We start from the raw sequence: 60,948 nt of genomic DNA on the forward strand, positions 1-60,948 counted from the left end.
ATTTTTATCAAAATCATTATCTTTTTTAATTGGCAGTTTTCTCAGAAATGCATTTGCTGTACTTTAGGATATTGAATCAGTAACCAGAACGACAACATATGAATTTCTTTTCTTTTGTCGAAAATCTGGTTCACATAGGAAGAACAGGCAAACGAGATGAGAATATCGTCAGCGTCTGTGGTATTCAAAGAAAAGATGGCAAATCGTTCACAATCTATGCGAAAACGGAAGAAAATAGCGTCCAAACTCCTTGGAAAGACATAAGGTATGATATATTCAAAGAGTCGGGATAAATGTTATGCTTTATGATACAATCGTATATGAAAGTAATTTGATTTTTTATTTTCAATGTTTTATATTTTATCCTTTTTTCTCGGGGGGGGGGGGGGGGGGGGGGGATGTATCCATCTGTAACATTTAAATGCATCTCTTTCACATAGATTGATATCATATCCTCTGTTATATTACTACAGGATCCTGTAGGACCAAACATGGTACTTATGAAGTGGATGGATTGAGTATTCATTAAGGGAAAACGAGTATTCCATGTACTGCAAATTGTAATTATTTCCCTTTTGGAACTATAATATTGCACTTGATCATGGTGGCGCTTATTTATGTTTTATAAAGCTGTGTTCTATAACACATATCATGGGCGTGCCAATTTATCATATATATGGTAAGCTATAATTAGAGATGTTTCTTGCAAGGTCATATTCTTTGAAGATTATCGTATGTTTTTATGATAATGTTGTATCTATGTTTTGCTTGGTTTGTATATTGTATATTTATTATAAATGTATATACTTTCCTTTGTCAGAAAGATTATTGTTTTTCTAAGTTTATATGTTTATGTACCTTACTTCGACAATATGATAACCAATTCAGAACAATATTCAGTTTGCGGGAAGCTGTGTTATGGAAACAGCGCTTTTCTAAGATATGATAACTTGTGTCTATTTCATTTTGTTGTGTTGAATACCCTACGCTGTATAAGAAATCAGATTTTAATGTGTAGAGATTTTGTATATAATACAACCATGAATCTTGATAGATGTGGCCTAATGTTATCTAATTAGGAGAGATTGTCAGACATTCATTTCGGAATCTTTCATGCATTGTGATTTTTACACAATGAAAATTATGCACATATGGTATCACAAAATTCTGATGTTATTATGGTAGTCATGCTAGTAAATAATATTTTGACTTACTGTAGGAAATGTTATATTGTATATAGGACAAGTATCGATGTCTCCAATATTATGGCTACATAATAATTTTAAATGATAACATGATTCAAAAGACATTAGATGTATTTTTTTGCTCAATACCCATGTTTTAAAAATAGATGGTGATGTTTACATTATCATTTATTTTGACCAATTACCATGTTTGAAAAGATATGGTGAGTTTCACTGCAGATAAATATAATAATGTTTCGAATGTTAATTTAATTAGCAACGCTGTATTTCAGGTGTCAGGTTTGAATAGATGGTGAACTGTTTATCTTACATGATGCAACTTTATGCAACATTTAACAATACCCTTGCTTGAAAAGATATGGTGAGATTTGTTGCAGTTAATTATCATGGTTTTTTAATTTTCAAAATCAATTTAATTAGTTATTGTATTTTTTAGCTGCCAAGTTTGAAAACGCTTGGCGATATGTTTATTTTTACATGATACAACTTCTTGCAACATTTATTTTGATCAATACCCATGTTTGAAAAGATATGGTGAGATTTGTTGCAGTTAATTATCATGGTTTTTTTTTAATTTTTAGAATTAATTCAATTAATATATGTGTATTTCAGTTTTAAGGTTTAAATAGACATGAAAATATATTTATTTTTACATGATACAACTTCTTGCAACATTTATTTTGATCAATACCCATGTTTGAAAAGATATGGTGAGATTTGTTGCAGTTAATTATCATGTTTTTTTAATTTTCAAAATTAATTTAATTAATATATGTGCATTTCAGTTTCAAGGTTTAAATAAACATGAAAATATTTATCTTTACATGATACAACTTCTTGCAACATTTATTTTGATCAATACCCATGTTTGAAAAGACATGGTGAGATTTGTTGCAGTTAATTATCATGGTTTTTTTTAATTCTCAAAGTCAATTTAATTAATAAATGCTGATTTCAGTTTCAAGGTTTAAATAGACATGAAAATATTTATTTTTACATGATACAACTTCTTGCAACATTTATTTTGATCAATACCCATGTTTGAAAAGATATGGTGAGATTTGTTGCAGTAAATTATCATGGTTTTTTAATTTTCAAAATTAATTTAATTCATATATGTGTATTTCAGTTTCAAGGTTTAAATAGACATGAAAATATATTTATTTTTACATGATACAACTTCTTGCAACATTTATTTTGATCAATACCCATGTTTGAAAAGATATGGTGAGATTTGTTGCAGTTAATTATCATGTTTTTTTTTTAATTTTTAGAATTAATTTAATTAATATATGTGTATATCAGTTTCAAGGTTTAAATAGACATGAAAATATATTTATTTTTACATGATACAACTTCTTGCAACATTTATTTTGATCAATACCCATGTTTGAAAAGATATGGTGAGATTTGTTGCAGTTAATTATCATGGTTTTTTTTAATTCTCAAAGTCAATTTAATTAATAAATGTTGATTTCAGTTGCCAGGTTTAAATAGACATGAAAATATTTATCTTTACATGATACAACTTCTTGCAACATTTATTTTGATCAATACCCATGTTTGAAAAGATATGGTGAGATTTGTTGCAGTAAATTATCATGTTTTGTTTTTAAATTTTCAAAATTACTTTAATTAATAGGTGTGTATTCAGTTGCCAGGTTTAAATAGACGTGAATATATATTTATTTTTACATGATACAACTTCTTGCAACATTTATTTTGATCAATACCCATGTTTGAAAAGATATGGTGAGATTTGTTGCAGTTAATTATCATGTTTTTTTTAGTTTTTAGAATTAATTTAATTAATATATGTGTATTTCAGTTTCAAGGTTTAAATAGACATGAAAATATATTTATTTTTACATGATACAACTTCTTGCAACATTTATTTTGATCAATACCCATGTTTGAAAAGATATGGTGAGATTTGTTACACTTTGTACTTTTTGTGTTTCTAAGGTAACTTGTAGTAAACAATTGTTTACCAACAGCCAGGTCTGAAAGGACATGGTTATATATTATATCACGAAGTGATATATGATAAGAGAACATGTACTTTGATCTGTACCCATATTGTGGTATTTGTTGCTCTTGATATTTTTTGCATGTAAATGCCTTACATAGGAACATTGGGATGCATGTTTATACAAATCCTACTGCTGAAAATTGTAAATATCTTACGCATTGTGAATCAATGTTATGTATATAGATGAAATATGAGGAATACGTAGCAGCATTGTTACTCAATGTTATGTATATAGACGAAATATGGTGAATACTTAGGATCTTTGTGAATCAATGTTATGTAAAATATGGTGAATACTTAGGAGCTTTGTTACTCAATGTTATGTATATAGACGAAATATGGTGAATACTTAGGATCTTTGTGAATCAATGTTATGTATATAGATGAAATATGATGAATACATAGAAACATTGTGAATCAATGTTGTGTACATAGATGAAATATGATGAATATGTAGGAGCATTGTGAATCAATGTTGTGTATATAGATAAAATATGATGAATATGTAGGAGCATTGTGAATCAATGTTGTGTTTACAGATGAGATATGATGAATACGTAGCAGCATTTTTACGCAATGTTATGTATATAGACGAAATATGATGAATTCGTAGGAACATTGTGAATCAATGTTGTGTATATAGATGAAATATGATGAATCCGTAGGAACATTGTGAATCAATGTTGTGTTTACAGATGAGATATGATGAATACGTAGCAGCATTATGAATCAATGTTATGTATATAGACGAAATATGGTGAATACTTAGGATCTTTGTGAATCAATGTTATGTAAAATATGGTGAATACTTAGGAGCTTTGTTACTCAATGTTATGTATATAGACGAAATATGGTGAATACTTAGGATCTTTGTGAATCAATGTTATGTATATAGATGAAATATGATGAATACATAGAAACATTGTGAATCAATGTTGTGTACATAGATGAAATATGATGAATATGTAGGAGCATTGTGAATCAATGTTGTGTATATAGATAAAATATGATGAATATGTAGGAGCATTGTGAATCAATGTTGTGTTTACAGATGAGATATGATGAATACGTAGCAGCATTTTTACGCAATGTTATGTATATAGACGAAATATGATGAATTCGTAGGAACATTGTGAATCAATGTTGTGTATATAGATGAAATATGATGAATCCGTAGGAACATTGTGAATCAATGTTGTGTTTACAGATGAGATATGATGAATACGTAGCAGCATTATGAATCAATGTTATGTATATAGACGAAATATGGTGAATACTTAGGATCTTTGTAAATCAATGTTATGTATATAGATGAAATATGGTGAATACTTGGAAGCATTGTGAATCAATGTTGTGTATATAGATGAAATATGATGAATACGGACAGTCAATGTGAATCAATGTTTTGACTGTTTCAAACCAGTATTAAGTATATAGATGAACTATGTTGATTATATATATATGATTCTATGTTTTGTATAGAGATGAAATTTTGTGAATATGTAAGCGCTATATGACTTTTTGCTATGTCTGGAGTTCAAGTTTCAAGTGTAGTGAATGCATGTAGGATTTATTATTCAGTGTTAGATATAGGTATATAGTTAGCGTGATTCAAAGTATTTGACCTATTGCGAACAATTTGAAACATTGTGATTCAATAGTTTGTCTTCATTTCAAAGATACTGAATGCATAGGAGAAGTGGGGTTTAGTGTTACTTTTATGTATATAGTTGAAATATAGCGAATATTTTTGAACATTTAATGCTACGCATGTAGATGAAATATGGTAAATATTTAGACATATTGTGATTCAATGCTTAGCATTTCGCTGAAATATGATGAATAGTTAGACAAATTGCAATTCAAAGTGAGAGGTATGCACATACTTCGAATACTTTGAGTGTTGTGTTTAAATGATTTATCTGTAGTTGAAAACTAGCGTTGTTGTTAAATGATACGTATTTCGGTAATTTTTTGTGAATATAAAGGATCATTGTGGTAATGTAGCTGATACATCGTGAATATTAAGACATTCATATATATGGTGATAAAAAATTGAATACTTTTGAGCATTGTGAATAAATGTTATGTATATGGTTGAAATATATTGAATGCGTTGAAATATTAAGTTGGTACTTTTGAGCTTTGTGATTACGTGCTATGCATATATAAATGGAATAATGTAAATAGACACATTGTGATTCAATATTACACGAGTTCAAAAAAGTGAATACTTTTAGAGTATTGGAATGAAATATTGTGTATATAGCTGAAATGTTGTTAATACTTCACAGAATTCAGATTCGGTGGTATGCCTATTGTTGTAATATAGAAAATAGTTTGCAGCTTTTTCATACAATGTTTTTTCTAGAGTTTAAATATAGTGAATACTTGCAAACTTTTTTTATCTATCATTCATTTCATATTGGTCTAAACATTATATATTTCTGTATTGCAACATCATTTTTAATGTGTTTTAAAAGTTGGCATACGATGTGAGATATAGATGAGTGCGAACATGTTTGAGCATTATTATCCATGCTTTAGATATACGTGTACTTGGAATAAAGTGAAAACGTATAAGCACTGTGATGCTATGTAGATGAAATATGATGAACACTTAAGAGCATTGGGATTCAATCCAGTGACCACGTAAGAACATTTTGATGCAATGCTACGTATGTGAAATAAAGTGAATGCGTAGGAGCATTGTGATTCTAGGTTTTGCATATTATTGATTTGGAGCATACCTTAGAGCATAGCCTTTTCGTACTATGTATATACATTTTTTGAAGCTGATATATAGTGAATATTTAGAGGAATAGTTATTTCATATCATGTACATTATATGTAGATAAAATATCGTGAATATGTATATCACATTGTGATTCAATGCTATGTCTATACAGTTCAAATATACTGAATGCATATAACATTATTATATTAGTGAATACATTTGAGCATTGTTATTAAATACTATGCATATATATGGCATATGGGTAATACAGTGCTGTTATTAAATTCTATACATATTTTGTTACTGAAGTATGGCGTATTTTCATTCAATACTAATATTAATTAGCATTGTGATTCTATGCTATGTGTTCACATTTTTGCACCTGATATATGTTGAATTCAGTGCTGTATATATCGCTGAAATATAATGAATACCAAGGAGTATAAAGTGAACACATTTTACATGTTTATAGATAAATATAGTTTACACTTTTTAGCGATATGATAGAATACTGTGTTTATAGATGAAATCTTGTGAATATTTAGTCGCATTGTGATTCAATGTTAGATGTATGTACAGAGTTCAAGTGCAGAAAATACTTCGCAGTCGTGTATATAGCTAAAATATAGTGATTACTTCTGTGCTATGCCTTCAGTTGAAATATGTTAAATACATTAGGATTTTTTGATTGCTTGTTATTTGTATATTGGACTAAAATTTTACATGTGAAATGGATATGTTTTCTTTTTGAAATCAATTATTTGAGTAAAATTAATAGAATGACGAGTGATTTCGTATACTGTGATCCAACATTTATTATATTGTACTAATCCATTCAGTATATCTGAGCATTGCGACTTGTTGTATAGTACATTATTTGATTACTTAGAAGACACAGTTCAGTAGATGTATGTCATGATATGTTATGTGATAGTGAGAAATTTACTATGGCGAGTATTTCTATCGATAAGCAATGCTTTGTCGCCAAATACAATAACACATATGGCAATACATTGAGAATACTTGTTTTGAGTGTAGATATTTTCTAATCCACATTTTCCTCGGTTTCATAATGCATTGAAATGGACGGATTTGTATTACGATAAATGCATGTTTAGAAGATGTATTTTATATTATTAATAGTACTTACAAAAGGATGACTGAACGAAAAGGAAACGTATAAGTTTGACTTTATTGATGAATGTTCGAGTGTATCTTTTTTACCGATTGTTAATTAGATTAGTGTATGTGTGTTGTATATATATTTATGACCTTGCAAGAAACATTAATTTGATGTATTAAGCACCAGCAGAAACATGATAAATGTTTGACATGTACCTGATCTAATACAAGTATACACCAAAAACAATGTACCAATATTTCATCATAATGAAATATTAATTTGCACGTCATGTTTACATGGAAGAAAGTACAGGTGAAAACTGGTTGGTTTTGATATCGGCCACTTCGTTAGATGATATAGACGAATCATCTGCGCAATTTCTAAGGTTGATATTTTGAGGTTGATAAAACTAGATGTGATTATTTTATCAAAAAGTAATAACATTGTAATGGCACTTCTAATTTTCGATTTAATATTTTTTACTTTCTCCAGCTGTATAATATTTTTGAGTAAAACTATGATACGGAAAATGCCATTAATCATGTTGATTACTATGATAAAATAACGATTTTTTTTCTGTTAATTAACCATTATTAAAGATTTGTAGACTTAATTAGTTAACAAAACAATGTTCTGTAATATGATTAGAATAGTTTTTACGTTCGGGGGGTATGTCCATATATGAAGTCATTATTTTATTGTGACTTTATCAATTAAAATGAATGACAACGATAACGGAAATAGTGAAATTTTAATCTGAATGATGAACGGAAAAGGCGTGATTTCCTTCTTAATCGGAAAAGATTTCTAACACGTCAAAAGAAGAACAATAGAATAGTTTTATAATTTTATGTAATATTATGCAATGAAGATCCTGCTAGTTCAAAACATTCTGACATACGCTTCGTAAATCTCGAAATATCAGAACTCTTATAAGACCGTATATACATTTAAATTGATCCAAAATTAAATTTTGATTTGATTTTATGATCTACTACTACCAAAAGGTAGATCATTTGTATAGAATTTGATGTAATATTTCATCACGATGTTTGTAAGGATATTTATAGGGGAATATTTAGAGACATTAAAAACCCTTGTGTTGTCATTAAAGTACGATGAAATATAAAATATTATCTAAAAGCTGTTCATGTTATAGATCTAACACGCAAAAGAACAGTAGAGTATTGTCTTTGTATAGTTTACTAAATGGAACACGCTCTTTGATATGTTATGGACCCATAATATCAAATTAATATACTGTAAACTTACATAGTTTTGCTTTCATCTTATTTTGCCGTTTTTTTTTTTTTTTTTTTTTTTTTATTGTTTTTTTTTTGCTGAATGTATTGCGCTAAATACATATTGATTGATGGTGTTAGTTGCAGAATTTGTAATTTATGATATTTATTGTCAAGGCGCAAATTCATTGTTTCTCCAAGTAACCAAACCTTTGTTATTCACTAAAATAGCTTTACAGTATGTTTTCGAAAATTATTTGACTGTGAAGGGAGATAACGAGTCATGTTTTACGTTTGATAGTATGACTGATATTGTAGTAAATCGGCGGACGAACCAGATCGTATATATGATCACAAATATGCACACCTGTGTGATAGGTGTGGTTTTTACAGTTAGTCATTTACATGATTTCCTTAATGTCAATGATCTTGAATTAGCTTTCATGTCGTTGAAATAGTCTTTAAACGATATCTTTTATAAAGGGATGTTTAAATTCCCCGTAAATAGAACTAATTACAGTAATTAACGCTTTTCTGAAATATGTTACTTCTTTAATTTAAATGACGACATTATGATAAAGCATCCAGTAAAATAGGCTGTTATGCGGTCCTTTTAACATCATACTAATTGTTAGCCCTGATTTAGCTTGCTATCTGCTCTAGCGTTTATTTTTTTCTTTTGTTTTTTGTTTTTTGTTTTTTTGGCTTTTTTTTTTTTAGTGTGTTTTTGTTTATGTTTTTTTCCCTCATAATCAAGTCTATATCAATAGCTTTAAGATACAAAGTAGAGATATATTATTTCAAAAGTTGTAGAATAGACATCTTCATGGAAACTACAACTTTAAACACTTCATGCAGGGTTGTTATTTTTGAGAGGATCGATCCGCTACAAAACAGATATTAGTACCTTGAAAATAAAATTTACATATAAAACCTGTTTTGAAGACCTTAATGAAAAATATGCCCCTTTTGCCTCATGTTTGGTAAAAGCACAAAAACATTTCAAGCACCTAAATAACAACCTTCATAGACTGCGTGTATGTTATCATCCTTTCGTATGATTTTATAAAATATTTTTTACTTTTTTTAATTGTTCTGGTTTTTGAAGAATGCTTTATACTAACGTCATGCCAGAGGATATGTATAATACAGATTGGAACATGGGTCTAGATTGAATATAAAATTTGTCTTAATCTGATTAAATATACAACAGAGTTATACATACAAACACAAAATAGTTTTATATATTATCATTTGGAAAACATCGGCCCTTGCGTAACAAACGAAAATGAATATATTTGTGGTAATTAGAGATAAAACAGACCAGTGTCAATTTGATACATTATTTTAGTGATTCATTCCTATCTAAATTAACATCATTTTTTAATCTGTAGAGAATTCATTAACAGTTTTTAGATGTTGACTGATACAATCATTTAGACATGAAGTCTCACTGAAGTTCGTCAGTTTAACTATTGCTAAACCTTATGTGTATATTTACATAAGTTGATATTATTGTTCAGTAATTGATCAAATAATAGTGTCGTGATTAAAAGTTTAAAATAATACTTCTTTTAATGTTTGCAGAATTACATTTTTAAATGAAGTGGATTTTGCTTTCTTTCATATTTCTTTCAATTCATATTAGGTCGATAATTACACTTATGACATAGCATCTAAATATAATTCCACACTATACTAAATATAACATTTACTTATTAATATGCTTATGTTGGAGCATTCCTGAATGGTAAAAAGATAGTCAATGAGTCTTTATATTAATCAGTCACTTCCCGGAAAATCAACATTACTGTACTTCCTTGAGTGTGTAAGGAAGTATTCTTTCCATATGAAAACTGTATGTTGTGAAAATTGTGTTGGTGATCTTGTTTTTTCTTATAAAGGTCCTCTTTGGATATTGTTTTACCATTCAAAATTCTTCTTTTTTATTCATACGGTAAGCTTATATATTTCTTAATTATGGTATAATCTTGTGTATCAATTCTATCTTATTAAAACGTGTAACCAGAATATGGGTGTTATTTATTTCTATCGCAATGACAAGTTCATGTACTGAAAATATCGGCAGTACAGTCTGAGATGAGGTCGTGAACATATACCGAACTGTGAAATACCTTACAAAACATTACACACAATGGGGTGTGGTTAATTGTCATGTAAGTATTCAAAACAATATGATATGACATTACTTACTCGGATCGTCCATTGTACTTTTTCAGAAGTCTTTTTGTACATCTTTCTTTTGTCCATATTTTGCCTTTGAACGTTCACATGTTGGTATTTTCTTGTTATTGTGAAGCTTTGTTTAGGTAATTTAAGCGGTTTAAAAGAAGGAAAACATATCTCCGCCAAACTGTTAATGATTTACAGATTGAAGATGTTGGTTTCCTCAGCAAACGTGACATCCTAACTCACGTGCCTAAGGACAAGTATGAAAATAACAATATGTTTACATAATCTTATATCAAATCCAAAAGCAATAAAATATTTGCAAAATATGCACGAAAGAAATATATACACCGAGATTTCTGAAAAGGGACAAGGATTATAAAACCAGGTGTTCTGGGAAAGTAACCGTCTTCTGCTTCGTCAACGACACCCGCCATGCAAATTTTGGTCAACCCAAGCACATAAAGTCACGTTCCCGGTCAAGGTCATATGGTCAAAATGTTGGTATTACCGGAAAGGAACATACATGCCAAATATGAAGCCCTTTTTTCATCTGTAGGTCAAAGGTCACTGTCAAATTCATATGGTAAAAAATTGATACTACTGGAAAGGTTTTGTCACAAGGGACGCATATACCAAATATGAAAACCCTGCCTCTTACGGTAAATAGTTATGGCAAGATTAAAGCTGACAAACAGACAGATAGACAAGCAGACGGCACAAAAACAATATGTCCTCTATCTTTTTATTATTTTCATCAACTTGTATCTCTCGAAACCCTGTGTTGTGAGTTTGTCAGTTGTCGACAACATGATATTGGTAACCGGCCCTTGAGTATCGAGTTCACTGCGACATGAAAACACCATAGGATGAGGATGTAGGGAAATTGCTTTGCAGAAATGGAAAATTTCGCTCTAGGATATTGAAATTATCAAGCTTATCAAATAGCTTCGTGCAAAAAAAAGTGTATGTTAGTTTCGTTGTAGGCAAAAAAACATAACTTGGTGCAAGGTTGACAGTAAAAAGTGACTTATGAGTGTGAAATGGTGCCTCGGAGTTAAAAGAACACATATGTTAACACATTTAATACCAAATCGGAGAGTCTTAATATAGAGCTATCTTGACTGGAAAGGTACGCTAAAACCAAATATAAATAATGGTATGAGCCTAGATAATATGGTGTATAAATTGACTATACTCCTATTGTCAGTATATAAAGAAACATTTCTTACTTGTATGTTGTTACTAAGAAATGGCAACGAGGACTGATGGAGCACAGACTAGGAATTTATATTCAAAATAGAATAGCAAGCCATTGCCGACGATTGGTTCATATTAAAAATTCGAAATCGAACAAACAACGGGAAAATAAGAACAATAAAATTTCGATTATCGAAATTGTAAGAGTCATATCTACAACGCATGTACTTTACACAATTCATTTTTAATTTTAATCCAATAATACATTATAGAAAACCACAGTAGTGCCAATGAACAAAGATATAAGTTGTATCTATACATCCTGTCTATCAGTATGATTTCCAACTAGATACTAGAACAGTTGGGTCAAGGTGAAACAATGGCCTACCTAGGACAACTAATGACAGAAAATACGATCCTTACAATGTTGGATGACACAATACAAAAAAAGTAAGAATGACACAAAAGAAGCTGCACAATACAGACGCTTGTTTGAATCACAGTGGGAAATGCCTTTTGTAGGTCATAAATGGTGTTAAAGGGCGGTTATAATTATACATGTAGCAGTGGAATTGTGTTACCTACGTTAAATTCATGTCTAATGACTATAATGAAAGGGGTTGGGGCAGTGGAGATCAAAATGTGGAGTTCAAAACGTTTCATCTTTATTGGTCAGAACGAACTCAGCGTGATAGTGAATATAAATCAAAACACTTCCTGGATGGGGTCTGGAATCAACAGGAATTCACAACAGCTTGATGGTTCTAAATCAGATCAGTATGAAGAGTTCACAGATATCACCATGAGGGGTCAGTTGAACGTGTCTCACATGTGAAATTGTCTTAATTATATCATAAGCAGTAAAGTGACGTCATCAGGAGAGGTTTAAATGTTTTCAGGTTATCATTTTCAAAACGCCGGACAGAAGCATAAAAAGGGAAATAACTATGACTGGCATTAATAAAGTCAGAAGAATGGATCCATATATCACTAGAGAGAGGGGTGCTTGTAGGATATACGTGAAAGTGGAAAGGACAAGAATCCGTGTACGGATATAATCACTATATAAAGATTTAATATCAGATAGGGGGTGGGGGTGGAGGGAGGGGAGACCGACACCTGCGTATAAGGTCTCAGAGGTGAAGAAACAGACTACCATCTGGTAATGAGGTCAAGTAAGATGTGTTAATGAGATAAGCAGTTGAAGATGATAAAATACATTTAAAAAAAGGTTATGATATCCAGTTTATTTTCTCTGTGTATTAATAAAGTAGAATGGTAGGTTAGATGTTTATTATCTAATAAGCTGGGTTTTTTTGGAGGGGTTTCGTCATGTTTTTATTTTTTTGTTCCTTTAAAAAATAAGAATGAAAAACAAACAAGCGAACAAAAACAAGTAATGCTTATGAAATAATAAAAATTAGACAATAAAACGTTGCATTAGCGACCATTTACACAAACAATAATTAAAGTGATTGACAGTTATCATCTACTCCGGTAAAGTACTCCTCCTACCTTATAGAATTGTTCATAGTATTACATAATGTTCAGTTTCAATTCGGACTGTCTTGCAGTCTTGTTATATTTATTGGAATGGTTTCGTCAAGGGGTGTAAGTGGGGATTGTAAGGTCAATTACCTTTAATTATTGGCCGTTTGGACTGTAATAAGTGGTCGCGATACTGAAGTGACCAATACAACGATACATAGTGAAAAAAACTCTCACTCAAAATTCACAAAAAATGAGGTGTTTCAGTAAGGGCGTTATCCTCTCCCAAATTATATAGAAAAGATAGCAAGTGTTTTAATGAAAACGCCTTATAAAAGGTAATGAGTGTTTTAACGAAAACGCCTTATAAAAGATAGTAAGTGTTTCAACGCAATGAAAACCCTTTACAAAAGATGGTAAGTAGTATTCAGGTTAAATCAAAGTTAGAATTGCAGGAAGCTGGTCATCATCACGCTGCCTTTTTTCGATTTGCTGAAACAATTAGAGCAAACAATATATCAAAATATAAAACAAAGACATTCTAGTTAATTCTTCCATTTTCAAATATATAATTCACAACGCCTATAAGTTTCGGTGAGAAAGAGATATTCTTTTAAGATATCAGCAGTCTTACTAAACATTATTATACATAGATTCTCTTTTTCGTATGTGTATGGTGTGTTTTAATATCAAGTAGTGTATAAAGATAACAAATTGATTGTTGATAATTTCTTAAAGCAGTTAAAGGTTTATTTATAATCAAATATTTCATTTACGTCTCACCAATTTATAATACAATAAAATTGTATATGTACTTGACAATAAGATATACGATACCGTAATTGGAGTGAGCGACTACAACGAAAACAGGATGAATGAGTTGCTTATATAAAAACAACATGTTGTTATATACTCATACCAATAGCAGTGTGAAATAGCATGTTTATTAATACGTACGTTCACATTATTTCTTATTTATCTCAATCTCAATTTATCTCAAACTAATTCTGAACAAAGATTACAAAATAGTAAGCCAATTATACTCATACATATATATATCTATTTATATTACGTATATATATATATATATATATATATATATATATATAGTTCTCCTACTCAAGCTCCCATCTTGTACTTGACTAAAAATAATTGATTACCTCCCTTATATCATCTTAACTGATAAAATGTGGACAAGCATGTGTTTATTATTATCATTAACTGCTGCAAGATCAATTCATATGTGATGTTATTTATCTCGTGCAAGAATCATGTCACACATACTCACATGATACACCTCTCCGTAAATCTGTTACACATCCTACATAAACAAGAAAATATCAGCGTGTCAACATCATCATAATCCAAACTCAAATACAATAAAACTAGGAGAATATTAAAAAAAAAGAAGATTTACACGGAGACTCCTGAAAAATTACAAGGTACTACTACCATGTGTAATCAGAAGCAGAAGAGTAAGCATTTTCTGCTTCATCAACACCACCCCACCATGTAAGTCTTGGTCAATCCAAGTAAGTAATGTCACATTCTCAAATGAGAAAAATGTACACATTCCTATTTTCCAGTATAATGAATATGATAAATAAAAAAGTCCCTATTCTGGCTTTATCCCAATAGAGATATATTTGTAAAAATAATGTATATATATCTACGCATATAAATGTTTACATACATTACATATATATACTGTACCGTTTATCACTGGAGCCATCGGTTCTTTAATTTGTACAATCATTTAAATATTTTACTATTTCTAATCTAATTCTTCATTCTTAGGTAGGCCAGGTACTGGCTGTAGGTCGTTGATTTTTCCCGGCTTTCCTCCACCACCAAAACCTGGCTTGTCCTTAATGACCCTGACTTTTAATAGGATGTAAAGCAATAGTAATCCTAACTTAACAAATACTTATCAATATGTCAATAATATTTCCTATCAAACGGGTACAAGTTATGTATACAAGTCGTTGCACTCGGGGGGGAGTCCGACACGTGCGTATAAGGTCTTAGAGGTGAAGAAACAGACTTTCATCTGGTAATGAGGTCAATTAAGATGTGTTAATGAGATAAGCAGTTGAAAATGATAAAATACATTGAAAAAAAAAGGTAATGATATCCAGTTTATTTTCTCTGTGTATTAATAAAGTAGAATGGATATCAAGGTTAGATGTTTATTATCTAATAAGCTGGGTTTTTTTGGGGTGGGGGTTGGGGGATTCGTCATGTTTTTATTTTTTGTCGCTTTAAAAAATAAGAATGTTAAAGAAATCAAACGAACAAAAACAAGAAATGCTTATGAAATGATAAAATTTAGACAATAAAACGTTGCATTGGCGACCATTTACACAAACTATAATTAAAGTGATTGACAGTTATCATCTACTTCGGTAAAGTACTCATCTAACCTTAGAGAATTGTTCATAGTATTACATAATGTTCAATTTCAATTCGGACTGTCTTGCAGTCTTGTTATATTTATTAGAATGGTTTCGTCAAGGGGTGAAGAATCTAACTTCTTCAACTTTCAAACAATATTTTCCATCTTCACTGAATGAGGAAAATATCTAGCCATTCTTGGGGTTACATCACTCTTGAGTGACATTAATATTTTTATTGTTGTATTTTTTAATTATTTTTTCTTTCTTCTTTTGTTGGTTGGGGGATGGTAAACTGTAAGTGGGGATTGTAAGGTCAATAATTATTGGCCGTTTAGATTGTAATAAGTGGTCATGATACTGAAGTGACCAATACAACGATACAAAGTGAAAAACTTCTTACTCATATTTCACAAAAAATCAGGTGTTTCTGTAAGGACTTTATCCTCTCCCAAATCAAACAGAAAAGATAGTAAGTGTTTTATGAAAACGCCTTATAAAAGATAGTAAGTGTTTAATGAAAACGCCTTATAAAAGATAGTAAGTGTTTTAATGAAAACGTCTTATAAAAGATAGTAAGTGTTTAATGAAAACGCCTTATAAAAGATAGTAAGTGTTTTAATGAAAACGTCTTATAAAAGATAGTAAGTGTTTTATGAAAACACCTTATAAAAGATAGCAAGTGTTTTAATGAAAACGTCTCATAAAAGATAGTGTTTTAATGAAAACGTCTTATAAAAGATAGTAAGTGTTTAATGAAAACACCTTATAAAAGATAGTAAGTGTTTCAACGCAATGAAAACCTTTACAAAAGAGAGTAAGCGTTTCAACGCAATGAAAACCCTTTACAAAAGATAGTAAGCGTTTTAACGCAATGAAAACCCTTTACAAAAGACAGAATGTGTTTCAACGCAATGAAAACCTTTACAAAAGATAGTAAGCGTTTCAACGCAATGAAAACCCTTTACAAAAGATAGTAAGCGTTTCAACGCAATGAAAACCCTTTACAAAAGATGGTAAGTGATTCAACGCAATGAAAACCCTTTACAAAAGATAGTAAGCGTTTTAACGCAATGAAAACCCTTTACAAAAGACAGTATGTGTTTCAACGCAATGAAAACCTTTACAAAAGATAGTAAGCGTTTCAACGCAATGAAAACCCTTTACAAAAGATAGTAAGTGATTCAACGCAATGAAAACCCTTTACAAAAGATAGTAAGTGTTTCAACGCAATGAAAACCCTTTACAAAAGATGGTAAGCGTTTCAACGCAATGAAAACCTTTACAAAAGATAGTAAGCGTTTCAACGCAATGAAAACCCTTTACAAAAGATAGTAAGCGTTTCAACGCAATGAAAACCCTTTACAAAAGATGGTAAGTGATTCAACGCAATGAAAACCCTTTACAAAAGATAGTAAGCGTTTTAACGCAATGAAAACCCTTTACAAAAGACAGTATGTGTTTCAACGCAATGAAAACCTTTACAAAAGATAGTAAGCGTTTCAACGCAATGAAAACCCTTTACAAAAGATAGTAAGTGATTCAACGCAATGAAAACCCTTTACAAAAGATAGTAAGTGTTTCAACGCAATGAAAACCCTTTACAAAAGATGGTAAGCGTTTCAACGCAATGAAAACCCTTTACAAAAGATAGTATGTGTTTCAACGCAATGAAAACCCTTTACAAAAAATGGTAAGTAGTATTCAGGTTAAATCAAAGTTAGAATTGCAGGAAGCTGGTCATCATCACGCTGTCCTTTTTCCATTAGCTGAAACAATTAGAGCAAGCGATATATCAAAATATAAAATATAGACATTCTAATTAATTCTTCCATTTTCAAATATATAATTCACAACGCCTATAAGTTTCGGTGAGAAAGAGATATTCTTTTAAGATATCAACAGTCGTACTAAACATTATTATACATAGATTCTCTTTTTCGTATGTGTATGGTGTATTTTAATATCAAGTAGTGTATAAAGATAACAAATTGATTGTTGATAATTTCTTAAAGCAGTTGAAGGGATATTTTAAATCAAATATTTCATTCACACCAATTTATAATACAATAAAATTGTGTATGTACTTGACAATAAGATATACGATACCGTCAGTGGAGTGAGCGACTATAACGAAAACAGGATGAATGAGTTGTATATATAAAACAACATGTTGTTATATACTCATACCGATAGCAGTGTGACATAGCATGTTTTCAACGTACGTTCACATTATTTCTTATTTCTCTCAATCTCAATTTATCTCAAACTAATTCTGAACACAGATTACAAAATAGTAAGCCAATTATACACATACATATATATATCTATTTATATTACCTATATATTTATATATATATATGTAGTTCTCCTACTCAAGCTCCCATCTTGTAGTTGACTAAAAATAATTGATTACCTCCCTTATATCATCTTAACTGATAAAATGTGGACAAGCATGTGTTTATTATTATCATTAACTGCTGCAAGATCAATTCATATGTGATATGTTGTTTATCTCGTGCAAGGATCATGTCACACATACTCACATGATACACCTCTCCGTAAATTTGTTACACATCCTACATAAACAAGAAAATATCAGCGTGTCAACATCATCATAATCCAAACTCAAATACAATAAAACTAGGAGAATATTAAAAAAAAAAAAAAAAAAAAAAAAAAAAGATTTACACGGAGACTCCTGAAAAATTACAAGGTACTACTACCATGTGTAATCAGAAGCAGAAGAGTAAGCATTTTCTGCTTCATCAACACCACCCCACCATGTAAGTCTTGGTCAATCCAAGTAAGTAATGTCACATTCTCAAATGAGATAAATGTACACATTCCTATTTTCCAGTTTAATGAATATGATGAATAAAAAAGTCCCTATTCTGGCTTTATCCCAAGAGAGATATATTTGTAAACATAATGTGTATATATCTACGCATATACATGTATACATACATTACATACATGTACTGTACCGTTTATCACTGGAGCCATCGGTTCTTTAATTTGTACAATCATTTAAATATTTTACTATTTCTAATCTAATTCTTCATTCTTAGGTAGGCCAGGTACTGGCTGTAGGTCGTTGATTTTTCTCGGCTTTCCTCCACCACCAAAACCTGGCGCGTCCTTAATGACCCTGACTTTTAATAGGATGTAAAGCAATAGTAATCCTAACTTAACAAATACTTATCAATATGTCAATAATATTTCCTATCAAACCGGAACAAGTTATGTATACAAGTCGTTGCATTTTCTTTTGTGTTTGTTATCCCTGCTCAGAATGAGATAAATAAATATCAAAGAATAATAATAGTGATAGGTTTTATCAGTTTATTTACACGAACTAACTTTCTTACGTACACGTAATCAATTAACTGTCAATTTCATAGATTTTTTTCTACGTCGACTGTTGAGTTCCATTTGGAACACATTTAGACTTAACTATTTACCTTGTGTAATGCTGTTCGGATTTATTCGGTAAAGTTTAGGGTCGTGTGCAAAAGGGTACAAAAACAAGTACACAACTCCACCGGTAGTTCAACCTCATTTGGATATTTCGAGGGAAGTGCGAGGACGACGTTGTGAAAGTGGACATCTATAGTACCTGGGTTAGTGGACATACCCAGCCATGTCATTGCTTACCCTCGAGGCCAAGTTGGAGAGGGTGGACCCCTCAACACAATGGGGATTTCGTATGCAGGGAGGACAGGATTTTAGTGCCCCTCTAACGATACAGCGGGTGAGTTTGTGATTGTTTTGGCACTGTGACAGCTCGGGATGCTTGCTGTCAAAGGACGGGTTAAGAATAAAGCCCTGTCCGAATGAAAAAAACATACGCCCTTGTACAGCTTGCCCTCCGTAGTCTTAGTACAACATACACCCCATAGTAAACTCACTTCGGTAACTTCGTGTTTTGTCCTGTGAAATGATTAAAGGTGTTCATGGTTATTGTAACATTTAGAGAAATGCTCTTATTAATACTTGATACGGGATTGTTTTCTTGAAAGGGGAATATTGTTTTGATAGTTGTCAGTTTGTAACGTTTTAGAACATGATTCGATATAGTTATCATAGTATCCCTGCTATGATGCGTGACTTGTACAAGTGTGTTGTGTACATCGAGGCTTAAGCATTGAGCGTAGCAGATTGCCTGTCATTACCATATTTGATGATTCACACACCGATGCGCACTGTAAGACAATAGTCAGTCCTTTAGCTGCACATTCTTATCATATAACCTAATAGCGTTTGAATCAGACTGGAATGTTTTAAGACCACACCAAGTATGTGCTTACGTCAAAATTTTAAAGTCTGTATTGTGTGTGTCTGCACGGAAATAGATACGTGACTTGTAAGGGTCATACTAGCAGTAATACCACTGAGCTCACATATACAGCAATTGGTTGTGTATTATGCTCACACCTTCAACCTTCTTGTGTAAAAATAACATGCAAATTATATATGTACATTGTTAATTGGATGTTTAAACTTTGTTGTATTTTGTTGTAACTTGTTAACAAGTGTTTATGTCCCCAAATCTACTCAAAAAACAACATTGTTACAATCTTTATTAAAGTTGTGAATTTCTTAAACGAGAGAGATTCAACAAACATGTTTTAATGCTTGTTTATGTATTTGTATAAATTAGTCTGTATATTTATGTTCTATTTGTTTACTAACATTTATGTGTTTCTATATGGTTATGAAATGAAACGAATATGGTAATAATATAAGTACCCTGGGAGCTATGCAGTTCTTATCTTTAGTATCAATAGTCGCTAGGTCATCATATACTAACAGCAGCAGTACCTAACTGAGGAAGAGATATATGATAGAGGATATCAATTTCTCAGATATTATACAGACATACAGGCCTTCTGGACAGAAAAGTCTATTCCACATAGTGTACTAGAGATGATATTGCATGAACCATGACATCCCAACAGCCATGATTGGGGCAAGAGGAGAAGTTGGGGTGGGAAGATAGGAGGATGGGATTTAAGTTGAGTGGGGGTTGAGGTGGGGGGAGGGTATATGTAAAGAAGCATGGGTGGTAATGATGACAAGAAGATAGATGAGATTTGGACACAAAGATGTTATGTTGTTAAAAGTAAAAACAAGAACCACTAAACAGCTCACAGGTGTCAGTCTGACTAGACGGATTACGATAGATAAAGAGTTTATGTAAATGTGAAGAATCATGTTAATGGTTTCAGTTGTAGCAGAGGTAAAATGTGTAAGGGAAGGAAATTATTGGATAGAATAATAATATTCATCTTTCCTGATACAGCATGATGAAAGTGTAAATTATGGGTAGAAAATAAAGGGATATGGTTTGACTTACATATATTGCTCACATACATGTTATTCTGAATTATGGTAAGCTATAAAAAATGCTGAACTTGGTTGAATACTTTCAAGTATTATAAATGTCAATGACCTTCAATTTGGTGCCCATGTACTGTTACAGTACTACCAAACTCTCTACCCCCTGTAGATTTATATCGGTAAATACTCCTGGGTTACAGTGACCTTGAGACAACCTACACACCATCTTCTTTATACAACCACCAGAGATCAGTGTACAGAAAATACACCCTATGGCAGGCTATTTATTGCATGCACTAGGTTTCCAACATATATTGGAGAATAGATGCTTAGATAAAAGGCTGTTAAACATATACCAGAATAAGCAGAAACAGGAAAATGGCTGTACAGAATTGTGCAGATATTCCAGCACATCTAGAAATGCGTTTCTGTTATTGCACAGTCCTGCTAATGATACCAAGTGAAAAAAGAAAGAGATCGTATTAACAAATTTGATATATTTTACATACAGGTTTGAGGTATTAATTACGGAAATAACAGGAAAGCTCTTGGTTTATATGTAGCTATTCATCTATTTACAGGCATCATTCATGTGAACCATTTTTTTTTTACCTCAATCTGATTCTCAGTAAAAGTGAAGACTTCATCCATAACTTTGGTTTTAAACTTTGAAGATGTACTTCTTAATAGTATTTTCATTTTTAGCAGATCTAACAGTCAGCCAGTTTGGCAGCCAAATTTCAGTATCATTGGTTTAAGAACATTGAAAATTTTTAGTGAACGTAAACAGTTGAATGGATCAATATATCCCAGGGCTCTTGAAAATCATTATCATAAAAATGGTCATTATAGATAACTTCTAAATAGAGTGAATTAAAAAGAAAGTGTAAAGATACAGTGACTTAATAATCACACTTTATAAACCTTTCAAAGTTACATCTCATTGAATGTGTTTGATGTTAGAAGACAATCGAATATAAAAGTGAAAATACATAATATGTTTTGGTATGATGATACAGGTAAAGAATTCCTAAATTACAAGTATTATATTTAAGTTCATATAGTTTCATTAACTTCAAATACTATACTTTCATTGCATAAAAATAGTCCTGTGTATCTTAAAAATATATATTATAGATATAAATAGTCTGGGAAAATATATAGAAATACAAAAACTAACAAACTTATTGAATGAATGGCTTTCACCTTTGAAGGTGTCATGTATGGTATTAACTTCTGATAATAAAGATGAAAATATGACCTCTTTTATAACTTAGGTACTTCCTGGAAGTTTGGCAGCCAAATGTGGATTACAGCAAGGGGACATAATCCTCAAGATTGGCAACAGTGAAGCCAATGTAATGAAACACAAAGATGCCCAGGGGGCCATCATGGGGAGTGGTAACAAGCTGGACTTGCTGCTGCAGAGGTCAGTATATAAGTACCCTGTTTTATTTATCCCATGTGAACCCACCAAACCCGATCCTTTGCAATATTTAATATTTATAGTTTCAATTCGTATTACAGTTAAGTAACTAATTAGAAAAAAATACTACTTCAGAGATAGTTTACAATTTCTTTTTGTGAAATTTTTCACTTTTTAAATAAATAGTAGATACATAACATGATATTTAAGGGCGACGAAGAGGAAGATTGATCATTATAATTGATTGTATATTAATTTGTTGAACAAATTGCATATTTGGTTAAATATTCAGATATGGAAATGAATGTGGTGGAGTCAGCATTTGTACATGGATAGCTTGTTGGTGTTTATTGTGGTACCTTCATCGTCCCTATTTGTGGTTTTGACAGTATCTGCTATCATTGTAACAGCCCACCCTCCTAATGGACTGTTTGCGGTGAGATTTGCTATGTAAGACCATCACTTGTGTTGTAATTCCCCACCCAGTACTTATATTTTTCCTTGTCTATCACAGTAAATTGGGTCTCCCTCTTGTTGAACACTATTAATGTTGTGCTGTTGGATGCCGTTGTAGTCATATTTGCAGCAGTACTTTTTCTCACAGAATTGGATTCTAAACATATGTGCATCAGTTCTTAGAAACGTGATTGATTTAATATGTAATCATATCTCGAGTATACTTCAGCACTTCTCTGCTTCGTTGGGTTCATTCTGCTTTCAAAACAGGAACTTGTACTACATACTTGTATTTCTTTACTGTATGAATCAACAATAAGCTGAGGAGACTAATACTTCTTACTCAGAAAAAGTCCGGGGATGGGCATCTTACAAACAATTACAAGACTTTGGAATAATAGTTGTTGGAATGTTTACTGATTAGACAGGACATAAAATCTACTAAGCAGCTAAAAATATTGGCGGACTTTTACAAGATTTTTAGATAAATGCAGTGTGGTATGTTAAAAACAATAGAGTAGGTGTACAGATGTGACTTAGGGAGCAAAATGATATTGATGTCATACTATTCTACTGTATTAGGGCAATATACTTTTAATTAAACAGCATTTCATCAGGATGCACAGAACAATTGGGGTATATCTGAGATTGATTTTAAGTTTATTTAACCGTTAAGAATTACTATTAACTAATATGATATCACACAAGTTTGTTATTTGAGACAAGTAGAAGAAAGGTTGTCATTTACCAAACAAACTGTATTTATGTTTGAGTGTATTAAATTCTTGATCTAGATATAGATGTGTTTCTGAAACTTTGCAATGAAAGAAAAGATTCCACATATCTATGACTTAATTTTAGAGGGATTCTGTGAATAGTTTTGGTGTATATTGGGTGTCTGATAGAATCCAGATACAGCAGACCATTGATACCTTGCCGAAACCATTGGTGTACAGCACCAGGCATTTGGGAGTGGTTCATTGTTAGTGGTAAAGCCATATCTACAGACTGTTGTCAGGTGTTAAATACAGCCTATCTGGTGCTATTTCTATGAAGTAGTTTTAAAAGGCAGGAATAGATTCAAAGTAATTGTATTGATCATTGTTGTTGTGAACAGATGATGTAGCTTGCAATTATGAAAACTTTTATTTGAATATGGCAGTCTACAAAGTGGCTGCAGAATGAGTCATATGTTGCTATTTCTAGATGTAATGACATGCGTCTTCACAACAATTTGTATACAGATCATTATTACTCACATTGAGCACATCAGTAAACCTTCTCACTTTTTATAAAGGTATAATAATTCATATATATCCCTATGTTGGTCCAATTGTAGTTACAAGTAATTCTTGGTTGCCATTTAAGAATCTTGAAGACTAGAATCAGTTTAGTATTATTGTGCTCGGCAGGTGCCTCTTATGTAACAGGGAGGGAGCCATATCTTAGTCTCTGATATTACAAATGCATGCCTCATCTGTAGTGATCATTACCAGCTACAAGAATGTGTACAATATAAAAACCATGATTAGATTGGTGTACTACAGCAAAGTTTTATCGGAGATATTAAGTAACTAAGCAAATATTTGAAAATGGTAATATCTTGACTTATCATTGAAACTATGTGTGAAGTTGAATCATAAGGAGTATAAACATTTCTCACATTATGGCCGCTGTGAAGTAAACACTGGGGAATTGGTATGTATTAGTATGATACCTCATCAGGGTTTGAACAGGTAGCAGGTATATATTGACACAAAATCTTACTGCTAATGTTTGTATCACTGTCCAGGTCAATTCATCAGGTCAAGCACAAGATTATACCAGCTATATAGCTACTGAATGGGTTTATTCATTGGAGTATAGGGGCACCTGTTACTTATGCTACACCCTGATAGCATGTGTAAACAAAAGTCTGAAGTCAGTCATTAAATACAAATCTGAAATCTAAAATAAGTACGAAGGATTGTGAGGTAGAAACCACATGTTCAACAGTCATTTCCCCATTTTGGTTGTGCGTCATTATATAAAGTTTGTGTGCCTGTACAGGTTATGTGTAAACTATCACACTGTGACTGACACTTTCCACACCTGTGGATCATATTCAGTCCCTATAATCTCTCTGACATTACCACACCTTTAAGTTTCTCACCTGTCCATCTAGTCAGTCATGTTTCATCCCTAAGGGAAGTTTACACTTGCAACATAAATCAGTCAGCCATATATAAGATTGTTTCCATTTGCGTAGGTTCAATATTAGATGCTTTCCTTTATCCCATATCCTATAATTATATGGTATGACACTAATGTTATCCTGATCTGTGCTCCGGGAAGAAGCCAGACAGTATTTATGGAAGGGGCCTCAAATTTAATTTATCAAGTTATGTGTGGATAATATAGTACATTTTGTAGTATGATCAGGATATTTTATATGGATCCTGTTGCTCAGATTCACTTTGTAAATTTTTGACGAATATGTTCCCAGCTGTTATAATGATCACTGTTAAAACTAAAATTTATCAGATATATGCACTGTATGCATCACACTTTACTGTTATTGCTTTTCACTCAACATTAACAGCATAGGGGAAGTGATTATGATGTTTTTTGTTGCTGTTTTTATCATTTCGTTTCTAGGTTATGACTACAAATAAAACATGCAGACATGCAAATGTGGTACATGGTAATGAATAACATATTTATGTACACATATAAATTTATTTTTTGACCACTGTACTTTTGTATAATGTGCATTCTCTGATCAATCACAACAATCTTTAAGACATATTGTCATGAAACTTTTACCAAGACTAAAATGTTAAGGCAGCCAAGTAGAATTAGTGAATCTTTTAGTCTGGACTTTTTGATCATTACTGCAAATATAGAGCAGATACTGAGTATATTGATTGATGGGGAGGGGCTGTTTTCACTTCTAATTTTATGCAATGTCCCATACAGCATCAGCATCTCAACCACCACTGCCACACAGTACACATGTAGAGCAGACAAAAAAATTGTACATGTGATATTTGAGTACTTTGCCATTTCAAATTTAGACCAGTCTTGGCATCACATCACAAGTTTTTCACCGGGATTTGAAAGATACGGCCCTCTTTTATCATATGGTTGCTAGTAGAAGTTTAGAACCAGTGTATGAAACTGCACTCAAAAAGATGTGGCAAGGGGAGATAATTCTATGGTTTATAGTAGAGCTCAAATTTGCAGTGTTGACTCCAGGATAGCATCACATTCTGACCATATGGAAAATATGCATTAATATTCAGATAACCATGTTACTCTTTTGAGCCAGATACCCACAATATACCCCAAAACATGTGGGGCCAGATATCTGTATTATACCCTGAACCATACAGGAACATAGTGAATCCCCATTATTCTCTGAACCATTCAACTATGTGGGACCAAATGACCATATGGGTCAATAGATCCTCACATTGTGCCAACAACTATGGCATGGAGCCATGTAAGACCAGATACCTACACTTTTGCTCTACCCACCTGTAACTAGGTAGGACCAGATAAATTTCGGAATCATAGCCCAGGTTACCTGTAACATTGTAAGATTAGATTAGCATATTATAGCCCTGGTTACCTGTAACTTTGTGGGACCAGATATCCACATCAGGACCACAGTTGTAAGTAATGACATACACTAACTCTCCCTAGGTTTATAAGTCCTTTTCTGATTTATATGGTATTGCAGGTCATGAAACATATTAAGGGACAATTTAATGTTAGCATTACATCCTTGATTTTTTTTATATACCATGACCAAATGATCTGGATCCAAAAGTACTCTCTTAACATACCACAAATAAGACACAAATAAGGATACCACCTGATCAGAAAGGTCAGCTTACATAAACACACCAGATTAAATACTTAACCTTGCTGGTCACCAGAAGAATAGTGTATAATACCTTTATATTGTATAGATGATGATAAATGTCATGACATTACCCCCTACCCCAACACCAGGTAAGAAGTTAGATATCATGTTGAATGAGTTTCTCACAGTAGGACATGGGGTTAATCTCTGTGCAGTGTGGGGGAAACGCTGGACTTGCACACATATTTCAGAGATAAGCTGGAAAGGTATATAGGGTTGAAGGAATGATTAGGAATCTGATAAGATGGGCTGGAATTTTGTCCATTTTTCTGACTCATTTCTCATGTAGATTTAGATCAGGTAGTCTGACCAGAAAGAAAAAGTTCACCATAACCAAGTTATTCTGAGGATAGTTACTAAATCATGTCAAAAATATAGGTTGGCTATAAAGATAGTGTACCTGTCCTTAGTGAATATATCAGGTTATCTTTATATAACAAAACATTGTACAGTAGTTTTTTATGTTAAAACAGCTTTCCTTGATAAGAGAGTGGTTTTTTTTACCATTAAAGCCCTTATTTTGAGTAAAGTCTAAAACAAAGAGGTACATATTCCTAAATGTATGATATTGTTATGGTGGAGTTTATTTTCAATCAACAATGTATACTTGTTTTGTTTCTTTTGTTATTGGTTTATTGTGTTTTTCTCTGACCTTTTCAGTATTATGTAGCATTATATCTTTACACCTTGTTCAATGTAAGACTTCGAAGGTTCACTTTGAAGGTATCTGTTCCACATTAGTGGGGATTATTGGGAGTTGTGTTATAATTGATTCGTCTTTGTGTGGGTGAATGGTTAACATTATACATAATTTCTTCAAATATAAAACCCATCAGGTTTATCTGATCCACATGCCTGTGGTTAGGAAAATATATACTCTGTTTCCTATACTACTGCCTTATAGATCCTTTATCTAGACATGCAATGCACATGCAGTACATTACTTGAAGTCATAACTATAAAGGAAGATGCTTTCCTTTGTAATTTTATGGTTAATGTAATATGCTTATCGTTGAAAGCACATCTTCAATTTTATGATGGGATTTCTTTATCATTATCTTAAATAGCAACCCTTCATTGTGTGTATTGGTGAAAAATTATAATGTTAATTTGTTTTCATCTTGAAGAATAAGAGAAAAGAAAGCTAAAAAGCCTACCAATAATTTTATTGGGTGAGTACAAGGTTCATATGGGAATGGCGACACTATAGTCTAGCGTGTTTCATACAGCAGTCTTGTAATTGTTGTGCATCCTGACGTCACCTTCACTTCTCTGTAAAAACGGTTTTATGTACAATACATGCATTCAGATTTCCAAATGCTGCCATTTCTTTTCTGAGAGGTGTTGTTGTCTTAAGGATGGAGAACGATTTGCTGTTAACACACAGAAGCAAGGAAATAACCCTTCAGTTAGTGTCAGAATTCTAAACGCATGTAGTTCGGTTATGTAAGGTTAAGTTTTACTTAATGAAATAAGATTTTTCATTATTATCATTTTTTTTTAATTAGTTGAAATAACAATTGATTGAAATTTTTGGCATGAAGCATATTTTTAATTTATGTTTATTTTTATGTTCATATTATTCCTGATTTTGACTCTGTTCTATGAGTTTTGGTCTAGATATTAACCAAGATGAATTTGATTCATACATTTACTGATAATATGGTCCTTGTATTTATTTCTGTTGGGAAATGTATTTTGATATTGCTGCGATATATATGATTAAAATGGCAAAATAAGGCATGCAGTGGTTACTGAATGTTGTGCTTGTCAACCTGGTAGTCACATGTTTCATGAAATTGGTATGTTTTGTTGTGTGGCATGAGTTTTAACATTTTTTTGATCAAACAAATCTTCTATTACATTTCAAATTATGCAGTTTTCAAAGAATATCTTGTTACATGCTTGGCAAATCAAGTTAATTATTGATGTGTAAATAAAAAAATTGCTATATGGGCAAGAATTTGCTAATGAAATTTTAGTGTCAAAGTAGTTTATCCAATAAAAAACAAATAAAATCATGCAAGTATGGGGAATAAACATTGTTTAAATATTAAAAACAAATCTAATTGATTAAATAACAAGGAAGCAGCACAAGTTGTACGCCACCAGTGGATAAATTATAGGCAAAAAGTGTGACATTTCTGGAGTAGTGAAACTCCAGAGTCGTATTTATTAAATGCCCAAAGAATTGTGGTGCTGTAAAAGTTGTTAATCAACTGCAAAATGATCGGTCTATCGATAAAAACGCTTGTTTTGTACAGGATTTGATTAATGCTGCAAAAAAATAGGATTGAAAATAGACCAATGTACGTAACTTTTCGCGTCAACAAACGTTATGTGCACGTTTCCCTCCGTAATTTGTTTGGAAAGGCATCATCGACACGGCATTGCAAATTTACGAAGTGTCAACAAAAGGTACGATAAGATTGTCATAATTTTCATCAATCAACTGGAGTATGGAAAATATATCAGGTAATAAAATATAATTAATTTTCGTGTCCAAACTACCCTAACATATTCCCTCTCTTTGGAACAGTTGTATTTCTGTAACAGATTGCGTAACGATAATGTTTTTTGCAATATTTCAACCCGCTTCCAGTAACATTAACATGTGACTATGCAGTTTTCCTAAATAGGGTCTATCGGTGTAGAGGAACTCAAGGAGACCACGGAATCTGGTAATTTTGATCACGTAACGAAGTGTTACGCGCACATTCTGAGTAAAATATGATCTTTGATAATGTTGTGTGATTTTTTCTTTGTATTTTTCAACAAAAATACAGTAGATGTGGTATTTGAAACAGGTTTGACCTCGCGATAGCGATTTTTTGGTGGGAACGATTTCCGTACGTATCCTTGACCCGAAAATAAATAGTTGCACGTCTTTGGTGTCAATGTTACATGCGACTACTTAAACAATATTATATTTGAGATATGTGGGAGTATAATTATCATCTACATACAGATAGTGTATTGGGGGGGGGCTTTTTATGTTTTAATAGCATTTCTGGCATGCTTTATGATTCATATTTTTTGTGTCCATGTTACATGCAGCATATGTGTAACTACTTTATTACTGAAATGAGAAGGTTGCAAAAATATTGATAGAATTTTCTTTATACGACAGTAACACAATGAAAAAATAACTTTTCTTGTTTACAAAGAACATAATTCTGATTATATTCATCTCTTAATAATTGCATGTAACATTGACAGAACAATAAGAGGAAACCTGTTTTCATAGCATTTCTGAAGTACATGATAAATTTGAAAAATGCAATTTTTTAAGTCGAGATGACGGACAATGTTTTGAGATAAACAAACCTAATACTAAACTTCAAACAGGTCAAAGAACCATCAATCTCAGTTTGGGAATAGTGTCAATGTTACATGCTCTAAATTCATTAATTCTCTTTGTTCTTAACTGAAGTAAGTTTCAAAATGATTTTTAGTTGTTACACATAGAAAGTTACAGTTATACTTCAAACAAAATTTGTAGGCTTATGAATATTTGTATTTTTTTTCTTGCAATGTCACACTGAGGGTTACATTAGCTAATTCTTGCCCATATATCTTACTAGATGCGGTGACGTTCAAGTCTAAAAAGTACATAAAACCAAAAGGGGGCAAAGAGCTAACATCAGTCCAGTATATAGGTAGACTCTTCAGCTGGTCTAGTTGCTGGAAAATGGATACCGAAAGGTATGCAGGGAGCCATCCAACAGTTACAACAACAAGGACATCAGAAAGAGCTCAACATTTACCAGCTTTACAAAAAATATAGTAGATATTAGACTTGTACTATTTGTCTAACGGTGTTAGTTACTTTGCCCTGACGAGCTGTAACAGGCAAAACCAAATACGCAAATAAATAAAAGTGACGAATATAAAACCAGTAATAAATTATGATATATTAAGATGTCAGTGAACTGTTTAGCACTGGTTGAACAGTTTAAGGGATGAGGTTCTTGATGTATATATAGAAAGTGTGTGAGAGCTAGTAATTAGTTTAGAGATGGCCCATGAGTTCCTTGTATTTGGTACAGTCGAGACACCAACACTGGCATTTGTCCATGGTTTCACTGCAAGATAGTCTCACCTTGGTCCACTGGCAGTGCTGCACACCTGGTAGTGATCTATTGGGTAGTACAACTCAGGAGATTCTTGCACAATACAGAACCTCTCACATACCAGTATTGGCCTGCCATCCTGAAACCACCACTTTCATGTATATGGTCTACACTCATTTGCTGTTGCTAGGATGCCATGCCAAGATAGTATTTATATAGTCAAACCATAGATGTGACCACCTTGAATGTTCATGGGGAACTTATATAATATGTCTGGAAAACTTTGTTTGTGTACCAAACATTATACTTGTTAACTTGTTTGAAACTGCTGTTTCTTTTCAGGTACATGTACTTGTAGAATAAATTATTGTGAAGTGTTTGGTATTTTGGTTTCAGTTTTTAGATAGAGACACATCTTTCAAAAATTTTAAATGTAATCACTTTGTATTGTAAACGATGATGATTTTTCTACACAGAATTGCTTCAAAGCCGAAGAATTAATTATGAATCTGGTCCCCCTTACTTACAATTATTACAGCATATCAGAGTTTATGCAGGGGTAAAAAATTGACTTTCATACATTAAGGGGAGACAAACAATTGAGGACAGTCATATATCACCATGGTAATGATACTCTGTCCCATTGGCAAGGGGAGGCCATCCAGGTGTTGATAATTATAGTATATTGGCAATAACAGACGGCTTATACTGCATACCTGAGGCCATCATCACAGACCTACACAATACACAAGTAAATTGAACACTTTCACTCCTCCACCCTAAGAGCCTCCAGAACAGCTTAAGGTGCTAGCATTCTGAAGCAGACTCCTCACCATTGCATCACGATCAGTGGCATATGTTTTGTGTAAAGTATGTTTATCTCATACCACTTCATCATTCTTCTACCCTTGGAGTGCCACATAAAACTGATATTCTTCATAGAGAAACAGAAAAATATGCAGACCTATTTCATTCAATACTTTCCTCTGATTAGTGATATAAGATATTTTTTTATTTGTAGTTGTTGATATTTATTGTCCCAATGTATACCTGCTAAAACACACTACCTGGATCAGATTGTGTTCCAAAAAGGAACAATATAACTGAAAGTTATTGATACAGTTCTTGAAGACTTGTTTTCCTGTACATAACCTCTACAATTTGATAGAGGTGGAAATTACAACGAAAAAGGTTTTATAACACAGCACGATAAGTTACCTTATTTTCTGGTTTTTTTACTCTTGTTTCATCAGAAAACCCTTAAATATATTCTGACAGACTATTGGTTGACAAAGATAAATATTCATGGCCCAATTACTTCAAATATCTCATATGAAATGGAAAAGCAAGATCCTTTCTCAAGACATTGATAATTAAGTGGTAAATGGTTGATATAATGAATATCATGGGTTTAGGACCTCATACTATTATAGCAGTAGTGTACCTCCCCCCTGTAGAACACTGGTACTGGTGTCAGGTTGCCTGTCTCTATGGATGCCTCATATATAGATAGATAGCAAGGTAGATACATTGTACACACTAGCACTGACCTTGCCAGGTTATTTTAAGAAGATTAGTATCACATGTGTTACACTGATTTTCCTTGTGTCTTCACTTTGTGGATGTTCTTGCTTTCCCACCTTGGAGCTTGTATGCTACAACATCTAGAATATGTTCTGCTTTATCTAGAAACCAGCATTATATAGCCCAATAAAAAACAATTTCATCAGCAACTATATGATAGGAAAACTAGCTTTAAACTTTTTGCTTGTTTCACCAAAACATGTAGAATATGATTTATGGAATGTCATGTTGCTGAAACACCACACCCTGGCAGAAGAGGATACCACCCATCAGTATCTCAAATAAAGTTATCTCCCTTCCTTTCTATCAGGCTAACAACTACAGGTACCTCTTTTAAAGGTAGATCATAATAATATCGGTAAGAAACAATAGATTACTTATTATGCAGTTTCAATGAGATATTTCAATGTGCTTCAGAGTTCCATCTGATTAAGTCATGATGTATTAAGCTTCAGCTGAATATGATTGTTACAACAATTTTGGTTACCAATACATTCCCCCAAATGTTAAAGGAAACACTCCTAACGACAAATGAAACAAATAGTTCGTCTACTTAATATTCTGGGGAAGTGTATGGCTTAATTTGATGTCTGAATTGTCCTAATCTAAGTACCTTCAAACCAATTTTTGTGATTGCCATATCCGTCCCCCATACCTTGATGGTGAATTCTTCACTAATTTAAAGTAAGAAACACTCTGCTGAATATAAATATCATTATTTTCATAACACCACAAAGCACTTGTTGCCTTCAGTAACAAATTCAGAGGTCCATTTTCAATTTTTGTCTGTTTATTAAAACTATGTTACTTCTATTTACTTTTTTTCTTCCATATAAATGTACCTGTTATATAGTTAAATCAGTTCTGTCTCCATGCCACTTTTGCCTTGATAAATTTCCTACAGCTAAAAGTTAAAACACACTTTGCACTCCAATGTTTTCTGCTGAGCCAATCAGGCAGGACGTGGTTATAGCGTAATATTGAACACATTGACAATGTTCAGATTATCATACTTTCTCTCTTTAGTAATTATGGTGATCACAGTACAGTGTTTTGGGATTGAGATGGAAGTGAATTAAAAAGATCTTGAGGAAAGATGTTTCACAGATATATTGTCCAGTTAAACACATATCTCTCTGGTTTGTAAGGTTACATTACATCATATCTAGTCCCAGTCATTGTGATGAAGATGTGCACTCATCAACCCATGCAGACATTTTAACATTACATAGAGCAATACTTGAATAGGTATTTATAATGTACACATACCCCACTCCTTTTTATGTATAAATTATATTAGTTCACTGCTTTACATAATGAACTTCACCTGGGCATCACATTTACACACTGGGATTTCCAGAAGACCATCAAACTGCATTATATAGACAAATTATGGTTATTCTCATAGTGTTGTTAGTTAATCTTTACTGCTGCTTGTGATTTAAACGTTTTTATGCATTTCCTGTAATTTTTTTCCTTTCCTTAATACTGATACATTTTATGTGATATCACCTGTATGAATTATGGAGATTGGTGTCCATTTGACACCAGTTAAAAGTAAATAACTCCTATTCTTTTACATAACAAAGGAAGTACTTGTGGAAAGCTGTATTATATCTGTGGTAACCATCAAACAATGTGTGGTATTTCCTGGTCTGATATATCAGCATGTAATTACAGGGTAGGAAAATCATGATAGATAAATTCACGGTCACTAGGGTGACATGGAATCATTGTTATGCCCATGGCCATATCTTATGACTCTGACTAGAGCAATACTGTCATGTTAGTAGTTTGAGAGTGTAATATAATTCAAAACTATTAAAAAGATGAAGAAGGTTTGTTTAACAACTAAGAACAATACATCATTCTCAATCACATGTACGAGCTCCTGCACAGTTACCAAACCACAAAACAGTTGACAACATGTCTTGTGTGAAAACAAATGTGCAGGATACAAACATTGAATTAAGTACTATGCAAAAAATACCTGTGTTAAGATATACTCACTCATAAAGCTTAAATATATTGGAGCTGACCTTCATGTAATATATATATATACAGCCAGAGACCTGTAGTAGTACCCTTGTAGCCATGCTTCATGTATTATCCATGCTTTATTTTCTCTTAGAAAAAATTTGGAACAGTACATGGAGGACGAATCAACTTCTACGGATCAGTAAGTTCCAGTGATGTCAGCGTAACCATATAATATTTGTCAAAGCACTATGATCATGGTGAGCAAAAGGCTTGCACATAACACATTAGCACTGTGATCATGGTGGAAGAAAGGCTTGCACATGTAACAAACTATGCAGAATTCATCTGATGCAGCTTCCTGTGGCTTTTATATGACAACATAGTGCAGTGGTTTTATGACTTTAATACAATGTTCCCCACTGTATTGTAGATTACTGATTCAGGAATGTTAATAAATTTAACATGACTAGGATTTCCTTATTTCAGTGGGGAAAAATTCTCTTTCAATCCTTTATTTTGCTTCAATTATTTCATTACTGATGTTCAAAATTCTTTATTTCTTCTCGTTTGTGTTTTGTAATAATGAAATAATAAAAATAATTGTGTGTAGTGCTTAACCATATAAAATAATGCTTGTTGATAAAACTGATCAGCAAATGAAGGATATCAGAACATAATAAGATTTTATCATTATCAGTGTATAAGAAACTTCCTAAAGAATATTTCATATATTTTGTGTAAAGGTTCTGCAGAGTTTGTTAAACGTTACCAGCATAAACGTGAAGTGTATACTGTCTTCATTGGTTGTGGTATACCTGTACTTAATGCACTCTTGTTCCAGGTGGTAGTTTCTTGCCTCAAATCTTTCAATACCTCAGTGATTATAAAAGAAGAAGAAATGGCATAGTTGCTGTTTGTATGTCTTGCTTCGAATCCTTGCAATCATTATCTGAAAGTTTGGCTTTAATTGAGCCCAGTCTATACCAAATTCAATTTTGACTATTAGCTGCTTTATAGAATAGATATTGATATCTGAAAGAAGTGATATTCTAATCTCTCTGAGGAAATGAGAATCAGGAAACCTACAGCAGTTTTATGGGTTTGATTGACTTCTTCCTCTGAGCAGTGATGTGTACATCAAGCAATTTTCTGGTGCATTTCCAGTGTGTTCTGTTTTTGTGAACTTTCTGAGTTCACTGTCTTCCTGTAACTTTCACTATCAAATTTATTCACCCTTTATATATTAATATCATTGATTACTATGTTTCTCTTTTGTAATTTTGTCTTGATCAATGAAAATTTAACAATATTCAGGTAAGCTATAGAAATTTATACCAGTAACTATTGATTCCCATCAGTAGGAGGCAGTGTTGTGAAGCTTATATTCACATTAATTGAAATACATTGCAAAAAATCTAAATTACATGTATTTTAAACAATGTGGTCCGAAGAAATAATACTGCTTCGAAAGTGCTTTCAGACTTATTAGATATCTAAAAAATAGCATAAAATGGATTTTATTTCAATGATTCATTAAGTAAATGATGTTAAAAAACAATTGGTCCCTGAAGATGTTGGAATTTCAATAAGTTCAATCATGAAATATGGTCTATTGATTGACGGACACTAGGTAAATTTGAAGCTTGTAAGACTGTAGACATACAAGAAAGTCCTGATACTGTGCCAAGATTCAGCTGTCTAATAACTTGTCCATGTGTCTTATTGTTTGGTTGAATTATGGCGAAAGCTGGAATGACCTTTCTTTTTAATGACTGATATTATATATCTTAGTAGACAGACAAAAGTGATTGTACTAACCTTACTGTATAGTGATTAGTGCATGTGTGTACAGAGGAAGTAGTGTGTGGTTACGTAAACTCATCGTAGAGTTGTTTTTGACCTTATTTGTAATATATCATGTGGCTCTTAACAACAGGAAATGACAAAGTAACTACATCAATTTTAATTATTTGCATAAAGTTGTTTTGATTACAAAGGCTAAGGATTGGACAGGTAATAAGCAGAGTGTATTAAGTGTACTGTTGAGTATGATTTAGCATTAACTGCTAGTACAGTGACATTATAACAGTTGTTTGTGCTAGCACCTGTAACTTATGTGAGAATTGTATGTTGTTTTATTTTGGTGTGTTGTACATGTATTAGGTTCACCTGAGTTCGGGTTCTTATTAAATATATAGGTGTGTCTTATGTGTCACTGGAGTATAATTAATGTAACAGTTGAAGACCAGAAGTATCCTGGTTTCACAAAAAATTCATTAATTGACAAACAAATCTTATCTATTTAATAGTATTTAGAAATCCTCCATGACAGTGATCAGTAATATTTAATATCTGAACATGCGATACACCTGTAATTTGGTCGACTTTGAAGTAAGTGTCTTCCTAATTATTAAGAATGACAACATTCTTGGGTTTTTCAATCTTAAAGATGCACTTGGTAGAGTTTGGCACAACCTGATTCAACAACTACATTTTGAAAATAATTTCTTATGTTTCAACTTTTACCTCAGAGAGAGGGTGTGATGTACAGAATGCAGCCAGTTACAAACTCCAGCATTAGTTAGTCCAACTGGAGATTTATTCCAGAATATTTTGAAATGAAAATAGAAAATTTGTAAACATAACAGACTTGTGAGTCACAGACACAAGAAACTGTGATACTGCTAGATCTTCATTTGATAAGTAAAACAGGTATGTAGCATTTTAGCCAGGTAGGTATGTTATCTTGATTAATGGCTAAAATATCAGCTGGCATGAACCAGCTAGATATAGCACTACTGTATGTGGTCACTCCTGTCTACGATTAGTAGGTGAAGGTCAGACTAATTGATTTAGCATAGAATATACTGTTTGTCCATAACTGTACTAATTGATAATTTAATGTAGGATTATATAGGTATTTTTCATAGGTACACTGGTAGACATAATTGTGAGACAGGTATGTATATATATAACCAGGTATATACTTGTATGACAGTATAGAAATCAGCCTCTTTCTATACTACACACATGTATATATAAGCTTAAGACACAAAACTTTATTATGTCTGCGACACTTAAGTCTGCAAGGTTTATCTTCAGAACTCTGAATTCAATATGACAAGTACAATAAAAAATTATTTATGTGTGTATGTGAAAAGAATACATGAAATAGAAAGGATATTTATTATGCAGTATAGTTAGCGATCAAATGTATGGTGACCTAGGCCCATGATGTGTGGGTCCCGTACAGGTCTATGTAATGGATGTGTTGTAGTCTGGCATGGTGTAAACACGGTGACAGCATGACAATGTGGGCCAGCCCTTAGTGGGCGTCGACCCTGGAGCCCAGCAATAGGTTTTGGGGATGTACAGTGCATGGTAGTTATAGACAAATCCATATTAAGATACTGAAGTTTAGTAAGTGAGAAGCCAGGATAAACAAGACAAAACTCTGTACAAGTTTACTGTAACTTCAGCTGTTTAATTTTAGATCTTAGCCATGGTGTTAAACCAACATGTCAAACCTGATCCTGTATTAGTGTTGCTGTTTTCTTCATATAAAAACAAATGCATTGATATCCTAATCTTGTATATGTTCTACCCGACTGTGTGTTCCACTTCAAATTCATGCTCTTTAATATATATTTTCATCGTTGTTTATCTTTACTTCAGACCATTTAACCACAGATTAACAATCATACTGTACACTATATTGATCATACAAGGATGTTACATACCTGTGTACCTATTTTGTAGCAGTTGTTCATTAGTTGATTTCTGTTTTACAGAGGAGCCGCACCACATCAGTACCATTATGAGAAGTTCTCTGCCCCAGCCGTCCCCAGCAAGGCTGGAGGTCTTATCCAATACGGAGATTCTCCTTCATCAGTAAGTGCTGGCAGTGCTAAACAAAAACACTGAAACCACACTATGGTATATTTAGGAATTTAATGATAGGCTGGAAAAAGCTATTGTATGTAGATCACAGTGTTTAAATTACTTACTGTCATTTAAATCTGTAAATATTGGATTGCGAATACAGTCACTGTATCTACATGTAAAAGGTTACATTAACAACCATCTTATACATAAATCAAAGGTAGTCATTGACAAAATACAAACATATGTATAATACAAGGACAATGATATAAAAAAAAATTGGAATCAATTATTATCAGTGCCACATTACAAACCCAAGGTGAAGACACCATAAGGACAGAGAATTTTGATTATATGCACACTTTTATAGACCATTGTTAGCTTAGATTTCATATATAGGTCTGTATGTTATCCCACACAAAGTTATAGCCTCACCGAGATGGGTTTGTTGTATGAGGTTACATATTGTGACCTTTTCAGTGTTTACTTTAAGACTGACATTGTGTACTTTTGGGAGAGGAAAAAAGTCTGGTCAAGTGGTGTTCTTTAAGCTAGAATGATGCATTTTCTGACTGTCTTAAGTCTTCAAAGTGTTTACTTTTTTCTCACGTCTTGTTAGCTTTTGTAGGAAGAAAGTTAGGGATACACAGACTTGTCAAGTCTTCTTTAAACTTTTGTAAAAAAAAAGGTAACAAGGATTTGGCCTGAATCTTTGATTATCTGATGGAACTCTGTAGGGCAGAAAATTGACACAGGTAACCAGCAGTATCTGTTACACTTTTTCGTGGTAATTTTATAGAAGTCTTGTTTAAAGTCTACAAGTAGCTAGAAGGATATTGGCCTACAGTTTAACAGATAAGGCCATTTGTCAGGTGTTCATACCACAGGTAGTCTAGGTAAATCAGATTTCCGGTTGTTTGGTCTATTTTACTTCTCAAAGCGAGCACAGGTATTAAACAGTAGCATGTATTTAAGGTTGATGATCTGTCAGAATTTCATTCAGTTTATGAAAGAAGAAATACCTTGTCAAATCAATGTCATACACAGCTTAAATCTTTATGAATAAAACATTTAGGATTTGTCAATTAGTTTATTAAGTGTTGTGTATGTTTCACCATTTGCTGATGTTAGGTTCAAAAGGTTAAAAGGAGCTCTGCTTATTAAGTATGAATGTACATCTTTGAATCTGAATTAATAAACTTGTACCCACATTGTAGTATAGAAAAATAAATAGAATAAACTTGTTTACAACCATACTACAGCCCAGTGATTTGCCAATGTTTCCATCCATTAACTAATAGCTGACACACCTGTACAAGGCATTAGTCAACCAATCCCGAAAACTCCAACAAAACTGGTGCAGTTTCCTTATCACAAACCCCAAAACACCTGACCATTTAACCATTTGTCTACCACCTCCTCAAGCTACACCACACCTGAACATGGCACACCAGAACACGTGTTCCTGTACACATGAATACATGTATTATTTCTCCAGCATACCTAAATACAAAAAAAATATGTATATGCATGACTACTCCATCACACAAAACATGTGTACTTTACTCCAGCACAACAGAATACATGTGTATATATACTGTACTATTTCTACAGCACACCTGAACATGTGTACCAATACTTCTATACACCTGAACACATGTATCATTTCCAGCACACTTGAAATGATGCGCAGTAACTACAGCACACCTGAATATGTGTTCAATTACCCATTCTGATTACCAAGAAGGCCTAGAATCATGATATTTGGGTGCAGAAGTTCACCAATGTTTGTAAGAAGAAATGACTTTGATCAGTATGCAAGGTCACTGCGATCAAGTATGTCGAAATCTGTCAAACACTTCTTCTGATTAACGACCTAGAAAGATGTTTGGCTCCTACTTTTTTAGGATAAATTTTTGGATAAAATTTGTGAAAAGAGTGCCCTTGATCAACATGGAAGGCCACTTTGAATTATATCATGTATGTCAAAATTCTCATATAACCTCTGTTTAATTCAAATTCCAAGAGTCATGATATTTGCCTGGTAGGTTCCTAGGATAGCTGACAAATATTGTTTAAGGAAATGACCCTGACCATATTCAGAGTCACAGATGCCAGTTTTGTCGAAACAGCTAAATGGGTTCACCTGCCCATAAATGATATTGGCTGAAGTTTTTCACAACAGGATCCATCAGTTGCAGACAAAATATTCAAAGTTGTTTCAAATAAATTTGATCAAGATGCAGAATTTGAACTTTCATTGATACATGTATTTATGACAAAAGTTCAATACCAGGTAAAAGATGGAAGCCTTGTGTTATTTGTCTACTGTATTATTTAAAATTTTAGAGAAATTCTGGCCCTTCTTTGCTCTATAAATATTGAAAATATTAATAGTATGTTACAAAGTGTATGATGGCACTTTCTATTGAATCATTGCTTATATAGAGACAGAGCACTGAATACACTGAAGATCTTGCTGGAAAGGCTCACATTTTATAGTGACAGTAGATTTTCATCCTAGTTGATATTATTTTTTATGATTGTAGTAATTTTTTTATACAAATAATGACATAGGAACACTAATCAAATGAGATGAACATACATCTGGTTAGATATTTGTGACGGTGTCTGTAGACTGTCTATCAATAATGTTTCGGAATGGTACGGTCCTCCCACACACATTCCTACTGTGTAGACTCAGGATACAGTCATACCTTACTGTTTCAGACACATCTTACCTATACAACCAGTTACCTAGAACTGCTCCTGTTTATTGAAATGTGTGAGTTGTATGTATAGAATGCACAAGTGAGGTACTTTGGTCGATCTTTTTATAGACAGAAAAACAGTGATTCACATATCCCTGTACATATGTCATTAATTAATCGGTGTCTTCATTTTTAATAAACAAAGAAATGAGATATGTGGTACATCATTAACCTTCGAGTATTATGTCAGGATGTATGAAATATTTTACAGATAGGTGTTTTATGCTGTCAGATATTCATAACATACTTGGACTATAGTTTATGACGTAGGTATTAACAGTATGAAATGTCAGTGTGTATTGATAAATAGTGTTTCAAGTTGTAAATAAGGTAAACGGTTGAAATCTAAACAGCCTGAATGTAGATTAATGTGACAGTTACAAAGTTTCTATAAAGGTTGGATAGGCGATTAATATGAAAACCTTAATACTAAGTGAATACAACAGACTCCTCTTTGTTCAATGTACATAAAAAGATCACAGGCCTTATACACTCTACACTCAACTTTCACATTTAAAAGTCTGCAGTGGTTGTCATTGGTTTCATTCATTACCATTTTATTTCTAGACAGGATATTACTTTTTCAGATTACTGCTTTCAAGTCTGCATTCTTTGAATTATTAACATATTTATAATATTGACGTTTTTTAGTTAGTGTACATGTGCTGTCATGTGGCTAAAAATAAAGTACAGAGGTGTGGAGCTTATTCTTAATATAACAATAGAAATTTATCGATTATATCAATATACCTTTAAAGGCAATAGTAAGGCAGTATTAAATGATTAAATGAAACCATATAGGAAGTTTTGACAGGAATGATCAATAGACCTATTTATCCAGAATCCTTGAGTTACATAATGATATATTGTTTGCTCAATCTGGTTTGTCATTTAAGGATTTATAAGATGTTTGGAATCTGATGATTCATCGACATCCTATGCAGATCAAACAGATTTATTAGATATACAACCAATACCACATATTTCTATACATACCAAATATATTGTAAGTGGTATTGACTTGGGTTGGTTATAGCCACATCATAATGTAGTTTATTACATACTTTGAACATCTAAATCTATGGTATTACATACTACTGTAACCTGCTCTGGCATTCTGCAGAATTGAGAATTTATTTTCTTCTTTGATTCAGCTTAGAGGACTTGGTAGAATTAAAAGTGTTTTCCCACTCAGACCTCTATCTATTTTCTTCTTTATTAGATTTAAATGTGGTGGGAATTCTGATTATACTCTCATTTGTGTTTAGAAATCTCTGATAATCCCACTTAAAAGAATGACCTGATAAGCTGCAGTGTCATATTGATTAAACCAGAAAAACATTTAAGTGAGAATGCACTTTAAAACTAACATTTCATATATCTATGGACTTTGGGTATTCTTAGAAATTTCATTTATAATTATTTATCTTTGTCTCTAGCTTTTTTCAGTTAAAATCTTACTTATTTTCACAATTAGACTGTTTGATCTATATAGTACATATTTCTTGATGATTAATTAGGACAACGCCCCTTCTTTAAGAGTTAAGGCCCCTTGACTTATCAATAGTACTTTGTTACTTAGAAGTCCTATATTGATAAGATGATATTAGATATTCAGATGTATAAGAATAGTCATTTGATATTATACATATATCACACACTGATATCCGCTCTGATCACAGAGTCATAGGTCAAAGACTTCAGTTAAGGAGACTTAGTTACAATGGCAGACAGGTCAAGACAGAAAAGAATTTAAACCTTTCAGCAAATGACATCCATTTAGCATAAAAAAATCATTTCAAATCGGTTGCTATGATTTTCAGAATTAGACAAGTCAAAATTCAAGTGTACAAGTAAACATTAGCTAAAAATCTGGTGAAGCCACTGTGTGTAGGAGGATGATTGACATTATCTAGCCATCTCATCTTCCAGGCTCAGTAGCAGTAGGATCTCTCAGGGTGTTTATCTGTAGCTCCTAAGGAATGTTATACTCCCTTCTATATTGTCTGCTTTCATTTACAAGTATTGTCTTCCAGGCAGAAATGTTCTAACTGCTTGTAACAATAACAGTGTTAGCACTTCGCCTACATACCTATCCTGTTGTTTTGGCGATTAACCACATATCAGTACGCTCACACCTTTGTACTCCATCCAAATTTCTAATTATACAATTATTTGTGACTCTTGATTAGTCTGAAGTTGAAACACCTAAACAAGATGCAACAACAAAGTTTCATAAGGTATTGATAAACCTATTTGTAAGTAATTTAACTCTCTGACCAGTTACGATTTTCAATGTACATCATTAATGATAAGACAGCTGTTATACATGTTTAAAGCACTTGATGTAAATGAAGACTTTCGCACCACACCGTCTTTTACTGAAACCTGCGTGTTTGGAGATCCATCACATGTCCTATCACACAACCATATGAAGTGACTAAAGTGGATCTCCTAATAGAATTTGTGTTTATAGATATTCAACATCATAGAGTGTCCTTATGCTACACCACTTCAGTCTGTAGGTCGTTTCTCTTCCGCTCTTCCATTGCTACATTTACATGGAAAAGTGTGTAATTGTTTTGTTTATATAATGTATTAAAATAAAGTGGACCGGTGAAAAATTGTCTTGTTGGTCTAAAAAGTGATACATAAGTATAACTGAAGCATCACTGATTAAGATGAAGTTATACCAATTGTAATGTTTCTTTATCATCAGTACTTGCACATTAAAATTCAGAAGTATTGGGAAAGACTTGTTGTTACTTCTTTAGCTGGGCATCTGTTAATCACCATTACCCTTTGTTTTCTAGTAGACAAAATAATGGATATGATTTATGCAAGTGCAGAAGGATTTTGAAATGATTTCTGCACCCTTTTTCAAAGTTAATCTGGTTTTTATCATGATTACTATCTGGAGATTGTAACTATATATATATATTGTTACTATATTTTGCCTGGTTATTTTTGCCTCCTGATATTTTCTAAGGTTAATGTTTTTTGTTTTTGTTTGGGTTTTTTTATCTTTAATTAGATTTTAAAGTAGTCACTATCAATTCTAAATGGATGCATTTTATTACAGAACTACAACACTTCTGCCCGTCCCTATGGAGCACCACCACAGACACCCCCCACCCAGTCCTCGACTTTCCAGTCCCAGCTCAATAACGTGGCACAACAGACACAGAATATATCCTTGACACCGTGAGTTAACTTATTGAGTTTTTACTTTTCCACATTAACCACAAGCATGCTGTGTGTATGTCCAGTCAACTCCCTCAGGTAGAGGAGGCAGCAACAAGACCTGCCTTCTGTCAGCTTTTGAGGAATTCATGTCTAAGGACAGTCACACATCCAATTGGTGAACAGCTTTTCACTGTCATTCTTACAAGTGTTTTAATTATTGTAAAACTCTGTGACAATGACATAATGTTGGTTGCCTTTTTAAATGATTCTCAGAATGTTTGAAGTTGATAGTTTTTTCTGTGTTATTGCAGTTTTGAGATAAAAAAAATTGTCTTAGTCATTTGTAACTTGCTATGATCTCCTATTTGACCTCTCAGAGTGAAGAAAAGTATTCAAAACAAATTTAAGTTGAGAAATTAAACACATGTTGCAAGATTGACTGTTAAAATCAAATTTAAATTTGAACAAGAACGTACCTTGAGTCCATTACAATAATAGGTCTATCAAAGTTACAAATGGTTAACATCTTTCCCTTGGAATGAGCCAAACTGTTTGCATGGCTTTGTTTTAGATTTTACACCAGATTCATGGTGGTTTTCAGGATGGAGTCAACTTACTCTATGTATAGATAGTAAAATGAACAAAAGTGTTCCAAAATAAATTCTCAAAGGAAGTTATTTTCATCACATTTTTTGTCTTAAGATAACGAGTCGTTTTTGGCATGAAATGTTGTATTTTTAAGATGCTTTTGAACTTCTTTCTTTGAACATTTGATTTATAGTATGAATTATTGATACATGTCTGATATGACCCAATCTTGGTGTTGGACATTTTTTTATGTCTGGCATTGAAGATTAACTATATATGACTCTATGCAGTAAGCCTGCAGTCGCAGATTTCCAGACTGCTGCCCAGCGATATGCAGAACGGGAGGACAAACCCACGTCAGCCACCCAACAATCTAAGTCATTCAAGACTCTACAGGAAGCCATAGATAGTGGACAGGGTAAGGGGCAGATAGTCACATTTCTGTAAGGGAAAGGGACTGTCACATTTTTGTAGGGGTAAGGGACTGTCACTTTTCTGTAAGGGAAAGGGACTGTCACATTTCTGTAAGGGAAAGGGACTGTCACATTTCTGTAAGGGAAAGGGACTGTCACATTTCTGTAAGGGAAAGGGACTCTCACATTTCTGTAAGGGAAAGGGACTCTCACATTTCTGTAAGGGAAAGGAACTGTCACATTTCTGTAGGGGAGAGGGACTGTCACATTTTTGTAGGGGTAGGGGACTGTTACATTTCTGTAAAGGAAAGGGACTGTCACATTTCTGTAAGGGAAAGGAACTGTCACATTTTTGTAGGGGTAAGGAAGCAGGAAGTCTTGTAGAGGGAAGAGGCTGATGTCACATTCTTGTATGCAGAAATGGGCAGTTCATCAATTTCTTGTCGGGGAAGGAAGTTGATAATTTGTCCCATTCTTTTAGCTAGGAATTGTCATGATAACGTAGCAGGAAAACGCAGTAAGTTGCACCATCATAGGATAATGGGTTAGTTTGTGGCATATGTTAATTGAGAAAGGCACAACTATGTAAATGAAGAAAGTAGGAAAAGTCTTTTCACATTCTTAGGAGGGAATAATAAGTTACTTATAGATATTACATATTTGTCTGAAACTGTAGCATTGAAAGGGGAGATAAGTCATATTCAGGTAAGGAAAAGAACTGTTGCTGCATAAAGAATACAATGCAGTTAGTCACATTTTGATAAGGAAAGGGATGTGATGGGGAAAGCTGTAGTTATTTACATAGAGTAAAGAAATCAGTTCCTTATCATATAGTATGGGATATTGTTACAGCTGTAGATATATAGCATAACAGTTACAGCTCAATAAACATCCAGATTTATGTAATTAGATCTTGTTGGAGAAAAAAACATGATTAGAAAATACAAAACATCTGTCTATTGCTGTGTACTTGCTGCCAACAGTTCAGGAAATGGTTCGATCACCAAAAGCTGTATTTCAATAACTAATCAGACATTTGAACAAAGGTACAAAAGTGGATATTTATTCTTATCGTTGAACATATGTGCATGCCAATTTCAGATCCTCCCTCTGCCTTACTCCCCATTCAGACAACTAACCCTCCAGTCGATAGGCGCAGCCCCTCTCCCCTTCTGCAAGGGGCAAGTACCACAGGATTACCCACACTCAACAGCAGCCATGTCGCTCAGTTCAACAATATCACTCAGTTCAACTCACCAGCCAGCCTTTACAGCAGTGACAGTGCCAATAGTTCATTCCAGGCCCTAAGGTTTGTCTCCATGGGATCTACAGCCAATACCACATAGACTATCTACCCATTGCTTCTGTATACTCCATGTATATATAATGCTATATAGCCTATATGTAAGCAAGGTCACCCCTGGTGGTCTCATCTACTGCTCACAAAAACCACCTCAGATCTTCAGCATATGTGGTACCCAGAAATAATGTTTGACTGGAATTTTGTATGTTTCATGTCAGAGGAACTTTTCTTAATTAGTCCAATTAGTGTACCCTTGTATGCGATCTGGATCAGTGTGGTACTTGTAAGCTGTGGATAGAGAGGACACCAGGTGTCACACAAGTGGATAGGTTATTATACAATTTGTAATTTTACAGAGTTCCCCCGCAGGGCCTCTCAGCCTGCCATACCTTGGAAAAGGTACATCACATTTGATTGTGGTTGATTCTGCATACGGTTTTGACGTAGTAAAAGAAAGTGGTCTATATACATATGATTAATCTAGATGATTTGGTGTGTTGGTTTAAATACAGTTTGAAAGACATTATGATGATGATGATATATACAGAGTTAATCTAGGTTCCTACTCAAAACATATTGACTGTCTCTTAGACAAAAAATCGGTTTTATTTTCATATAGAATGCTTTAGCCTAGATCTCCAAACGCATGATTCCCATCTGATGATGACTGGTAGTATCAGTAATGATAGTTATTATTGTATTTAGTCCTAGGTTATCATGGAGTATGTGCATACTTCTATATCTTGCAATGTATATGTTACATATAGATGAAACTATAAGTTTGTATACACCTGTAGCCCTCGATCTACAGCTATCTTTATGGAGAGTGAACCAACAGCCTTGGGGACTGAACTGGTTATCTCCCTTGCCTGTATATAACAAGTGTCTGATACCCTTGCATGATCATCCTTTGTTATTCCCAGCATGCACATAATTTTTCAGAACAAACGGAAACACGTCCGATACAAGCAGTGGAGGAGAAAAAGATGTGGATGATTTTGGCCGAAAAATCTACAGACCATCAGAAACATTTAAACTTGTACATGAACAAGATGATCCCTCTCCTAAACAAGATGAAAATTTCAAATCTAATCCATCACGGACTTTTCAGATTTTACAGCAACAACTAGGATCAGGGTAAAATTCAAACATTTATCTCACCATGTTATTTGCTTCACTGATCTCATATCTTTTTAATTTGCTTTAATCTTTATAACAAAACAAAACATTTTCATATTGCCACTAATGATAACACATTTCACAAAGTGCACAATAAGGCTTTATCCTAGGTGAGTAATATCTGGCAGGGAACTATTCATAAAATAAAAAGAGGAGAGCCCAGTATCAGTAGACAAGTGATATTGTATTTATCATGCAACTTTGCTGTCAAGCATGAAGAGAAAAAAGATTTCAAGGCTGAACTATATACATGCACATACCATACTCTCCAGTGTGTATAAGGTCTGTAATACATAAAGCATGTATGCATCTCTGTGTGATGTTTGTGAGAAAAGTTTTGTACAAGTTCAACAGCATTAACAAGAATTACTAATATATAAAATGTATAAAAGAAGCCTTTACATTTTAAGTGTAGATTAAATTTGCCTGGTAAAAATATATCATATTAATTTGTATGCAACATTATAAATTACAATTGTTTTAAGTAAAATTTGTCAAAAAAATTATCTTGTAATTTTTATACAGGAGTATTTGTTGCTAATGTACCAAGATAAAAAAAGCAATAAGTCTGTTTCTTAATCTGAATCCGTTTCTTCACAAGATTTTAAGTTATTTTTGTATATTTACAAAGTGAATGTTCACTGGAAATATAAAAGAATAAATAATATGAATTAACAACAGGTGCTGTTGATAATACACATGCTCCTCCTTTGGCTACTTATTTATGTTTATGTCATTACAGATCTGCTGCCCCACCGCCAGCACCTCCAGGTAGGTACATTACGTATAATAATGGGACAGACAGTCGCTTCATTTGGATGATAGGAAATCTGTGTGTATCCTATACAGTTGAATGTTTATATATACAGATCTAAGGGACAGGAAGGGGTGTAATGTGTGTATACAGAGGCACCGGTGTAATGTGTGTATACAGAGGCACAGTAAGGGGTGGTATGTGTTTATACAGAGGGACAGTAAGGGGTAAGATATGTCTATACAAGGGGGAGGTAAGGGGTGATGTGTGTATACAAGGGGGAGATAAGAGGTGATGTGTGTATACAAGGGGGAGAATAAGGGGTGATGTGTGTATAAAAGGGGGAGGTAGGGGGTGATGTGTGTATACAAGGGGGAGGTAAGAGGTGATGTGTGTATACAAGGGGGAGATAAGTGGTGATGTGTGTATACAAGGGGGAGATAAGAGGTGATGTGTGTATACAAGGGGGAGATAAGGGGTGATGTGTGATATGTATGTATACAGGTGACAGTTAGGGTGATGTGTGTATACAGGGAGACAGCAAGGGGTGATATGTGATAGGGGACAATAAGGTATGATATGTGTGTATACAGAAGGGCAGTTAAGGGTGATATTTGGCTAAACAAAGGGAGCAGAAATGACAACAGCACTTTACACTATTTGTTGATGTGATATTTTTAGATATTGGGGAGATTGGGAAGGAAACCTTAATGTGTGGGTATTTCAAAACCAGATAATGAATAATAAAGAATGGAATGCTTCGTATAAAAACTCAATATTGATCTTGAATTATTCCTTGAATTTTTTACTCTCATGTAAGTATGCTATGTATCATAAACCAATAGATAGGGAAAAAATGAAGATTTTTTTTTCAAATTTTGTAGGTGGGAATTGCATGTACAATGCACTATATATACAATTCTAAAGAACGTTTTAAAATGAAGGAACATCTGTAAAATGTGTTTATTTGTCAATTTCTTTATTTTATAATTGATGACTTGATCCATTTGAGTATTGGAATTTACAAACACCAGACATTGTCATCGTAATATAATTAGTGTCATGCTAAAATCTGTCACAGCTGCAGGGTAATAATTTACATGATATTTGTTTAGGTTGGTCTTTGTTCGTTTTTGATAAAAAATAATATGACTGTGAATTTTGACTGTATTAAGTAAAGTGCATGATGATCTGCTTTGCACACCCTAAAATTTGTAATTCTTCTAGACAATAACTTAAGAATTTAAGTAGATCATTAAGAAGATAGCTTAAGTACCTATGTAATGTCTTCTTGCTGTCTAATCATGTTGTATAACGTAACTTGTTACATGTTTAAAACTGCAAATTTGCTTATACTAATTTTCACCTTAGCTGCTTGGAATGCTTCTCATTCAATATTTAAAATGATAAATAAAAAAATAGCACTACCTAACTATTTAGTTGCAAGTCAGTGGACCTTTGTACAACTTTCATTTTTGTTGTGGTTTCATCACTGTTTTCATTTGTACATGTTTATGTCTGGTTTGCTTCTGCTACTTGTAGAAACTTTGTACGCCCACCAAGGTAGAAGTGAATTTGGTTTTACTCGATATGTATTAACAATAGTTGCTTATAAAAACTTACTAACCTAAAATTTCAACACAAGTACTGTGACATAAAGGTATTAATTTGGACAATGTGAGTGTGAGATGCTGGATGTATGCTGATCCATTCCAGCTGTAGATCCACACTCTGTGCCTTCATGGGTCCCTGGGGTTAGTAAACGTCCAGACCTGCCTGTTGAGATTGCTGCAGAGAGGTTGTCAGAAGTTCTCCAAGATGCTCCTCAAGACCTTCCACAGATACAGCCCCTCATCAGCGAGGTCCCACAGGATGTGGTTCCACCTGAATTAGCGCCACCACAGGTGGCACCACCAGAGCTTCCTCCAAGTGAACCAACTCCTCCTCCACCGGAACCTCCCAAGCCACAGGTGGCACCACCTGTGGAGGGTGAGTGGGTACACCACCTGCTTGCAATTCTGTCCCTGTACCGGCCACCCAGTGGTGGTGTAGGCTGACAAGTGTCGTATACCCTCATGACTTGGATGTGTGGTCAAGCATGGCATCTCTTATGTGATGTTGAAACAGAGGAAGGGAACCCATCCCTACAGTTGCATGGTCCTCAAAAGATGCTCTAAGGCTTTCATGTGTGTGATTCTTAATCTCCCAAAACATGTACCTCTAAGAAATATTGAGTTCCCAATCAATCCAAACTGTGTGGATATCCTTGGTGAGATTTGTTTGTGTGGACATGAAGAATTTATTTTACAGAGGACTTGTTTTGCCTGAAATATGTCTACAAGACCTATTCATATATTACCGAGACTTTTCCACTGATGGACATATCTATGTATGTCAATGTTAAAAAGCAATTTCTTCAAAATAAGCATGCATTGAATTTTATGTGGTGTCACCAAGCGATTTGTGTGGATCATCGCAAGCCTTGTGGATAAAATGCTATTAAGCATATTTTATCTACCAAATCTAGAGGATATATAAGAATTATTCACATGTCCTTTCAACTGTTTCGGAAGTCCTTGAAATGGTATAGACTGTTCATAGACCGTTGTCATATCTGTTCTTAAAATCTTAATGCTGAACTATTCCAGCCTTCTAAAAACATGCCATTAATCCTGATGAAAAAACAAATTATCATATCTATATGCAGGTATAGCATGTTGAAATATGAATATATTAGGTTATACAAGTATGAGATTTTGTTGGCTCTAATGATGACCAATTCAGGTGATGATATATACATATGTACATATATATTCAAAAATTTTATTAATCAACAGGTACAAAAGTGTAATTAATGTTGATGAGATATTTCTTTATCCTTACTAAGGAAAACAATTATCAGAAGCTTTTAATGAACACTCTTTAGAATTCTAGTATTCATACATGTTCACATATCTCTTTGTACTTTTAGGATCTGTTCACATGTTTCAATGTAATTCATACAGTCAGGATCAAGATGTACACATGCTTCTATGAACATTCAGGGTCAGAAACCTGATTGATGTACACATGCTTCTATGAACATTCAGGGTCAGAAACCTGATTGATGTACACATGCTTCTATGAACATTCAGGGTCAGAAACCTGATCGATGTACACATGCTTCTATGAACATTCAGGGTCAGAAACCTGATCGATGTACACATGCTTCTTTGTACATTCAGGGTCAGAAACCTGATCGATGTACACATGCTTCTTTGTACATTCAGGGTCAGAAACCTGATCGATGTACACATGCTTCTTTGTACATTCAGGGTCAGAAACCTGATCGATGTACACATGCTTCTTTGTACATTCAGGGTCAGAAACCTGATTGATGTACACATGCTTCTTTGTACATTCAAAGCGCTTATGCACACATCTCTATAGGTTCATGATCAGATATATATGTACTTCTCTGGATGTTCAGGATATTTAGGATGCAGTTTGAAGGTTGTACACTAGCAATTTTATGTACAGTTACATCTTTGCTGACATCAAAGCCATTCTGTTGCTGTAATGTCAAAACAAACTGAAGAACACTTTGCTGCTTTCCTCAATAATGTTTAGAATTGATCGTTTTTCACCATTGGTGCATCATTTAGGCTGGGAATGTTAGCATGATGGTCTAAAACTTTACCTCCTTACAACAATTTTAGGCTGGGAAAAAAGTGGTTAATGCTTAGATACAAGTTAAGTGTAAAAAAAAATGACAGATAATGACAAAGTAAAAACAAAACTAAAACCAAGAAACCAAAGACCAAAATGTTGGGTTGTATTGATACGTATATCAGAAATGTGAAGTTGTCCAGATTTATCCTGCTTGCTCAGCATGTATTTATCCAGTAAGATTTCCTTCTTGTTAACAGTTATTTGCTCAGCTTCTTAATGCCTGCAGAAAATATCTTAGAAATTAAACTATGTAGATATGGTATGTTGCTTAAAACATTTTGAGTAACTCTAAATTCTAACTTCAATTAACTAACTTGTAGAAATCACATGTCAGGAATATAGTGTAATCAAGATCATTCTAACATCCCGGAAATGTTCATTATGTAATGATATACTACTAACACAGTAAAAATACAAATGTATATATTGAGATACAACCACTAACATGCTAAACCTAAAAATGTTCATGTAGATCAGATACAGTTCATATAATGACTAATTTATATTGTAGCACCCAAACCAGCTCCAGCTCCAGCTCCAGCTCCCGCTGCAGCTCCCGCTCCAGCTCCAGCTCCAGCTCCATCTCCAGCTCCGGCTCCAGCGCCACCTCCAGCACCAGTACCCTGGGCCACATCTGGCCCAAAGGCCACTGCCCCAGCCCCAAAGGCTTTTGTACCAAAGGTCCAGCCCAAAGCCCCCAGTGGTCCAGGTGTTCCTCGCCCAGGAGATGCCCCACCAAGACCAACAGGGACGGGAGCTGTAAGGGGTAAGAAGGGAGATGTTACTGTATACCAAGAGGGACAGGCCCTTCCAGGAGGAGCAAGGGTTCCCATCTGTTCTACTTGTGGCAATACTATCAGGTTAGTATACTTGCCAGTATCTCATGGATTATTGGTCAGTGAACACTACACATTGTATTGAATATTAAAGTTTTTTATGTAGAGAATCATTGGATTTTCTTAATGGAAACTACTCTATCTGATTGGTAATTCTTTTGATTACAATCTTACCTATGTCTGTCTGTATGTCTGTCCTGTTCTAAATCAGTGTCATATCTTTAGAGCCTTTTCAACAAGTTTGGATCATATTTACCCTATAGTATCATAACATCACATTCTACACCTGATGACATTCTGATTTGTGTTGGGACATTCTTTAAACATTTTCTTACACTTTTCTAGGTATTATATCCATTCATGGTCAAGTGGTTAATTTTTTTCATTTAGGGGTCCCTTTGTGGTGGCCATGCACAAGACATGGTGCCCAGACCACTTTGTGTGTGCCCAGCCTCGTTGCGGTATGAAGTTGCTTGATGTTGGCTTTGTGGAAGAGGGTGGTTTCCTCTACTGTGAAAAGGATTATGAGACCTACTTTGCCCCGAAGTGTGCTGTCTGTAACCAGTCTATTGTTGGGGTAAGGCTTTCACATATTTGTCAGTAATTATCTCTCCAGATTTTTTCATTATCAAGCAGCATTGTGCCTTTTTAAGTATTTTAAAGTTGTTGTTGACTATTCATAGTAAATATGTTTGTGTCCAAAATTTTGTACTTAACATTTCACACTCACCTGTTTCAGGAATGTGTTAATGCTCTGCAGAAGACTTACCATCCAGATTGCTTTACATGTCACCAATGTAAGCAGGCCATTGGTGGTAACCAATTCCATCTTGAAGATGGAAATGCCTATTGTGAACATGGTAAGCTCAAAAACTGCATGTTGTACATGGTAAATTTCTTCCGACCTGCATGTACAGTGAACATGGCCTCTGGCTCTAAAAACGGCAGATGTAAGCACCAATCTGTGATAAATAAGTCTAACCTGTTTTGTACAAGATGATACATCATCTTAAAATCATAATTGTGGCAGGTTTTAATTGTGCATAGAAACATCGAGGTCAGGGTTTAAATCCCATCAGAGGTACCATATTGAAAAAGCAATCTCAAGCTCCTTAGTCCACTGTTCTATCCATGAAGCCAAAATGAAATTCCCTCTAAAGTTAGGCTAGAAATGGGACATGATCATGTGTACTTTTAAACCAGCAACTCTACAACCCAATAGAATAACATTACACACATCAACTTCACGTGGCAAGTACACTGTGCACAAGCAAACTGTGCCCTGGTCAGTAAGATTACTTCTAGTGTTCTGCTATCTATATAGACTGGGGAAAAACTGAGTAATATAGTGGAATTGAAGGAATATTTCTGACATAATATGTTTCATTGGATATTTTTTCAAAAACTGCTAAAAATTTCAGGATTACTTAAGCCTTACATTGATCAAAAAATCTTAACTGTCAGATACATGTAACTTGGTCAATAATCTATTCTGTGTGATAGCAGCATGACCAGGGTTCTTTTACACACACACACACACACACACACAGTAGTGTTTTACATAAATTAAACACCAAATGCTGGTAATTGGAACCAAACAATACTAGTGTGATTATTAATGTACATGAAAATTGAAATATCAACTGAATTTAAATTCAAACAAAAACATGTTTTCAATATTTTGCTATTCTTTCTTGTGCAGACTGGAAACAATTATTTCAAACTATGTGCAAGGGATGTGCTTTCCCAATTGAACCTGGAGATCGCTGGGTTGAGGCCATGAGCAGCAACTACCACTCTGAGTGCTTCAACTGCTCTGTAAGTATCCCATTGATTAGCTGGCCTGGACATCTGAAAGTTTGTTGTCACTAAATAGAAAATGTATGTTTAGGAGCTACTGTGTTTCGATCTTACTTAAAAACAGAATTTCCTATAAATAATTTGATTGTGAATACTATTTTACAGTTATCAAACTACTGATATGATAGTTTTGTATAACATTTCTATGGTTTTATCTTGTAGACTTGCCAAGTGTCACTGGAAGGACAACCATTCTATGCAAAGGCTGGCAAACCCTACTGTAAAAAGCATGCGCGATAGAACAATATAATTCTGTTTATGTTGATGACCTACCACCCCTTCTGCACTGCCCAGATAGGGCACTTGTTTTGGAAATCTTGTCATATCACACCATGACAAAACCCCCACAGACTTGGGGGATGGAACCACACACTGTATTCCTTTCATAAGCTATTGACATTAAAAGAAGCTGTTGGTCAACTTGAAATCTTCAAACATGAATAAAGCAGTGTACTGCTATGCAATTGGTGTACTGATCCAAGGAAATTCTTCTCCTTGCTATCATTATGTATATTAGAACTAGGTTTTAATTTCATGCGTGATACTTTTATACCTTGCCAAATGTATTCTCTCATAGCACTGTGAACAGCCCTGCTCTCCAGACTCTTAAAGCTTTTTCGTGTGTAATGAATGGACAAGGGGACAAAACTCCCAGATTTAAAAAGTCATTTGAGACAAAACGTTTAAGAGATTAAATATCTGTTTCCTGTTGGTTAAAGACATTAACAGTGATCTTATCCTTGTGTGGCCCAGAATGACAGGGTTTAAATCTTAATGCTGATTTTTGTATATTTTGTAAACGTATACATATTTTTAAAATTGCATAATATATTTTCCTAATTAATGCCTTATTGATTTTGCCTCGAAATATTATTACTGGTACATTTTGATCCCAGTAATAGCTTTAATCCAATGGTAGTCATATGTCTTATTTCATTGCTATGGTTACAATATGAATGTTTTTTCTTGGCTGCAACTAAATTTACTGATAAGTAGACAACATACCAGTCTGACTCTCATGAAAGAATGCAATCAGAAAGGCAGAGCACATGCACCAGATAATCAGTTTTGAGGACAGACGGTCATTCTTGAGATTCAATATTGCCAAAGTTATCAGCATTACTTCATGAGTAAACGTTATACTGAAATGTTTACATGCTTGCTTCCATAGAATGGCTCATCAGTACAATTAGATGTACATGCTGAATGGAGAGCTTAACAAAAATGTTTTTATGAAATTCTGAATCAGCGACATTTTTGCATTTACCGGTAAAAGAAACAGCAATATTATTTGTTACTTTTGAAAAATTGAAAAAGAAAGGTTGGCATGTGTTTGACATGCGTCTGAATGTATAAAAGAAAAGTTCATGTGGTGTTGATACAGAACAGAAGTACCTAGTATTTATCTATTATAGTAATGTATGAGTTAATGAGAGATGAATGATATAGTAAACCAATGAAATAATAGCCTGATATACAGGTCACAAGAGTCTGTGTGTGGAGTTTACAGCCAGTTAAGGCCATACGTTGTTAATGACTTTAGCATTACAAGTCTTTTGAATTTTAATGCCTTATTAGTTTCATATTATTAAGCATTAACTATTTTTCACCTATGGTTTAACATTTTGATACTGTTGATTATATATTTACAATTATTGAAGTTGAATGGTTAGTATTTTTAATTATCGGAAACTGTTCCATGCCTAATAAGATTTGGGAATATTAATCAACAGGTTGAGAAAGCTAGAATACAACCCAAGGATTAGGAGTATACATCTCCAAACCTTTATTTTTCACAATACAAATAAAACTGGGAATCATTTTGATGAATAAGCTCGTTATGATTTTCCTTTGGATTTTATCGTCTTCTGAGAAACGATGGAAACATTGACGAAGATTCCTTTACTGAAAACTTATAAATCAAAGGAGGATTTGCAGTGTGTTAAATTCTTTAAATAGGTTTTAGGCATGATGTATCGGCTTAATTAACCTTATTGAGAATGTAAAATAGACAAATGATATATTTATATAATGTACATATAAACTATGATTATTCACTGCCAGCATATGTCCTAGGTACTAACATGGTAAATGTTTTTCTGTAGCCCCATGTATACCCATATGTATATCTACATCACTGGCAAGTGTACCAGAGTGCTGTGTTATATACAAACATTTTATACAGGGTTTTGGCTGAGTTTACTACCATAGCAAATCTTGTTGAAATGTATTTTCAAATCAATAGAAGAAATATTATTTGCCAAATCGTGACCTTTTAAAAATGATGTGATTACCTGATGAAGTGTCATTAATACGAGGAATGTTACAGAAGTCGAAAAACATTAAAATTTTCATTACAAAAATAAAGGTGTTTTTATTTGTTATGCCCTCGCATCTTGTATTGAATACTTGTGGGAACAGCAGTTCTAAAGCTGTAACCTGGCATGTATTGAATTCTCCATTGAGGGAACTGTAGATCTAACGCTGTGACCTGTCCTGTAATGGATTCTCCATGGTGGGAACAGTGGAGCTAAAGCTGTTACCTGGCATGTAATGAATTCTCCATGGTGGGAACAGTAGATCTAAAGCTGTTACCTGGCATGCATTGAATTCTCCATGGTGGGAACTGTAGATCTAAAGCTGTGGCCTGCCATGTAATGAATTCTCCATGGTGGGAACAGTAGATCTAAAGCAGTGACCTGGCATGTAATGGATTCTCCATGGTGGGAACAGTGGAGCTAAAGCTGTTACCTGGCATGTAATGAATTCTCCATGGTGGGAACAGTAGATCTGAAGCTGTGGCCTGCCATGTAATGAATTCTCCATGGTGGGAACAGTAGATCTGAAGCTGTGGCCTGCCATGTAATGAATTCTCCATGGTGGGAACAGTAGATCTAAAGCTGTGGCTTGCCATGTAATGAATTCTCCATGGTGGTAACAGTAGATCTAAAGCTGTGGCTTAACATGCAATGAATTCTCTATCGTAGGAACAGTAGATCTAAATCTGTGACCTGCCATGTAATGAATTCTCCATGGTGGGAACAGTAGATCTAAAGCTGTGGCTTGCCATGTAATGAATTCTCCATGGTGGGAACAGTAGATCTAAAGCTGTGGCTTGCCATGTAATGAATTCTCCATGGTGGGAACAGTAGATCTAAAGCTGTGGCCTGCCATGTAATGAATTCTCCATGGTGGGAACAGTAGATCTAAAGCTGTGGCTTGCCATGTAATGAATTCTCCATGGTGGGAACAGTAGATCTAAAGCTGTGGCTTGCCATGTAATGAATTCTCCCATGTAACAGAATCTAAAGCTGTGGCCATGTAATGAATTCTCCATGGTGGGAACCATGTAATGAATTCTCCATGGTGGGAAAAGTAGATCTAAATATGTTACCAGTCATGTAATGAATTCTCCATGGTGGGAACAGTAGATCTGAAGCTGTGGCCTGCCATGTAATGAATTCTCCATGGTGGGAACAGTAGATCTGAAGCTGTGGCCTGCCATGTAATGAATTCTCCATGGTGGGAACAGTAGATCTGAAGCTGTGGCCTGCCATGTAATGAATTCTCCATGGTGGGAACAGTAGATCTAAAGCTGTGGCCTGCCATGTAATGAATTCTCCATGGTGGGAACAGTAGATCTTAAGCTGTGGCCTGCCATGTAATGAATTCTCCATGGTGGGAACAGTAGATCTGAAGCTGTGGCCTGCCATGTAATGAATTCTCCATGGTGGGAACAGTAGATCTGAAGCTGTGGCCTGCCATGTAATGAATTCTCCATGGTGGGAACAGTAGATCTAAAGCTGTGGCCTGACATGTAATGAATTCTCTATGGTGGGAACAATAGATCTAAAGCTGTGGCCTGCCATGTAATGAATTCTTCATGGTGTAGATCTAAAGCTGTGGCCTGCCATGTAATGAATTCTCCATGGTGGGAACAGTAGATCTGAAGCTGTGGCCTGCCATGTAATGAATTCTCCATGGTGGGAACAGTAGATCTGAAGCTGTGGCCTGCCATGTAATGAATTCTCCATGGTGGGAACAGTAGATCTAAAGCTGTGGCCTGCCATGTAATGAATTCTCCATGGTGGGAACAGTAGATCTGAAGCTGTGGCCTGCCATGTAATGAATTCTCCATGGTGGGGAACTAAAGTGCCATGTAATGAATTCTCCAAAGCTGTAAAGCTGTGCCATGTAATGAATTCTCCATGGTGGGTACTGTAGATCTAAATCTGTGACCTGTCATGTAATGAATTCTCCATGGTGGGAACAGTAGATCTAAATCTGTGACCTGCCATGTAATGAATTCTCCATGGTGGGAACAGTAGATCTAAAGCGAGGGCTTGCCATGTAATGAATTCTCCATGGTGGGAACAGTAGATCTAAAACTGTGGCCTGCCATATAATGAATTCTCCAAGGTGGGAACAGTAGATCTAAAGCTGTGGCATGCCATGTAATGAATTCTCCATGGTGGAAACAGTAGATCTAAAGCTGTGGCCTGCCATGTAATGAATTCTCCATGGTGGGAACAGTAGATCTAAAGCTGTGGCTTGCCATGTAATGAATTCTCCATGGTGGGAACAGTAGATCTAAAGCTGTGGCTTAACATGTAATGAATTCTCTATCGTAGGAACAGTAGATCTAAATCTGTGACCTGCCATGTAATGAATTCTCCATGGTGGGAACAGTAGATCTAAAGCTGTGGCTTGCCATGTAATGAATTCTCCATGGTGGGAACAGTAGATCTAAAGCTGTGGCTTGCCATGTAATGAATACTTGTGGGAACAGTAGATCTAAAACTGTGGCCTGCCATATAATGAATTCTCCAAGGTGGGAACAGTAGATCTAAAGCTGTGGCCTGACATGTAATGAATTCTCTATGGTGGGAACAATAGATCTAAAGCTGTGGCCTGCCATGTAATGAATTCTTCATGGTGGGAACAGTAGATCTAAAGCTGTTACCTGCCATGTAATGAATACTTGTGGGAACAGTAGATCTAAAGCTGTGGCCTGCCATGTAATGAATTCTCCATGGTGGGAACAGTAGATCTGAAGCTGTGGCCTGCCATGTAATGAATTCTCCATGGTGGGAACAGTAGATCTAAAGCTGTGGCATGCCATGTAATGACTGCTGCTGGGACGAGTCAATCTAAAGCTGTGGCCTGCCATGTAATGAATTCTCCATGGTGGGAACAGTAGATCTGAAGCTGTGGCCTGCCATGTAATGAATTCTCCATGGTGGGAACAGTAGATCTGAAGCTGTGGCCTGCCATGTAATGAATTCTCCATGGTGGGAACAGTAGATCTGAAGCTGTGGCCTGCCATGTAATGAATTCTCCATGGTGGGAACAGTAGATCTAAAGCTGTGGCCTGCCATGTAATGAATTCTCCATGGTGGGAAAAGTAGATCTGAAGCTGTGGCCTGCCATGTAATGAATTCTCCATGGTGGGAAAAGTAGATCTAAAGCTGTGGCTTGCCATGTAATGAATTCTCCATGGTGGGAAAAGTAGATCTGAAGCTGTGGCCTGCCATGTAATGAATTCTCCATGGTGGGAACAGTAGATCTAAAGCTGTGGCCTGCCATGTAATGAATTCTCCATGGTGGGAACAGTAGATCTAAAGCTGTGGCCTGCCATGTAATGCTGTGGGAACAGTATATCGAAAGCTGTGGCTTGCCATGTAATGAATACTTGTGGGAACAGTAGATCTAAAGCTGTGGCTTGCCATGTAATGAATTCTCCATGGTGGGAACAGTAGATCTAAAGCTGTGGCTTGCCATGTAATGAATACTGGTGGGAAAAGTAGATCTAAAGCTGTCGCCTGACATGAATGAATTCTCCAAGGTGGGAACAATAGATCTAAAGCTGTGGCCTGCCATGTAATGAATTCTCCATGGTGGGAACAGTAGATCTAAAGCTGTGGCCTGCCATGTAATGAATTCTCCATGGTGGGAACAGTAGATCTAAAGCTGTGGCTTGCCATGTAATGAATTCTCCATGGTGGGAACAGTAGATCTAAAGCTGTGGCCTGCCATGTAATGAATTCTCCATGGTGGGAACAGTAGATCTAAAGCTGTGGCTTG

At 34.0% G+C, this 60,948-nt stretch overlaps 2 protein-coding genes and 1 long non-coding RNA gene across 3 annotated transcripts; all 3 read left to right on the forward strand.

The window, feature by feature from the left end:
• The first annotated feature begins 19,167 nt into the window (after nucleotides 1-19,167).
• On the forward strand, nucleotides 19,168-57,231 carry LOC132543968 (PDZ and LIM domain protein Zasp-like). The gene is made up of 11 exons (XM_060207525.1): nucleotides 19,168-19,363; nucleotides 22,230-22,381; nucleotides 38,173-38,272; nucleotides 44,117-44,238; nucleotides 48,446-48,474; nucleotides 50,174-50,446; nucleotides 52,680-53,028; nucleotides 53,395-53,581; nucleotides 53,744-53,864; nucleotides 54,707-54,822; nucleotides 55,027-57,231. The coding sequence occupies exons 1-11, from the start codon at nucleotides 19,253-19,255 to the stop codon at nucleotides 55,102-55,104; spliced, it is 1,638 nt and encodes a 545-aa protein (XP_060063508.1). The 5' UTR covers nucleotides 19,168-19,252; the 3' UTR covers nucleotides 55,105-57,231.
• LOC132543971 (uncharacterized) lies at nucleotides 27,870-31,194 on the forward strand. The gene is made up of 2 exons (XR_009553984.1): nucleotides 27,870-27,916; nucleotides 30,329-31,194. It is a non-coding gene; the product is annotated as an uncharacterized LOC132543971 (long non-coding RNA).
• On the forward strand, nucleotides 44,310-48,437 carry LOC132543970 (uncharacterized). Its single transcript, XM_060207526.1, has 3 exons — nucleotides 44,310-45,226; nucleotides 46,323-46,530; nucleotides 47,467-48,437. The coding sequence occupies exons 1-3, from the start codon at nucleotides 45,085-45,087 to the stop codon at nucleotides 47,663-47,665; spliced, it is 549 nt and encodes a 182-aa protein (XP_060063509.1). The 5' UTR covers nucleotides 44,310-45,084; the 3' UTR covers nucleotides 47,666-48,437.
• Nucleotides 57,232-60,948: the final 3,717 nt, after the last annotated feature.

Source organism: Ylistrum balloti, unplaced genomic scaffold (genome assembly GCF_031769215.1).
Source record: "Ylistrum balloti isolate Yb309-2 unplaced genomic scaffold, AGI_CSIRO_Ybal_v1 Utg369772, whole genome shotgun sequence".
Taxonomy (NCBI): domain Eukaryota; kingdom Metazoa; phylum Mollusca; class Bivalvia; order Pectinida; family Pectinidae; genus Ylistrum; species Ylistrum balloti.

Excerpts from the sequence above, each read along its gene's own strand:
- LOC132543968 (XM_060207525.1), top strand. The coding sequence starts at position 19,253 with ATGTCATTGCTTACCCTCGAGGCCAAGTTGGAGAGGGTGGACCCCTCA. Across the intron at positions 19,364-22,229 it reads CCCCTCTAACGATACAGCGG|GTACTTCCTGGAAGTTTGGC; the intron begins GTGAGTTTGTGA and ends TTTATAACTTAG. Across the intron at positions 38,273-44,116 it reads ACGGAGATTCTCCTTCATCA|AACTACAACACTTCTGCCCG; the intron begins GTAAGTGCTGGC and ends ATTTTATTACAG.
- LOC132543970 (XM_060207526.1), top strand. The coding sequence starts at position 45,085 with ATGACTCTATGCAGTAAGCCTGCAGTCGCAGATTTCCAGACTGCTGCC. Across the intron at positions 45,227-46,322 it reads AGCCATAGATAGTGGACAGG|ATCCTCCCTCTGCCTTACTC; the intron begins GTAAGGGGCAGA and ends TGCCAATTTCAG. Across the intron at positions 46,531-47,466 it reads AGTTCATTCCAGGCCCTAAG|AACAAACGGAAACACGTCCG; the intron begins GTTTGTCTCCAT and ends ATAATTTTTCAG.